Below are 62,211 nucleotides of genomic sequence, written 5' to 3'. Positions count from 1 at the left end.
ACAAACCCGGTAAGCTTTACAGCTCGTATGAGTAAAATGAAAATAAAACTCGCATATTAATGCATATACGAAAATCCACAAATCAAACAAATATAAATGCACTCATGTGTCAATGGACGGCCCATCTGGTTGTCCCAAAGAAATATGAAAGGAAGCTCTCATGAGAAATTAAGTAACCCTTCTGGTTACCCAAATGCATTTATAATACGGGTACCAAGAACGCTAGTACACATCTGTTACCTCTCTCGTAATACACCGCCGATATTGGGTAACCACCCGCTACCCAACATCCAAAACAATCTGAGTACCCATGAGCAGATAACCACCCGTTACCTCACATGCAGTACTAAGGCAGACAGACTAGAGCTCTAACTGTATTGTAACTTTCGCCCGGCCAAAGGCTAGGTTCCGACTTGTCAAACACGTACAATAATCTCACATCATATTGTACCAATCACGTCCGAAGACAATTCACATTTTAACAATCTCAATGTTAAAATCACGTACAATAATCTCACATCATATTGTACAAATCAAAATCACCCTAAAATCATAACAGTATATTATATAACAAACTATATATATATATATATATATACCTATTTATTTACCATTTATACGATATATATATATATAATTCATTATATCTTATACATGTCATAATTTATAAACACGTCTGAAGACAAATCGTTTAACAATTTCAATATTAAACTCATATACTTGTCATCAAATTGACCTAATCCAGATGAATTCATAACAGTATACAATATAGCAAATTATATATATATGTACTTATTACCATTTATCACAATATATATAGAATCCATTATATTGTATACATGTTGTATTTCAATAATAAAAACTCTTGCAAATATCTTAGAATCACCGCAAGAGTAGATTCGTAAATGTGTGAGATTTTACTCACCTTATCGAGTCGAGCGTAATCACACAATTTCCGAAAAAAATTCATTTCCTCACTTTATATATCACCTTGAAAAGATAAGAAAAGAATTTAGAATCGTTTCGTAAACCTTTAAATGCCGAAACAGTAATAATCGGTTACTGTTCAGCATTTTTTGGTTTTACGAAGTTATTGTTCACTGTTACTGTACAAATACACAATAATACGTATTTCTGTACGTGTACATACTGTTTATGTATTTCTGTACGTATACGTACTGTTTTATGTATTTCTGTACGTATACGTACTATTTACGTATTTTTGTACGTATACATACTATTCAAAAGTAAATACAATCTCAGTAAATAAAATTTACCAAGTTACCTTTTACAATTTACCTTTTTACAATTACTGAAAGTAAATTATATTTACATTTACCGTAGATAAAATTTAATTTACATTTACCGTACGTAAATAAAATTTAATTTACATTTACCGTACGTAAATAAAATTTACATTTACATTTACCGTATTTAAGTAAATTACGAAAATACCCTTCTCGGAATCACTGTTCACGCTACCGCATGTGGCGGCGCGTGGGGTACACGCGCCACCCGCCGGCAGGCTGAGCGTGGGGCTCACGCGCCAACGCCACCAACGGCGCGTGTCACGCCACCGCCGCCACAAAATCCTCCCTTTTCCTTCCTCTTTCCTTCCCACGGCCTCACGCCGTCTCCCACCTCCTCCACGCACCCATACGCGCCACCCATAGCGGCGGCATCTTCCCCAAAACCCTCTCTCTCCGATCTCCTCTACAACTCAATCAATCCAACCAACAAGCATCACAATATCTAATTAGATGGAAACCTCACCTATTCCGAGCCTTGGGAACGCCGGAGCTCGTCGGAGAGTCCGAACCGATTGGGTTCGGCCCTTGCGAATCGCGTCGAAGCTTCGTGGTGGCGCGGGAGACCGTGGCTTGCTCGGAGGGGGACTGGGTCGAGCTTGCGAGGGTGCTGGTGTCGGCGGTGAAGGTCACGTCGGCCTGGAGGCGGCGGATCGATGGCGGCGTTTATGAGGAGGGAGAGAGTTTCGGGGACGAAGAGAGAGAAGGGGGAGAAAGAAAAGAGGGAGGCGGAGAGAAACTGAGGGGTTTCCTGTTATGGAAACCCTAGTTGAAAAAAAAATTCCTTTTTATACTAGTTTCCAAATCGGAAACTAACTTCCGACGTGAATAACTTTTATGTACGATGTCCGTTTCGAACGCGTCACATACTCACGTAACGTTTTTCTTATTAAACGTTCCGAGAACGTTTCTGTTTCCGTTCTGTAAAGTTGCAAACAATTATATTCATTGAAACTGAAATTCATAACTTTATAGAATTCAAATTAAATCAAATAATGTATTGAAATTTAGGGTTATTACAATTTCATAATGCGATAGTTTTATTCTAAACCTAATATAAAGGTTATGATACATTAGTGGACACTTAGGCAATCGCCAACTCCAGTTCGAAATATGGCCAATCGACACCAGCAGATGTGATCGTTATATATATTTAGGGACCCTGTAAAAATTTCGTCCATTTTGGACATGGTTTGACCATTTGTACCTACGGTTAACCAAAAAAGAGACGTTTTGACATATTGAAACCTCATTGACCGGGGCTTTGCTAAATGGATTTTCTCAGTGCGACTATGCACGATAGGTAACAAAAATTAGGTGATTTTAAGATATGCAAATGGCTTTCGGCGTTTGCATCTTTGTAATGGGTCCTCCCTTAAGAGCATATTAGTGGTGTTTTCGGTTTACCGAAAATTATGACGGTCAAACGAGATCCGAATTGGATGAAATTTTTACAGTGTCACTAAATATATATACCGATCACATCAGCTAGTGTCGATTGATCCCGAAAAGTTTCTTTCATATAGTCGCTTCATAATGCGATAGTTTTATTATAAACCTAATATAAAAGTTATGATACATTAGTGGACACTTCGGTCATTGATAACTCCACTTCGAAATATGGTCGATCAACACCAACATATGTGATTAGTATATATATTTAGGGAACCATAAAAATTTCGACAGTAAGACGAGGTCCGAATTAGATGAAATTTTTACAGGGTCACTAAATATATATACCGATCATATCGGCTGGTGTTGATCGATTCCGAGAAGTTTCATTCATATACTTGCTTCATAATACAATAGTTTCCTTTATCTTTCCTATCGTGACAACTCTGAATCTAATAAAATATGTATGTATAATATTTTATTATTTAACGGGTTTTTACGGGCTTGACCTTGCTAGCTTTTGGTGGGCCGGGCCGGGTTTCACCCCTCTAATCTAAGCTCGACCCTCTACCCACGGAAGCGGGCTTTGGCGGGCTTTCTCACGGGCCGAGCCGGGTAAAAGCCCATCGGGCTTGCGGACCTCCGCGGGCTTTTCGGATCCGCGGGCTAAATGATGAGGCGAACCACTCATGTGCTGTCACACATTCTTTTAAATTTAAAAGATTTTCAATGTTGTTTGAAAGAGATAATGAAGAAAGAGTCTTTAACCCAAACATGAGTGGGCCGGGCCGGGTTTCACACCTCTAATCTAAGCTCGACCCTCTACCCACGGAAGCGGGTTTTGGCGGGTTTTCTCGCGGGCCGAGCCGGGTAAAAGCCAATTGGGCTTGCGGGCCTCCGCGGGCTTTTCGAATCCGCGGGCTAAATGATGAGGCGAACCACTCATGTGATGTCACACATCCTTTTAAATTTAAAAGATTTTCAATGTTGTTTGAAAGAGATAATGGAGAAAGTGTCTTTAACCCAAACACTTCAATAGTTCAACCAACTCTCCCCTTCATTCTCCGTTATTATTTCCAGAAGTCCATCTTTCATTAGTTCAATATAACTTCAAAATTTCTATGTTGCTTGTGAAAGGCACAAATTACTACTGTCTTGAGTCAATCTCCAACGTCTCATGTACAGTCTTCATCAACCAATTAAAGGACTGTTTGATCCAAAAAAATATACAAATTTTCAATCAGGGTTGAATTGAGATATGTACTGTACAAGCAATTTCAACTTGAACCCAATAAAACCCAGTTCCGGTTATCTATGTAATTGAATTTTGTTTTCTAAAATTGAGTTGAGATAGAAGTTGGTACTTGAATGAACCAAAAAGCTCCAGTGTCGACAACGACACCATGGTGGTGGCCCTGAGTAGATGGATGGTGGCTTGAAAAGTTAAAGAGATGGCTGGATGCAGATACATTCTTCGATTTACTGAGAAGAATGCAGCTTGGATGCTAGAATTGGATAAAGTGTTTGGGTTAACTTAACCCAACCTCTTCATTATCATGTTTAACAGCAATAAAAGATCCCGAACTTAAAAATAGAAAACGTGTCATTACATGAATGGTTGTGGTTGTTGAGAATATAAATCCCACATTGAGAATTGGAACCTAGCCTGTGGGTTTATAAGGGTTTAGGTCACTTCATCCATTGCCAATTGGTTTTGGATGTGAACCTCAGATAACTTTATCATGGTATCAGAGCGGGTTACCCACGTCCACGTGTGAAGCCTAAATGGCAACACGGACTTCACGTCACCCAAAATGTTGTCCACGTGTATGGCTTGAAAATTCGCCACACGTGCGGGGCGTGTTGAGAATATAAATCCCACATTGGGAATTAGAACCTAGCATGTGGGTTTATAAGGGTTTGAGCCACTCCATCCATTGTCAATTAGTTTTGGATATGAACCCCAGATCACTTTATCAGTGGTCCGGTTTTTTCCATATATATACTCAATAACTCGGATAACTCGATCCATCAGGTGGCACGTAAAAACCATCCTACCTAATTACCTATAAATCTATCTAACCAGGACCCAGCAATATTGAATAATCAGTAAATTAATTGTCTACTTCACGTACGTAATTAGGTGGACAACTAATTTAAGTTAATTAAAGAAAAATAGTATTTCTATTTTGATGTTGTAATTGTTTGCACTTTAGCAAGAAGTCAATTAACGTATACGTAGCATTCAAGATTTCATACCACCCAATAGTTGATGTACGCTCATATATGTAGGCCTATAGCTACGTCCTCAACGTAACTCATTGATCATCTTATGATCTTATCTGCTGCTGATTTCAGATCACAAGAAAGATTACTTACATGACAACCTTAGATCTTAAATGTATCATTAATCAATCGGTTCCTATAATGCAATTCATCTCATTATATATGTTATTATGTTTTGCCGAGAAATGAGATGCCAATGCAAGATGATATTGTCTAACATATATACCTCATCTTTGTTCTTTAGATATACTCTAAAAATTTCATAGCGATTTGAGAACTCCATCTATTAACATTAAGTTAACCCATGGCACTTACAAACGAAAATAAATATTCATAACCAAGTATAAGTTCAGTATAATATATCACAAACTTTGTCCTGCTTAATTAGTGTTTTTACTCTCCCATTAGCCCATCCTAGTTGCAGGACTAAAGTCTAAAGCCAACTTAATTAAATCCCAGAAATCATGTACATAAACCAAACAGATACATATTAACCCAAGCTTGAGCGGAGATACATATATGATCATAGATTCATAGATATAAATTAGCTAGCTAGAATTGATTAAAGACAACCAAACGAGACGGGCTGAGAAGATGATAAGATCCATGGCGCTTAGCAAATCCACAGCCTCGAGGAGCCTTCTCATCAGCACCACCGCAATCCTCCATTTCCAGTAACACCTTGTAGAAAACTTGAACGCCACATGGAAGCACGAGAGGACCTTTACTATGGTACCCGAATTCTGACTCGGCTTCTTCAAGCAGCAACTTGAAGAGGGGATGGTTGGCGTACTCGGTTTTCACCACAAACCTTTGCTTTTCAGGTCCAACGTAAACGGAGAAGCAGCCTTCTGGTGCAACCTGGCGACGGTGACGAAGACGAGCATCATCATCCGTCGTGGAAAGGACGATGTTCGGGCAGGACATGCTCTTCTTTGTAAGAGCAGGCACGGCCGCAGAGGAAGTACTCTTGCGGCCGATGGATTTGCATCGCTCCCATGTTTTCGTGATCAAGCCTTGCTTACCTTTCCCCTTCATTACTTACAGAGAATAATGACTACGACAAAGAAGAAAAGAAGAAGAAAAAGAAGTGTGTATAGGAATTTTATTATCAGAAACCACACACAACACCACCCTCCATACTTGTATTATGAACAGAGTGAAGGCTTAATTCAAGGATCAGACCTATCAGGTGGTGTTAACCCCTGTCATAGACCAAATACACCATGACTTTCACCCTCGGCATCATTGTATTACTCATACTTTCTCAATGAAGAAACAAATACATCGTGCAGAAAAAGACCGGATCTGGAGTAATTAAGAACGGGGAATTTATGAATAAGAGGTGGACTGGTGGAGTAGGTGTTTTAGGAAAAGTGTAATGAAGAATGGTGGTAGGAGAAGGATAAAAAGGAAGAGGAAATTGGGTTAAAGCCTCACGAGATCGAAGAGCTGTAGCTCTGTGAAGCCGTAGCTTGCTTTTGCGTCTTTGCTGGGCAAACTCTCCAGCATGGGGAAGAGGTATATATAAAGCCCACATGTATCATAATTTATTCTTTAATTGATCGAACCCTCCACTTGTCTTCAGTTATATGCCAACTTGTCAACGCCAGAGAGCTACCCATTTAACTATGATTCCCGGCCTCTACGGAATTTAAACAAGTTTTGGGTTAACCCTAGTTTTCTGTCCAATGTCGATTTTAGAGATCCGCAATCATAAATTTAATGGGGTTTTACTCTAAATAAATTAATTTCATATTTTACTACATCAAATCGATTTTTACGCACACTCATTTACAATTTATTTAAACAAGTCTTACTTTATATTTTTAGATTTAAACTATTGAGTTTAGATCAATTAATCTTAGCCGTCTAATTTAAGCCAAACTCTCTCTCTCTCTCTCTCTCTCTCTCTCTCTCTCTCTCTCTCTCTCTCTCTCTCTCTCTCTCTCTCTCTCTCTCTCTCTCTCTCTCTCTCTCTCTCTCTCTCTCTCTCTCTCTCTCGTCTTGGGTCTCTGCAATCGTAGAGTTGTTATGGAGTTTCTGTTTTGATTGCATGTTGTTTAGAGAGATTTGGAATTTGGTTTTGGCCGGATTTGTGATCAGAGGTGAGGGGTGCAAACAAAAAAGCAGGGGACGTCACCCATGTGCCGTGGGCTCCGCCAAGCAGATGAGCAAAAGTCCGGGAAAATTTTGCTCCACCGATCGGGCAAGCAAAACTTTCCGGTTGACTGGGCGAACACCAGCTTGCCGGTGCGAGCTCCAAACCGGGTTTGCTCGAGCAAACCCGAGCTACCACCTCCTGCTCGAGCACCACCTCCCCATCTGATTGCCGGTGCATATGCTCTTAGTTATAGAAGGAAGAGGTTCAGCACCTTTGGTGAAGTATTGTGTGGGAGGTTGTTGCCTCATTGTTCCAAAATTCAACTGTTTTGGTCGAAAATTGTTAACCGAGAAGAGAGAAAAGATACGAGAGACAAATTTATGCTAGAGTTGATGAACCAACTCGCGATCATTAGAAAACTGAAGACATTTGATGACATGCATAAAACATTTTAAAAATAAACTAAAATTCCGAAATTTCTAAAATTTTGCTCTAAAAGTCTTTGCGTGTTTCAATTCTTATCAACAATATATTCTAAAATTTTGATCAATAGAACGGTGAAGAACAAACAGAGGCAGGAACAAATTGGTTATTACCTCTCAGAGTGAACATGTTCTATAACTTTTGATAGATAATACCTTAATATGTAACAGAAAGTAATTATCGCTTAAAAATCATTTGAACAACATGGATGATAGGGAGCCATAAAAACTGCTACATACGGTATCTTACAAGTATAATACGCTGTAAGATAAGTATATATTTCTAGCTAGTAAGATGAAACATATGTTATAGATATAGATATAGATATTTAGAGTGACATGAGCAAAGCCTCAAGCTATAGCTAGTTAGTAGCTATGTCACACTGTTGAAATTCTGGCAGCCATCATAAATACAACCAGATCGATCATTTTCCAACTAGTAGAAGTTAATTACCCTATCAATTTATGTGCCAAGTAGCCAATTGGCATACACTAATACAGTATCCTGCTCCAGCTAGCAATTAAAGCTTAATTAAGCAACTAATTAAATCATCAATTCAGCATTTGCCGCGAGTTAATTAAAATCGATCTGTTTATAATTAATACCTCTCATTATTGATTTGTTGAACACCAGCTGACAGACGATCACATTTGGGTTTAGCCTGCATCACGTAGTTCATGCATGTGATGACCTATGATGCACTAGTACCGGTACATAACACGGATATGGATACGTGATAGAGCGTTCTAAGACGTCTATATAATAAATCTTGTAAAATGTTATCGTTAATATAGAATAAGCAGGGATCGTTCAGTCCGTGGAATTGAAGGAAACTCTAAACTTTTAGTGTTAACAAATAATGAGGGGTTTGAGATTGATTATTAACTACTAAAATAAAACCTAAATTATTATTTACATGATCGACTTCTCGTTACCAAACTAAACCAAATTCACCAATGCACCATATATTTACAAGTTTGGTTTTATCATGCATTCTAATTCATCTAATTACATACTTTTAGACACCAATACAATTAGAGCCTTAGGGGAATATCTAATCATGCAAGATTTCTATTGACTTTTAGGTTGACTTAGGGCCTCACCTAAATTGCATGCAATCAAGTTTAACAACACTTAGGGTAGAAATCAAACAAGATTACATTTAAGCACCAAATCTTTGTTGGAGACATGCTTCACGGTGACGTCACTCACCATGTGGTACATGTAAATTTCCAGAATTTCTCACTTTAATTAACACAAACCGAACTTACTTAGTGCATGATTCAATTTGTGTCAATATAGATGATGAAGTTAGCACTCAAATACAATCTTAGGAACTGCATTCAAGCACTAAATTTGTATGCACATATTTGAAAATTGTCTACGAGTAAGTAAACGAAGAGTAGAACACAATAATAGAAATACAAACTTCAATAATTATAAGAACATAGATTCAGCATAATCTCACAAACATATCAAATACAATCTGAAATTTTTGAAACAAATACAAAACCAATATTTCCACATAAACAACAAACTACGATCTTCATAGACAAACAATTGTAGATTAACACAAATAAACGAAACTATAGAGATGAGTTGCGAGAATCACACGTTGTAGGAACCTTAGAGGTACAACTGCAATAGGTGAAACTCGGTGGAGATGATGATGGTTTTGAGGTGGACGGCTTGGCTGATTTGTGAGGGAAGTTTATGTTGGTGTTTTAGTAGAGTTTCAACTCTTGAATGCTAAGGAGAAGTGATGATTTTTCTTTGTGAATGATGTGCTATATATATAAGAGTTTTGGCTCCTTGAATATTATAGGTTGGACTTTTTCTCCTCAATTTCTTTCATTTATTTTTGTCATTGGTGGGTGCAATCTCCTTTGATCAATTCATTCTTTTTCTCCTTTAATTTGGTGGTCTCATTCTTTCTCTCTTGCATTATCTCTTTTTATTTACTTAATCTCTCTTTTATCTCTTCCTTTTTCTTTCTCTCTTTTTCTTTCACTTATTTTTGTCATTGGTGGGTGCAATCTCCTTTGATCAATTCATTTTTTTCTCCTTTAATTTGGGTGTCACCTTCTTTCTCTTTTGCATTATGATAGAGCGTTAATTAAGACGTCTATAATAAACCCTGTAAAACATCATCGTTAATATAGAATAAGTATGGATCGTTCTTTCAGGGGAATTGAAGGGAACTCTAAACTTTTAGTGTTAACAAATAATGGGGTTTTGAGATTGATTATTAACTAAAAAAAATAAAACATAAATTACTATTTACATGATCGACTTCTCTTTAACAAACTTAAACCAAATTTACCATTACACCACATAATTACAAGTTCGAACCTATCAGGCATTCTAATTCGACCAATTACATACTTTTTAGACACTAATACAATTAGAGCCTTAGGGGATCATCTAATCATGCAAGATTTCAATTAACATTTAGATTGACTTATGGCCTAATCTAAATTTGCATGCAATCGAATTCAATAACACTTAGAGTATAAATCAAACAAGATTACATTTAAGCACCAAATCTTTGTTGGAGACATGTTTCATGTATGGCGTCACCCGCCATGGTTTCACATGCAAATTTCCAGAATTTTTACCACTTTTAATCAACACAAACCGAACCTACTTAGGACATGATTCGATTTGTGTCAATATAGTTGATGAATCTAGCACTCAAACACAATATTAGGGACTGCATCCAAGCACTAAATTCATATACACATATATGAAAATTATCTAAAAGTATGAGAAAGATGATAAGAACACAACAATAGAGATACAAACTCATTAATTATAGGAAACCATCAATTCGGCAAAGATCTAAAAATCCAACAAAACAATCAGAAAATTTTGATTCTTAATACAAAACAATAATCTCACACAAACATCATACTACAATCTTCATAAACAAAGTATTGTAAAAAAATCAAAAACGAACAAACCCGTGGAGATGAGTTGCGAGAATCACACGTTATAGGAACCTTGGATGTGATTTCGGTGGAGATGAAATTTGTATATGGGGGAGAATGACTTGCAGTTTTGGTGAAGGATGTTTGAGGTAGTATTTTGGTAGAGTTTTGGCTCTTGAATGCAAATGAGAAGTGATGTTATTTAAGAGGTGAAACCATGTATATATATAGGAAAGATGGAGGGTTTGAACTTGCCTCTTTCTTCCTATAATAATGTCATGCTTTATCTCCTTAAATCATGCCATGTTTTATTCTCTAAATCATGTCATGTTTTATTTCCTAAATCATGCCATGTTTTATTCCCTAAATCATGCCATGTTTTATGCCCTAAATCATGAAATGTTTTATGCATGTAATGATCATCTTCTATTTAATTGTTGCATGATTTGCCTCTATCTATTTTTCTTTAATTATCTCTTCAATCCAATCTGAATTAAGAAAATAAAATCATAAATAAGAGATAATTAGTTTCGAAACCTAATAAGGATTCCTAGTCAAACTAGGAAATTAAACCAATTATACGTTTTTAACTCATGTAAGCACAAAAATGCATTCAATACCGCCCAAGACTCTTACTACGACTCAATGACTCAATAGTACAACAATAAGAGCTAAACAAAGTACAAATTGTGGTAAAAATATTTTAAGAAAATAAAGTCATAAGTAAGAGATAATTAGTTTTGAAACCTAACAAGGATTCCTAGTCAAACTAGGACATTAGACCAATTATACGTTTTTAACTCATGTAAGCACAAAAATGCATCCAATACCACCCAAGACTCTTACTACGACTCAATGACTCAATAGTATAACAATAAGGGCTATGCAAAGTACAAATTGAGGTAAAAACATGTTAAGAACGTCGCAAAAAGTGCTCCTATCACATTATCTCTTTTTATTTACTTAATTCCTCATTTATCTCTTCATTTTTTTTCTCTCTTTTTTTTTCACTTATTTTTGTTATTGGTGGGTGCAATCTCCTTTAATAAATTCATTCATTTTTTAGGTGTCTAATTCTTTTTCTCTTGCATTATCTCTTCATTTTTCTTTATCTCTTTTTCTTTCACTAATTTTTGTCATTGGTGGGTGCAATCTCCTTTGATAAATTCTTTTATTTTCTCCTTTTTAGGTGTCTCCTTCTTTATGTATTTTTCTCCTTTGCTTCTTTTCCTCTATTTTTTTCTTCATTCTAGCTACACAATCTCATCTTTAAAATCTGAAAATAATAAAAGACAAGAATAAAGACAAGTAAGTTACGGATTAGGAAAGTACGATTATGAGAGTTACAGAATAAGAGTTTCAGTTCAAGTATGATTTCCCAAATGATACGTTTCCTAGTCTAAAAAGGATTCCTAATGCAAGTAAGATTCTAAATATATTGCCAATGCAACAAAAACGTCGAAAGATGAAGACTTATAATCCAACTAGGTTTCCTACTCCAACAAGGATTCTAGACCATTTATGCGTTTTCAACTCATTTAAGCACAAAAATGCCATCAATGTCACCGAAGACTACTACGACTAAATGACTATAATAATAAGAGTTAAGTAAAGTACAAATGGAGGTAAAAACATGTTAAGAACGTCGCACAAAGTGCTTCTATCAGTATGACATGACACATAAATACGTTTTTTTAAAACACGCTACACGAATACTTTTTGGATATGTTTTGTAAAATAATATATAATATATATGATAAATTCTAGAATTTAATTAAAATAATAGCAATTAGATCACATAAAATCCCATCAATTTTACAATAAACTAAGTTCATGAATTAAAAGAAAATGACTATTTTACCCAAAAACGTATCCAAAACCGTACCCAAGGCATATCTGCTAGGTCAACTATGCACTACATGTCAATATATGTTTTTTTTTCTGTAATAGATATATACATCGTATTTGAGCCGTACCCATATCCAACATGAGTATGATACAAACATACTTTTTTTTCGTATCCATGCTATATAGGTGATGGCTCGACCTCGGAAATTAGTTGTCATCGTTATTGTAATCCATGGACGACCTCAAGTTATTAGTTTAATGTCTACATCACTTGGAAGCTAGCCAAGTATACAAACCTAGCTGTAATTAGTAGATTAGTAGTGTATGAGTATGTATGGCATTATGAACTGACCAACAGGCTGTACGTTGGTTCCATCAATATTACAGGTTAGGAAAAATGGTGTGATATTGCATATATAAATAATACACTAAATTTTGAAATAAATATACATCATATGGAAATTAATTATATATGGAAGAACATAATTTCATAATTAAGAAAGTTGGAGAGATTGATAATTCAACCAATATCGGACAAACAAAAAGAGAAGTCAAGTGGTGTGTGTTACTCACATACTGTTTTTAAAACAATTATGCCACCTCTACCGGTACAAAGATTAAATGACGCCAGTCTTTCAGAATACAACGACTCACGAATCCTAGTAGATGCACTGCTATAAGAACTCCAACGAACTAGAATAAGTCTCTTTCCATCACTAGAGAGTAGAGAACAAATTTGAGAGAGAGAGAGAGAGAGAAATGTAGGAAAAAGTCACTATTAATATAGGAGAAGTCAGATCAGTAAATAAATTTTCATAAATTCATAAATGTTCTAATTTTTTATCATAAGTGATAAAGGTTACATGATACATTTACATAAATTATGACCATTACATCAATGAATTTCATTTTATATGTTACGACTGTTACACAATTAATTCAGTGGTTACATAAGTCAATCTCATTAAATTGTCGTTACAAAATTTAATCTCATTGAATATGAAGTTACAAATTCAAAATTACTCAATCGTTACACATTTCGGAATTCAAATAATCATCATCTTTTTTGTGATAATTTTTTATTTATACCAAAACCAATTACGCATATAAATACATAATTTTGTAGTTCTCATACTGGAGAACGCAAGTTCATATTTATCATTTACAAATCTTAAGTGTGTACAATTAAATTTCTTTCATTAAATAGGTGACCATAAATAGTGAAGATCACTATTTTCCAACATTACACACGCCCTTCCTATTTCCTAAACTCTAAATTGAGCGGTCACTAATCTTATTTCCTATACAACACACATAATTGAAACCTATGTTGCACGGACACACGAAAATGGTCGCGTATTGCGTGTCAGACACGGACATGCGGACACGCGCAAATACGCTCGGACACGCGGTGGACACGTGAGTGTCCGAGTTGGACACGTGTGTGTCTGGACTGGACACGAAAATAACAAGGACACGCAGGGGTATAATTGAGATTTAACAGAAAAACAAAAAAAACATAAACATTAGGTCATCCAGCCTTCACAGCCGCATTCGTTTTCATCCATTAGAAGTTTCCGAGAATTGGGTGCCTGGTGATATTGTTGAGGTTCTCGACAATTTCACATGGAAAATGGCAACCATTTCTGAGGTTTTAGGGAATAAGTACTTTTTGGTCAGGATAGTTGGATCATGCCTGAAATACAAGGTCGGGAAACTGGAAGTCCGAGTCAGACAGTTCTGGCAAGATGACAAATGGGTTGTGGTTGGGAAGGTAATATTATATGAATCTGTTTTGCTTTTCAGTTTCTTCATCTTACATATTGGAGTTTTATGAGCAAAATTCTTGAAGTTTGAGGATTTAATTGCGATATCATGCCTCATACGATATGTATTCTTTAGTCGAATTTCATCTTTAGGAGTTTCAATTTTGAATTTTTGAATTTCATAATTGAATTTAGTATGTAATAATCTCTGAAATACAGTTCACAGGTTGTTGTCTATGTTGTTTTTATGTGCTAATTCCTTCTTCACTTTCTGGCACTCAGGGTTCAAGTCAATATGAGAATGAAAAGCATGGTGAAATTTCAACTCTAAAAGCTCAGAAAGTCACTTTCAAGAGATTCTACACTGCAACCTCTCAGAATCTGAAAAGATGATCATCAAACTTGTATTCCCAAGATGAAGCTTATGGTGGAGCAACTGAGAAGTTTCGAGCAGTTGAGAGAGATGGAAGGTGTCAAAGAGTCATTGCTAGCAACTTATCTAGATTAGCTGAACAGGAAGATGTTGCTTTGCCAAGTCAGATGTTGGGTGGAAAAGAACTACGTGCTACTCTTAACAACAGAACAACCGTATTGTCTGAGGTTGATCTAGAAAAGAAGAAATCAAATGGTAATGTTGGGTGTTTGTTTGTTGTTAAATTGAAGTCAGATGATGTTGATACTATTACGTGCTCAGTAGGTAGTTGTAGCATCGGTACCAATGATCCCTATAAGTCACCTCATCATGTTTCTTCGGGTTCTACTGGAGATTTTAAAGACCAGTTTTGTGATGCTGAATTTGTTTGTCACTTGGGATATGAGAAAGAAAACTGTGTCCTTCCCACAAAGAAAGAATTGTCTGCTGAGATCCATAGGTTAGAGCTGCAAGCCTACCGGTGCACGATAGAGGCATTGCATGCATCAGGACCTTTAAGCTAGGAACAAGAAGAATTGGTGACAAATCTTCGTCTTTCACTTCATATATCAAATGATGAACATTTATTGGAACTTAGAAACTTAATATCTGCATATAACAACATTCAAATTAGATGACAGGAAAACTAGAATTATGTCTCGTTTGAATGTGGATTGACTAAGTTTTAATTTTAGAAACTATATTTTTAATATAAAATTTAATTAACGTGTCCACTACGTGTCCAAGTCGGACACTTGAGATTTTGACGTGTCCGCGTATCGTATCGTGTCGAATACGGACACACCTGTCCGTATCCGTGCAACATAGATTGAAACCGTACCTCTAGGAATCCCAGAAATCTATCGCATCGAGTAGTTTGATTTTCAACAAGCTAATAAGAGAAGAAATGGAACAGTATAGAAATTGAGAGGTTCTCTTCTCTCTTGATTATGTCAGGCTTTTCAATGTTCATTGGTACACAAAAGTTTACAAATCTCAGAGATAGCAAAGCAATAAGAGAAAGTTAAAGTAAGAGATCAGTGGAACAAGAGGTGTCGGAGAACGAAGGTTGTGGGAGAGAAGGAACAAGAGTTTATCAATTAGAATCAAGAGCAATATATAGGCATTATATACCAACCTATCCTCAATTACTATTGTCCCCCATTTCTATGAGTAAAATTTAAACACTAATATATAGGGTTGTAAGTATATAGGCTCGAGCTGCTCATGTTCGACTCGTATTCAGCTCGTTTTTAGCTCGTTCAGCTTGAGCTCGTAAAGTTAAATGAGCAAAGTTTAAGCTCAATATTTAGCCCGACCTTGAAAATGAGCTGAACTTGAACAATAAGTATTTGCGAGCTAATTCAGGCTTGTTAAAAGCTTAGCTCATTTATTAATTAAGTTTGATTTATTAACTTTTATAGTATATATAAAGTATAATTTTATATGAGAAATAATATTAAAAATATAATATTAATTAAAAAGAGCCGAAAGGTTTTTTTCTAAAATAAATTAGTTAAAGACTTTAAGTTATATAATGTTGACTCAAAGGTCACCATTAAGTATAATGGTCAAGTTATAGTGTATTATGATTGTGAGTAGGGGATGTCGTACCTAAGAGATTGGAAAAACTCTCTCTAGCTAGGAGAACCTAAGGGATGCTAGAAGAATATGCAAATGTACAAGTCACAAATCAAGGCTCACAAGTGAACCCAAATTCATGGTAGATATATGCAAGATGGTGTAATGATTTAAATTTGTTTCGGATGCGGAGTTACTTCTGAAAACTAAATGATCACTTAAAATATAAACTAAGTTATGCTTAACTAGATGTGATAAAATGGATGAGAGTTAGGACTTAAGGTTTCCACCTCTAGCTTCTCTTGTGAACAATGATGCTACTAAATTGAATGATATCACTCTAACTAGCCAATTTCTCTCCTTGTATCACTCTCGGGTATGACAAGAGACAATCTCCTTTGTTGGTATCAAGCAACCCCTCTCGGGTGTAGTATTTAACTACTCAAGTTATGCATATGAATCCGATTAAGTATCAAATGCATTACCCTAAGTGCATAAAATTTAGAGATGAAGAAATCATGCAAATCAACCATGCTTATCTCTAAGTGATTGTAGTTCACAACTCTAACATGCACATATGATATGCTATCATGCTTCAAACAACTAAGGTTAATCAAGTCTTAATCATTCATCATGTCATCGCAAACAATCATACACAAATGGATTAAGTTTAAGCATGAATGTTCAACTTTTGAACTAGCATATTAGAGTGCTAATGAAAAGTGCATCAAACAAAATATTATATCAATGTCATACAAGAAAGCCCTAGCCCCAACAAATTAACTACTCACTCATAACCAAATACACAAGCTTCAACATGTTTATGAACATAAAAGTAAAGAGAGTAAAGGGGTGACTAGTGAATCTCAAGTTGAGGATGATGTGGATGAACTCATGGAGATCTTGACATGGTGGTGATGGAAATCCTCAAATGATGCTAGACTCCTCTTCTTCATTCTTACTTGATGATAGTGTATGAAAAATAGTGGATGATGAAGTGATGAAACTTGGTGTTTATAGAATGAGATGAGTAGATGGAAATGTTCTCTTCCTCTTTTTCTCTTGGTTGGTGGTGGAGATTGTCCTTCATAGAAATGGTGGTGATGTAGGTTTTCGTAGAGGAGAATTGTGGTGGAAAAAGTAGAGAAAAATGAGAGATAATAGTGTAGTGAGTGAGCTGGTTGGTTATGGAAGAAGTGAGTGATAAATGAGAAAGTGGGTGATTGTCAAGCCCCCAAATCCGAGATCACTAGTAAATGGAAATATAGTTCTCAAATTAGAGATGTGACCTTAAAACCAATAAAATTTCTTCAATAAAACTGATAGAAATATATGTCTGAATAATACTTTTATTAGGAAACAAAATCAGAGTTATTTTACAATACAACGGATTTAGAAATACTGAAATTTAGCGAAGATACATGAGTATCACATTTATTGTATTGAAATAATAATTGAAGAAAAATCATCATTTTATTTAGTAGATTCATCACATTCCCCAAGTATCTACTCATTACCATAAGATTGTGTAGCATCATGAGTAACACAAACCCAGTAAGTACATAATACATTCTTATAATAATTTGGCTAATGAGAAATTAAAAATGAACAACTAAGTAAAATGTACCAAAAATCAGGTGTATTTGGTCACACAAATTTTTACTTATGCATATAGATATACATATCAGCATCAATATATTCAATCAATTTTGTGAATTAAAAAAAAAACTTGTAATTAATCACAAAGTCACATATTATGGTTCACTTTTACCAAAAACACGGATAAGCCTCAGCATATCGAGACCAACACCAAAGTATGTATACTCAAGGTCAATTCTCCTATAACTATAATAATGCATTATCTATAGGGACTATGGCCCAATGCTAACTCACAAAGCACAAAATAATTTTACCAGCAATTCACTTAAGCACGGGGTAGTACTAATCACCTGGCTTCACACCTCCAACTCAATAACGTTAATAGAATATCACAAAGTTTAGTAATTAAGATAATATTTAAATACTAAATATATATATATATATATATATAATCTTACACCAAGATATAAATACTTATCAATAACTCAATGTATGTATGAAATAAACAAGTTAATAAACTTGAAAGTCAATGTGTAAATAAAGTAAATGTACTTTAAACTAAAAGTAATTAGATAATATTAGTTAGTAGTCAAAGGATTAGTAGTCATTTCTCCCATAATAAGGAAAGTCTTTGTCCAAAGTAGCAATTGTCATTCAAATAATAGTGTCAAAGTCCGTCAACTTTCCATATCGATAACTCAATCAATAAACATCCAAATTAGGCAAGTGATGAGTCTATGTTCAATGATTTTTTTTGTAAGGAATCCAATAGGATAAGTCATACAGTCTAGTTCAAAGTCATTGAGTCCAAAACGTTCAAACACAGTAGCAGTGCAGAAACTGATTATCAAGTTATTATCTTAGATGTCTACATATTCTACTTGTAACAAAATTTTATCATTTATTCTAAAACTTTCAAGATTAAAAGTAGAGGTCTTATACTGTAATTTTATATAAAGTTTGTGGAAAATGGTTAAGAAACGAGTAAGATATGAGTTTTTAAAGTTGTGAGTGCTATAAAAGATTTTCAGTGAGTTTATTAACTCTAACTTTGATTAGCCATAACTTCTCAATTTCTAAACATTTTTGAGTGATTCAAAAGCCTAAATTGAAACATTTTTCATAAGAAATTTAATGATATTGTTACCTTGGACAAACTAAGATGTTATAAAATACAAAAATATAACTCTTATCAAAACATGGTCTTTTCTATTTTATCCTTAGCTGTGCACTTTGATAGATCTTAAAAAACAAAAGATTATAAGGATGTAAGATGTACTTACCTTGAAGTTTCAAGGGTGAAAGGAAAGTTTTGATATAGATCCAAAGTTGGATTACTTCAGTAGAGAAAGAACTTGTTTAAGAGAGAAAAAGTGAAGGTTAGAATTTTAACTTGAGAAACATTGAATGGTTGAGTTTGCATGATTTCTGATTTTTAAGTGTGAAGAAAACTTGAGGCAGCTCACAATTATAAATAGGCCAAGAAGGAAGATAAAAAATTCAATTCTCCCATACCTTTCTCAATAATTAATATTGAGTGATGGCCTAGCTAGTTAGTGAGGTTGTTGACAAAAAAAAAACAAATAGTGTGATGAAACACAAAAATTCAATTCTCACATACCCTTCTCAATAATTAATATTGAGTGATAGCCTAGCTAGTTAGTGTGGTTGTTGACAAAGAAAAAATAAAAAAAAACAAATAGTGTGATGGAACACAAAAATTCAATTCTCACCCACCATTCTCAATAATTAATATTGAGTGATAATCTAACTAGTTAGTGTGGTTGTTGAAAAAGAAAAAGAAATAGTGTGATGGGGTACAATTCAGCTAGGTTCAAAACGTATTGGCATAAGGCTTATATATATATGTAGATATAGGAAACACATTTATATGTGTTATTCTAAAAATTGTAAAGGAATTTAGTATCTTCTTTTCATAAGGTTTTCAATATATTTGCACTATCTAACACTAATATAATGCATAAAAGATAATACTATAAGTATTAGTCTTAAATTCGATTACAAAGTATCGAGTATACGTAAGAATATGAGCTAACGTACTCAAATCGTGGTCTAATACTTATAAAAAAAATTTCTATCTTTAAAAGCATGAACCGTAACATAGTCAATACTAAATTTCAGGGTATTACAGTGATCATGGTGGGCGTGGGTGATCATGAAAAAAGTGAGTGATCATAGAAGGAAGTGGGTGATCATGAAAATAAGTGTGTGATCATAGAAGAAGTGAGTGATCATAGAGGAAGTAGGTAATAAATGAGGAAGTGAGTGATAATGGAAGAAGTAGGTGATAAAGAAATAAGTGGGTGATCATGCAAGGAAGTGGGTGATAAAGGAGGAAGTGGGTGATCATGGACGAAGTGGATGATCATGGAAGAAGTGGGTGACAAAGAAGGAAGTGGGTGATCATGGAAGAAATTGGTGATCATGGAAGAAGCGGGTGATCATGGAGGAAGTAGGTGGATGACTAGGTAATGATGGACCTAGGGATTATGATTACACCCAAAATCAAATCAGATTTTTCTATAATATATGTGAGATCTAGTTGTGATAGAACAATGTGTTACTTCTCCCTTGCTCCTCCTTAAAATAAGCTGGAAAATGCATCGCACCACTAAAAGTGGTGGTGCTCGGAAAATTGCCAGAATTTCACATTTTTCTCTTCTTGTCAAGATATTTTACAAAACATGGAAATGAATTAGTCTAAATTAAATTAACCACATAGAATAAGTAAATTTCATGTTTTACAGCATTAGAATATATGAGAATTATGATCTAACATATAACGAGTTTGATTTCTTATTTTTAGTTTATTACAAATAAAAGAGATTTTGTGTGATGCAATGACATTAGATTTTGATTTTTTTTAATTTTAAAATTTTAATTTCGTGGGATCCAATCCGGCTCGATTCAAGTTCGATCTCATCTAATAAAATGAGTCAGCATGAGCCCAGCTCGAGTTCTTTCAATAAGTGGGTGATAAAGAAAGAAGGAAGTTGGTGATCATAGAAGGAAGTGAGTGATAAAGGAGGAAGTAAGTGATTATGGAATAAATGAATGATCATAGAAGAAGTGGGTGATCATGGAGGAAGTGGGTGGATGACTAGGTAATGATGGACCTAGAGGTTATTATTACACCCAAAATCAAATAAGATATTTGCATAATATATGTGTATATTTTTGGACAATGGGAAGCCATGATTTTGTGAGAAAGAGAGAAAAATAGTGGAGTTAAATCTCAACTAAAAAAGATGAGATCTAGTTGTGATAGAACAATGTGTTGCTCCTCCCTTACTTTTCCATAAAATTAGTTGGAGAATGCATGGCACCACTACAAGTGGTGTTGCTCAGCCATAATAGTACAACTAAAAGTGGTGGTGCTTAGAAAATTGCCGGAATTTCAAAATTTTTTCTTCTTGTCAAGATTTTCTACAAAACATGGAAATGAATTAGTATATAAATTAAATTAAGCATATAGAATAAGTGAATTCCATGTTTTAAGGCATTAGAATATATGAAAATTATGATCCAACATATAACGAGTTTGATTTCTTATTTTTAGTTTATTCCAAATAAAAGAGATTTTGTGTGATGTAATGACATTAGATTTTGATTTTTTTTTTAATTTTAAAATTTTAATTTTGTGTAATCCAAACCGGCTCGATTCAAGTTCGATCTCATCTAATAAAATGAGCCAACCCGAACCCAACTCGAGTTTTTTTAAGACGAGCCGAACTTGAATATAAACAAAAATAATCAAATTTTGGCCCGATTAAAGCTCAATCAAATGAAAATGAGCTAAACATGTACAACCTAGTATTTGGTTCGGCTCGGCTCAATTACACCCCTACTAATATATGTACGAAGCAAAGTGCTTTTTCTCGGACGGCATACCTCGAAGAATGCTAATAGAATTTTTTTTAATATGTAACGTGGAAAATTGGTCGGGTTGCCTCTATTTATTTCTTTCCAAAACAGACAGCTTGTCGCACCACTTCTCCTTTTTCTCTCCGTATATATGGTCAGCGTCTGAGTCGGTATAGAACTCTCCATCTTCGCCTCTTCCTCCAATTTGAAACCCCCCATAATTTTCACCCCTAAAATTATTCAATTTTCATCCACCATTTTCAATAATTAATATTTAGTGATGACCTACCTTGTTAGTGTGGTTGTTGACAAATAAAAAAAGAAAAAAAAACAAATAGTGTGATGGAACACAAAAATTCAATTCTCACCCACCCTTCTCAATAACTAATATTGAGTGATGATCTAGCTAGTTAGTGTGGTTGTTGACAAAGAAAAAATAAATAAAAAACAAATAGTGTGATGGAACACAAAAATTCATTCTCACCTACCCTTCTCAATAATTAATATTGAGTGATGACCTAGCTAATTAGTGTGATTGTTGAAAAAGAAAAAAAAACAAATAGTATGATGGGGTAAAATTCAACTAGGTTCAATGCTTATATATATATATATATAGGTAGATATAACAAACACATTTATACGTGTTATTCTAAAAAAAGTAAAGGAATTTAGTATATTATTTTCATAAGATTTTCAATATATTTGCACTATCTAACACTAATATAATGCATAAAAATATAATACTATTAGTATTAGTCTTAAACTCGATTACAAAGTATTGAGTATACGTAAGAATATGAGCTAACGTACTCAAATCGTGGTCTAATACTTACAAAAAGAAATTTTATATCTTTGAAAGCATGAACCTTAACATCATTGGGTTTTAAAGAGAAATATTAGAAGAAAAATTGAATTAATTCTAAGTTAATATAACCTCAGAGTACTAAATAGTAAATACTAAAATTTGGGGTATTACAGTGATCATCTAGGAAGTGAGTGATTATGGAAGAAGTGGGTGATCATGAAAGAAGTGGGTGATAAAGGAGGAAGTGGGTGCTTATGGAGGAAGTGAGTGATAAAGGAGGAAATATGTGATCATGGAAGAAGTGGGTGATATGGAGGAAGGAAATGATCATGGAAGAAATTGGTGATAAAGAAGGAAGAGGCTGATCATGCAAGGAAGTAGGTGATCATAGAGGAAGTGGGTGACCATGGAATGAAGTGGGTGATCATGGAAGAAAATGAGGAAGTGGGTGATCATGAAGGAAGTTGGTGATAAAGGAGGAAGTGAGTGATCATGGAAGAAGGGTGATATAGAGAAAGTAAATGATCATGAAAAAGTGGGTGATAAAGAAGAAATTGGGTGATCATGCAAGGAAGTGGGTGATAAACGAGTAAATGGGTGATCATAAAAGGAAGTGGGTGATCATGGAGGAAGTGGGTGAAAAAGAGGAAGTGGGTGATCATGGAGGAAGTGAATGATCATGTAAGAAGTGAGTGATAAAAAAGGAAATGGGTAATTATGGAAGGAAGTGGGTGGATGATTAGGTAATGATGGACTTAGAGGTGATGATTACATCCAAAATCAAATCATATTTTATCATAATATAGGTGTCGATTTTTGGACAATTTGGAGCCATGATTTTGTGAGAATGAGAGAAAAGTTGTGTAGTTAAATCTCAACTAAAAAGATTGGATCTAATTGCGATAGAACAACATGTTGCGCCTCCATAAAATTACCCGGAAAATGCATGACACCACTAAAAGTGGTGATGCTCCGCCATAATAGTACCACTAAAAGTGGTGGTGCTCCACCATAATAGTATCGCTAAAAGTGGTGGTGCTCAGAAAATTGCTGGAATTGCAAATTTTTCTCTTTTTGTCAACATAGTCTACAAAACGTGGAAATAAATTAGTCTAAATTAAATTAAACACATAGAATAAGTAAATTCCATGTTTTAGGGCATTAAAATATATGAGAATTAGATCCAACATATAACGAGTTTGATTTCTTATTTTTAGTTTATTACAAATAAAAGATATTTTGTGTGATGTAATGACATTATATATATTTTTTAATTTTTAAAATTTTAATTTCGTGTGATCTAAGCCGATTCGATTGAAGTTCGATCTTATCTAATAAAATGAGTGAGTCTGAGCCCAGCTCAAGTTTTTTCAAGAAGTGAGTGATAAAGAATGAAATGGGCGATCATGAAAGAAAATGAGAGATAAAGAAGGAAGTGAGTGATCATAGAAGGAAGTGAGTGTTAAAGGTGGAAGTGAGTGATCATGGAAGGAAGTGGGTGATAAAGAAGTAAGTGGGTAATCATAGAAGGAAGTTGGTGATAAAGGAGAAAGTTGGTGATAAAAGAGGAAGTTGGTGATAAAGGAGGAAATTGGTGATAAAAGAGGAAGTGAGTGATCATGGAAGGAAGTGGGTGATCATGGAAAGAAGTGGGTGATCATAGAAGGAAGTTGGTGATAAAGGATGAAGTGAATGATCATGGAAGAAGTGAGTGGATGGTTAGTTAATTATGGAATTAGAGGTGATGATTATACCTAAAACAAATCAGATTTTTATATAATATAAGTGTGGATTTTTTGGACAATGGAGAGCCATAATTTTGTGAGAAATAGAGAAAAGTAGTGTCAGTCCCGTGCACACAGTCACTACATGACCATGAAATTCATGCTCAACCACCATTAGATATAAATTCAAGAGTTGAAAATAAAATAACTTAATTTTAAAAAGATTCTCCTCACCCTTAGATTTATATCTAATGGTGGTTGAGCATGAATTCTACGGCCAGTAGTGAACGAGATTGAAAGTAGTGTAGTTAAATCTCAACTAAAAAGATGAGATCTAGTTGTGATAGAATAATGTGTTGCTTCTCGCTTGCTCCTTCATAAAATTAGCTGGAAAATGCATGGCACCACTAAAAGTGGTGGTGCTCCGCCATAATAGTACCGCTAAAAGTGGTGGTTCTCGGAAAATTGACGGAATTTCACATTCTTTTTTTTTGTCAAGATATTATACAAAATATGGAAATGAATTAGTCTAAATTAAATTAAACACATAGAATAAATAAATTCTCTGTTTTTATAATATATGAGAATTAGATCCAATATATAACGAGTTTGATTTCTTATTTTTAATTTATTACAAATAAAAGAAATTTTGTGTGATGTAATGATATTTTATTTTATTTTTTTTTAATTTAAAATTTAAAAAATTTAATTTCATGTTAACTAAACCAGCTCGATTAAAGTTCAATCTCATTTAATAAAATAAACCAGAACTCAGCTTAAGTTTTTTTAAAACATAACAGAGTTTGAATATAAAACATAAAAATCAAATTTTGACCTAATTCAAATTTAATTAAATAAAAACGAACTAAACATAAACTACATACCTCGAAGAAAGCTAATAAAAATATATTAAAATATGTAAAGTGGAAAATTGGTCGGGTTGCCTGTATGGAAAGAAAAAATAGACAGCCTGTCGCGCCACTTCTCCTCTCTGTCCGTATATATGGTCGGCGTCCGAGTCGGTATATAACTCTCCATCTTCTCCTCTTCCTCCAATTTCAAACCCCCCACAATTTTCACCCCCCAAAAATCCCCCACTCTCAATTCTCCCTTCCCAACACTGTCGCCTACAACCACCATGGCCTCCGCCGTCAAGCAAGAAATCCCCGAACTCGCCAAAACCGCCGCGATTCCCACCGCGCCGATCGACATCAGCAGCGACAGTGAGAGCAGCAGCAACTCCGTCGAGTCCTCCGACATCGAAGACGACCTCGCCACCACCGCCTTCATCGAGTCCATCACATGCAAGTCCAGAAACGAACGTAACTCCGACGATTCATCTCCTCCCCCGGCGAAGAAACCGAAACGCGGCGGCGCGACCGCGCTAGGGTTTCAACAAGACTTGCCTGTCACGGCGGATGTGCCGCTGACGATGGCGCGGGTTCTGCCGGACTCAACTTGCGTGAAGCAGAAGATTGGCCAAAATAGTAATAAAACGATGACTGTTAATAGTAATAATAATCAAGAAGGTAATTCGGTTTTACGGGGATGCAAGCAGTTCTGGAAAGCCGGGGATTATGAAGGCGACAAGGACAAGAACGATTCTAATTCTGGGTTTTCTACTGGTAAATTTTCGCAGGCTTGCTATGTATTCGATCATTTTTCTGTAAGAAATTAGAATTTATGTCGTGTTTTTTTAGTGATTTGATTATATTTCGTGATGGCGCAATTTGCAGTTGGGATGGATCATGCTAGAATTCACCCCAAGTTTCTGCATTCGAATGCCACTAGTCACAAATGGGCGCTGGGAGGTAGGTTGTGTTGTCTCTCAAGTGCTGAATGAGGTTTATCATACAATGTCAAGGACGGTTTGTGATCTTTTTTCTCTTTGCAGCTTTCGCGGAGTTGCTAGACAATTCTTTAGATGAGGTAATTAAACTTATCTTTTATATGTTTCGATGCATTCCGCGTATGGACTTATCCTAGTAGGGAATTTGGTTTATTCTACTGCATGTTCAACGAGTATTTGTGTTTGGCCAGGTCTGCAATGGAGCCACTTATGCTAATATCGACATGTTGAAAAACAAAAAGGATGGGAGTTTGATGCTTGTCGTGGAAGGTATTTGACTACATCTAATATTACTTTGTTGTCATGAAACTGTGGCGTGATGTTTGTGCTATTACTTTTCCAATCGAATTTTAGAATTCCCAAATTTATTTGCTATTTGTGAGAAACATCACTCTTTGCACTTCAAACAAATCATTAATGATTGGTTTCTGTATAACTTGCTGACTGCAGATAATGGTGGTGGAATGACTCCTGATAAAATGAGACAGTGCATGTCTCTTGGCTATTCAGCTAAAAGCAAAATGGCAAATACAATTGGTCAATGTGAGATGCTTTTTTTTTTTAACAAGTAGTATAACAAGGAAGATTGTTAGACTAATAATTTTTCTGTTGTTCTCATAATTTGTGTTAGATGGAAATGGATTTAAGACTAGTACTATGCGATTAGGAGCAGATGTTATAGTGTTCTCTCGGTGTCAGGGGATCAATGGAACAAGGTTTGTCTTACACTCTTACTCCTAGGTTGTCTTTGTCTAAATATCACTTGAAAAATCTGTCAGGGGATCAATGAAATGGATCAATTCATGAATAGCTGGCCTTGTGTATGATTCTAACGCCACTTGCTGAAGTAGTAGAGACTTCCTCTCTGTTTTTATACCTACATTCAGCTCGTTCATACTTGTATAATTGCAAACATGAAAAGTAATCAACTCATCCTTTTCTCTCAGCCCAACACAGACTATTGGATTGCTATCTTACACTTTTCTGAGGGCTACTGGGAAAGAAGATATAGTGGTTCCCACGGTAAGAATTTTTTGGGTACATAGTGATACGATTTTTACTGGTTCGGATTTTTGACTGCTCTCATATTGAAGTAATTATAGTTAGTTTAAGCGTTCTGGATAAAAGTTAAGAAACATGACTTTTTTTTCCTTATCAAATCTGTGATCGATCACTGTAGTTAATCAGCCAAGGATTTTCCATCTGTCATCTGCTGCATTTCTGGACAAAAGTTAAGAAACAGGAATTTTTTCCTTATCGAATCTATGATTACTGTAGTTAATCAGGCAGCGATATACTTAAGATTGGAACAGCAATACTTATCGACAGCAACATTAGAGACTGATATAAATTGGTTTCACACAGAAACTTCTGTGGCTTTTCTCATATTGTGTATGACTTTATTTCTTTCTTTCCTTTTATTGTAAGATTGACTATGAGAAAAGTGGTAAAGGTTGGAACAAGATGATGCGGGCTTCTACAGATGATTGGACAAGAAATTTAGAAACCATTGTGCAGTGGTCTCCTTATGCAAGTGAAGAAGATCTTCTGCAGCAAGTAATTAGCTCTCTTCATTTTCTTTAAGATATATTTTCCGACATTTTATTTTCGTACAGCTAGTTTCATTTGACTTGTTCTTATTGTTGGCATGCATGATCTGACTGTGTATGACAGAGAAATCCAATTTAGTGTATATGTGTATTCTTTTTCAATATTTTGCTAATAAGGGTGTCCTCTTCTATATTTCCATGACTTGTTAGTGCTTGGCTTGATCCCTTATTGCTAACAGCTGCATCTACCAGTATATAAGGGTTAAACCCCTAATCTCTTAATGTACAAGTATTGTAGAAGTTAAAAATTGCTGGCATTCTAGGCATATGTGCAGGAATATGTATCAGAATCTAGTCACTGAAGTTGTGCTAGTATCACTTTATCCTTTGCGTGCAATATTTTTGGCCGAACATCGGATGTGTTTTATGTTTTATATTTACTGTTTCTTGGTTTATTACAAGTTACTGCTTTTGTTAGCTATATCTTTTGTACGAAAACTAGTTAATTTTGTCTATATAATGACATGTTGTTCTTGTGCTTTGCCAAATTGCAGTTCAAGTTATTTAGAGGGCATGGCACGCTGATTGTAATATACAACCTTTGGGAGGATGATGAAGGTCATCTGGAACTTGATTTTGATACTGATCCCCATGTGCGTTTGACTCTGTTTTACTGATTACCTTATTTTCTGCATTATGTGAAGTCAAAAAGGGCACTGCAGCTTAGATATGAAGTCTTACTTTTCATGTTTGGAATCACAGGACATTCAAATTAGAGGAGTCAACAGGGACGAGAAGAGCATTCAGATGTCTAAACAATATCCAAACTCTAGACACTTCTTAACTTATCGACATTCATTGAGGGTAGGTGTATAGTTAGTATACATTCAACTGACATTGAATTTATCATTCCATGCTATGTAAACTGTTTTTGAAAAAGATAGCTTCTCATAGGAACTCACTAACAATCATGGTTTTTAATTCATTTTGCCAGAGTTATGCATCAATTCTCTATCTTAGGCTTCCAGCTCACTTTAGAATCATTCTGCGGGGGCAAGATATCAAACATCACAATATAGTGAATGACATGATGATGACAAAGGTGGTGACGTACAAACCTCTAATTCTTCCCGAGGGAATGGCAAAAGATTCAAATGTAATTTTTGAAGACAGAATCCGCATTAGGTTTACTTTGTTTTGAATGTATCAAAGTCCTGATGTTTCTCTTCTTTCTACAGATGGTTGCCAAAGTGACTCTTGGCTTTGTGAAGGATGCACATTCTCATATTGATATCCAAGGGTTTAATGTTTATCATAAAAACAGACTGATAAAGGTAATTGCCACCTTTTTTCTTTAAACAAACAATTTTATCATGTTTAAATTCAGAGCGTCGTTGAGAGAATACAATCTTGATGTTACTTGTTGTGACTCCGAATTATTCTAGGTTATACTGGATTATTCATGACAATGAACTGTTAGAATGTCCAATGAGTTCCTTGTTTTTTTTCCCTGAAGACGTGTGATGTCCTTGTTTGGTTTTTGTAAACTGACTTGGAAATGACACGTATTTTTGTAATTTTCAGTTACTAATGGACCCAAAATTCTCCATTCTTGCTTCTCTTGAAAGTTTCTAATTTTATTTTTCATTGTGGTAGCCTTTTTGGCGTGTTTGGAATGCTGCAGGCAGTGATGGTCGTGGAGTTATAGGTATATTATCATAGTTTCCAAACTTTATATTTTGAATACATTGTAGTGGTGTATTTGGCATGCAGTGTTAATCGATGTTACTCCATTCCAATCACTCTTTTGGTAATAGGTGTGTTGGAAGCTAATTTTGTTGAACCAGCTCATGACAAACAAGGCTTTGAGAGGACAAATGTCCTTCAAAGACTTGAGCAACGATTGATTGGCATGCAGAAAGAGTTCTGGTTAGTTACATTCTTTCTTCATGTCATTTCAGTACCTTGAGGTTGTGACTTCGATTTACAGGATCCTCTTTTACCAGGTCTAAAAATTGCCATGCTATTGGCTATGCTCCAAGAAGACGTACCAGTGACTTTCCAGAGAGAGATTCTTCAGTGTCTGATAAAGAGAAATCACCCACAAATCAGAATGGTCATGCTTCTAGTAGTAGAGGGTATAAGAGAAAAACAAGTAAAAAATTTGAAAAAGGATCATCGCCTGTGAATACTTCAAGTGAAGATGGCAACTGTAATGAGGCTTTGCATTCTTCCATTAAACCTCAGCAAGATCATGCCTCTGACTCAAGGGGGGTTCACATACCTTTGAAAGTATGTCTCCGTATTACTTCACAATTATGGTTTATTTGCTGCTGTAGATTTTTCGGTCATTTATAGCTGCACATATAAGTGGTATGATGAATTTCCTTGCATTAGACGCTTCTGGTTTTAAGTGTAGGAATTCTATATCAACTTTTCAAGTTTCAAGATATTCAAATTACCAAAGAACTGATATGCTTGAACATAGAAATGGTTTGCGTGGTGTTTGTTTATTCCTCGTGCTTATGTTTCCTCCCCGTTAGCAGGTGGTTGATACAAATGGAGAAGAACTAGTTATAATGGACCAAGTAACTGAGCGTTCGATTATGTTGAGAACAGATTCATCAGTTGTGGAAAGGTGGTGTCAGCAGTTCTGTGAAATTCAACTCTCTTATTCCTGTTTGCTGTTTGTTTGTGCCAATTGGTTATTTGAAATGTCTATATTGTCTTTCAGATTGGAGGAGGCTATAAATGATCTCAGTCATGAAAGAGATAGCTGTAAATCTCTTAAAATTGAAGTAAGTGCACAGTTTGTTTTTTTGTTGGTTTGGTTGGGTTATTGCTTTTTAAATAGTTAGCATCAAAACTTTTCTGCACTCTATAAAACATGCTGGACCAAGGTCATCTCTTTGTTGAGCAGCCTGAATGTCCTCGCACATATTCTACATACTACTTTAATACTATTGCTGGACTTATTTTAATTTGCTTCTTAGTGATATTTTATAGCCGGGTGTGGTCCGTGGTAGCTCCAGTCTTATTACTATTACTGCAAACCATTCGCATCAACTGAATTTAATGACTTACTAGATATGTAACTAGTACTTATCAATAAATAGAATGGAGGATGGGACAATAGTTTTCAACTTTTCATTGACATCTGGTATGCAGTCTTCTAAACTTTAATAATCATGATTTTAATACAAACCAGCTTGAGAAGGCAAATGAAAGAATATCAGAGTTGGAAAAAGAGCAAGAAGCACTGATTCAGGTACTAGTGGAAGAAAAGACGGAAAGAGAACAGGAGGAAGAGCGACTCAGGAAAAGCCTAACGGTAAGGGATTGATGAAGTCCTACCAATAATTTAGCATTAAGGATTGTGCATTGTATAAGTGATTTTCTTTCTTTTCTGGTTGCAGAAGGCTTCTAATACCATTGATGAGCTGCTCCAGAAGGTGAGACAGTTAGAAGGAAGGACGACAGTGGCCTGCAAAGTTGAAAAAGAATGAAAAGCTAACAGTATGAGCCTCTAGATTTCAACCATATCAGAATGGTATTTGTACAGACAGTAGAAAGGTTTTGATGACTAGAAACCTTTGCTTCCCTTGGAAACCATTGCAGAATATGTGCAGTTAGAAATTAGAAATGGAAGTGGCAACACCTTGTATGCATCATTGTTTTGCAGCATGATATGGTTTTTGAAGTTATCCATGGTGTGCAGAGAACTAATTGTATAGCTAGATCAACTCTGTCCTGTGGTTTAACTTTTCTGGTTGAATCATGCTTTTGCAATATCCAATATTTTTTTAGCATAATCCTGCTCAGAAATATGTTGGTTGCTAACAATTTTACTTTCAGCTTCACAAATATATCATGATTCTCTAGTTTATACAAGTAAAATATGTAGCAATTGCTATATATGGTGAGACTTGAAACTATGGTTATTGACCTGTATATGTTGTACATCTCATACATAAACAAATCATGTATTTAACATGGTTATTGACTACAGATAGTGAGACTTGAAACTATGGGTTTTCAGGGCTATGAGGAGGGGATGGAGGAAGATATGGTATCCAGGTTCTGGGGTCTCTGAGATTGAAGCCTGGTGGGGGAGGAGGTGGAGGAAAGACAGAAGGGATGTATGGTATCCAAGTTTTTGGGTCTCCTAAATTAAATGGAGGTGGAGTGTTTGGGGCCAAAGGATTTGGGGATGGAAAAGGAGGTAGACTTGGGAATGGGAATGGCAAAGATGGAGGGAATGGAAACGATGGAAATGGGGACAAAGAAGGTAGAGGTGGAAGAGGAGGGAATGGGAATTGAGGCAGAGGAGGCCATGGGAATCCATAGAATGGTGGGAAGTAAGGGAGAAAAAACTTGGAGGAGTTAAAAGAACTTGCTAATTCTTCCTCCTTCCTATTGCCACAGAGGGTAAGATTCTTCTTTGGTGGCCTGTAACTCAAGGCATTCATGCTGTAAATGCAGATGTTATCTTGTTTTGACTTGACTGAAATCTCATCTGCTGTGGTTCTTAAACCAGGAACATTGCAAGCTTTGGATGAGCTCCCTATCAAACTTGCTTGGCACATTGACTTGATTGACACACCACTTAAGCAGTTAATCTCATCAACAGAAGGTATCTCCAGTTTGTACACTCCATACTTGTTTGTGGTTTTGTTCACTGAAAAATTCATATCCTCTGTGGCTTTGGCTGACCTCCCTCTGAACTTGCATTGTATCACAACATCCACACCTAGTAACAGAAATCACTTTCTTTAATCTTACAAAGGATAAAATGTTAGCTAATCACTTATTGCTACTAGTGACTGAATGAGTTGAGTACCTGGGAGAAAGTAGCTGCTTCTGGAAAATGTGTTTCTTGAACAAGTATCACAATAAACAGCTCCCACAACGGTGATCCGAGCGGTTGGTGTTTTTGGTTGATGAGCTAACGGAGCAATGGGGTGACTGAGAAAACATATGAGAAGAAGAAGATGTAAAATGACTGTATCCATGGGAGAGGTACCAAATAAGCTTCTAACAAAGCATATAATGGTTACTTCATTCTGTGCATCTATAGCTATATCATATAAGTAGAGGTTCATTAACCATTCATGGAGACTATCATTATAATGATCCCGTGAGCTTCTGGTGTTAGGACCCCAACTGTGACCAGAGAGGTGAAAATGCTTATCTATTCACAAGAAAACAAAGGCATGTGAAGAACCTTTTGCCAGATTGTCAGGGAAGAGGGACATGGTGGGACTTTCATTACATCTGTAGCAAACTAACTGGTAGTGGAAATTTAACAAGAGGGCTGTGTGCTTTTCTAGTTTTCTGGATTGAAAAAATAAAAATAAAAAAAGCTCCATGAGTTTAAGGACTTAGTTGCTTGGAGACATGAGGGGGACTCTTGGTTTTGGGACACCGAGGGGTTGGAGCTCCCCTCATTTGGTCATTTAGAACCCACTAGAACTAGATAACTGACAATGCTCTGCTCTCCATAGTTAGTATACAGAGTGTTTTGGACATACTTCTCTTATGTGATCTTGACTACATTAGTTTATAATCTTTGAAACCCTAACAAGTTTTGTAGTGTTCTTAACAAGTTAAATGATTGGTCATAGTCTTGTCTTGTATTAAGAAGTGTGGCTACAACATGCATTAGATGTACTTCTTGGATTAACTGTCCTATTACCAGTGTATTGAACTGTTTTCAAATAAGGTGCTTAATAGTTAATCCATCTTATTAGGCAATGAAAACGATATGCCTTTACTAGTTTGGTAATATTCGACTAATTTGAGTTTTCCTCTCTGGAATGTATATGGTTCTGTACCGTATGGATCCCCTTATTCTTACATGTTTCTGGTTACACAATAGCTTCCATGTCTTGATCAAATAGGGAAATATAAATTTGAAGAGAGCAAACGCCCAGATTAATACAAACATGCCCGCTACTAAACACCATCTTCCACTTGCCTTGTTCTTCAAACTTATGAGTAATTCACTACGAATAAATCAGACGTAATGTCACTAGTTGGGCCTTTGGTGTTTTTATTGGGTATCTATTTCTTTGGGCTTTTGCCGTGTTTATTCGGTATTTCATTTCCGTCCTCCGAGCTCTAGAAGTAAGTTTCCACCCATCATGCCTTTAGTAATGATGGATGTATAAATCAAATTTGGGATTCATATTGACGTAGATAAAATTTTCCTTGTTACTGTTAAAGGAATACGTAAATGACATCCCGCATACAAATAAGAGATAACAATAAAAAAAAACCCAACTCTACAAGGCGTAAAGCGTGACCGGACTTCAACAAAACACGGTAAGTGACAGCTTGTGAGTCATTATGGTGTGTACCGTGCGTGTGCTTATTTTTAAAAACTTGAAACAAAGAATACGAAAATTGGTTTAAAATTCCTCTTTGAGTATAAAAAACTTACATCTGGCAGCTCAAAGCTTTAGACTCATCACCGTTAGAAAAGGCACAATAACGCTCGTTGACATCATCAGCAACCCATTTTGGAAGCTACACTTAGGAATATTAGCCTTTTCTCACATTATTAATTTCTCAACTGCATATTGGATCGATGTGTTCAACAGAATAAGCATTAGCCGCAAAACTATTTGGCATCATAGGACTTATAGAACATTTAAACATTTTCTGTTGTCTACGCAGGCCATAAGTCTCAGGAGCCAACTACTATGATAAATGTCTTCCCACTCTCTATGACGTGGCGATCAGTTATTAGCTCTCAAGGTATATACACATTCGGGCATAACCCCACATCACTGGCATCATACTGTTCCTAAATTCCCATCATCATCACCATCATCATCATATCTATGTGCTTCTGGAAAGCACAGTGCAGCTGCAGAACCAACAACCCCACTAGTTCCGGACATGACTCTTCCTTAACACTGGAATTACCTCTCTACCCTCACACTCGACAGCATGCCATTTCGTGGTGATTATATATGGTTGGCAAAATTTTAGGAATTTATGTACACGATCTTTTAAAATATAAACTTACGTACGTGACATTTCAAGTTTGACTTAATATGCATACACCACGTTGTTAGTCTACATGCCATTACGTATAGAACTAAGGGCATAATAGATTTTGCAATGACAGTGTTTCTTTATTTGACTATATCTCTTACTAACTGTCCAAAGCAATTCTGGGGGGAAGACTGAAGAAGGCAATTCTTTCTCTGGCGACCTTCCTCATACTTCTAACTCCGCTACCAAGTAACTTCTGGGCCATTTGAAATCCACCACAATTAGGAATTATGTATGGGTTTGAATTCAGTTGGGTGCTTGAGAAGTTTATGAACAAAGGGTGGTGGTGGTGATTGCACGCTCCACTGTGCAAGTAGGAGAGAGAGATAGAGAGACTAGTTTGGTGGATTAATTTCTAGCAGAGGGACTCGAGCTTGGTGCGCGGAGGTGATTTGAACTCCTTTCTCAAGAACTCATTTGATTTATGGAGTTCTAGGCGTCATCGTGACTTTGGAATTCAAGTATGACCCCTTTCGTATTTTCTGAGTTTAATTAGTGGATTAATTGAAGGAGTTCAACGTCGATTGGGTTAGATAGTTTTTGGGTTAATTTGCTGAATCTTTTGATAAAGATGGATTTGAACTTAGTTGGTAAAGTTAGACTTGATCAGTTGATTCAAGCATCCCCACCTTTGTGAAAGGATCCGCCCCTGCTTGATTGATATCTACCTACAAATTTCTAAGGATACTGGGTAATTTTCAAACCTCAAAGAAAGGGTCTGTATGTGGTGTACAGTGCCGGCCCTGGGTAAGCCCAAGAGGCATGGGCCTACAGTCCCAAATTTTTGAGGGCCCAATTTTTTTTATAGTATATATAACGAAAAGAAAAACAAAAAGGATCTGGTTTGGTTTTCGGCTTTTTGCGTTTCATCTCCTCTCACCTTTTCGGCTTTTCATAGTTGTGTGCCCACTGCCCAGGCTCCATCAGTTGTCTTCATTGATGAGTTGGATACTGTTGGAAGGGAGCATGGTTTGATCAAGGGTTCTAGTGGACAAGATTCCAAGATCATGATGTTACTCTTAACTAGGTTGGTTATAAATGAATGATTGAACTTTTTACTCATTTTTTATTTTATTTATATTTTGTAGCTAATAGCTTAAAATTGTTGAATGGTATCTTGATGCTCCAGCTCCTTGTTTGCTCAGATGGATTTGAAGGAATAGGGAAAGTCATCACTATTGCTTCCACAAATAGACCAGACATTTTAGATCCAGCCCTAGTCAGACCTGGACGTTTTGATCAGAAGATATTTATTTTCTTACAAGGTAAATACTTTCTCAATTATTTCTTGTTTTCAATACTTTAATTTCATAAGATTGGACATTGCTTTAATTGAAATTGTGAATACAGTAAATCCTAACATAGTACTGTGTTTTCTAAAAGTTTGGAAATGTAAGAATGGATTGAATGCTTATTATGGTTTGTAATTTTACATAATTATTAGATATCTATTCTCTCTAATGATTTGCTATTGATTTACTATTTTTCGTTTAACAATGATGAATATCGTCTTATTAACTATTGATCATAACTCATAAGTTATAATTGGATGAGTAATATTAATCAATTGGAAAGTTATAATGTTAGATCAGTTAGTTTGTTTGGTTTGCATAAGTGTCATATATATTGAGTTATTTGAGTAGTCTTATTAAGTTATTATCTTTTTGTATTTTTGAATCAGATTGCTATATAATGGCTCCAAATAGAATTAAAAGTCAACTATCATGGTCTCAAAAAAAAAAGAGGAGGCAACAAAGAGCTGCATTAGATCAACGTGAAGCCGGATCTTTCGAGAGGTTTCTTGAGAGAAAAACTAAACAAGTGCACATTGATACTAATGTGAATATATATGACAATGAGAATGAGCAGGAGAACAATGAGATTGAGCATGAGAACAATCAGAATGAGAATGTTGATGGTAGTGGTAACATGGACAAGCCAAATCTTTTAGAGAATGAGGAACAAATAGTTATAGCTGAAGATGATCAACAAGATGCATGTGATGATATTAATATGCAAGAGGAAGAAAGAAATTATACTGAACATGTTCAACAAGATGCAAGAGGTAATAGTGATATGGAAGATGCAGGTGAAAATATTGATATGCAAGAGGAAGATGATCAACATGGTTCAAGTGCAACATTTGATTTCTCATTCGATATTGATGATCTAGGAAATTGGGAGAAGATGGAACAGAATTCCAGAGATTTTATAGTTGAAAGAGGTCCTAAAAGAGAAAGTAATTTCACCTATCCAGATGATCACAAGGGAAGACGTTTTAGTTCTAATCATTATTATCGTGTCTTACCTAATGGTGAAAAGAAGAACAGGAGGTGGTTGGTGTACTCGATTACTTTGGACAAGGTATTTTGTTTTTGTTGCAAATTGTTCAGGAAAGATCATAACAAGACTTTGTTGGGCCAACTTGGTAATGAAGGATTGAATGATTGGAAAAATGTTAGGGCAAGACTTGCAAGCCATGAAAGAAATAAGCATCACCTCAGTTGCTTTACTAGCTGGATTGAATTGGAAATAAGATTGAAAAAGAATGCAACAATTGATCAGGGGTTGGAAGAACAAATCAAGAAGGAGAGAGAGCATTGGAGACAAGTACTACTGAGGATCCTAGCAGTTGTGAAAAGTCTTGCCAAAAATAATTTGCCATTTCGTGGGAATAATGAGAAACTGTGTGAAGAGAACAATGAAGTTTTTTTACAAGTGATTGAGATGATCTCTGAGTTTGATCCAGTGATGCATGAACATGTTAGACGTGTTTTGAAGAAAGAAACTCATTACCATTACTTGAGTCACAAGATCCAAAACGAAATGATTCAGCTCCTAGCAAATGAGGTGAAAGCTTCTATTGTTGCAACTATTAAAGAAGCAAAGTATTTTTCTGTTATACTTGATTGCACTCCAGATGCTAGTCATGGGGAGCAAATGTCTCTTATTGGCCGATGTGTAAATGTTACAGCAAGTCCTATTGTGGTGAGAGAATTCTTTTTGGGATTTTTGAAGGTGAATGATACAACAGGACTTGGACTATTTAATGAGCTTACAAATGCACTTGACAGTCATACACTTAATATTGGTGATATACGAGGACAAGGATATGACAACGGATCTAACATGAGAGGAAAGCACAAGGGTGTTCAGAGTAGACTTCTAGAGGTAAATTCTAGAGCATTTTTTACACCTTGTGGTTGTCATAGCTTGAACCTTGCAATATGTGATATGGTTAACTGTAATCCTAAAGCTGATTATTTTTTCGGAGTGCTACAACGGATATATTCATTCTTCTCATCTTCGACAAAGCGATGGCATGTTTTTAGGGATTATGTGGATGGGCTCAGTCTTAAACCATTGTCTGAAACACGATGGGAGAGTCGTGTTGATAGTGTAAAAGCATTTAGATATCAAGCTCCTAAAATAAGAGATGCTTTAAAGTGCTTGGAAAAAGATGGTGATGATTCTAAAACAAGGTCTACTGCTCAATGCATGGCAACATATGAAATGGATTTTGAATTCTTGTTGGGGATGGTTATTTGGTATGATTTGAAATATGCTATCAATATTGTGAGTAAATTTCTCCAAACTGAAGACATGCATATTGATGTTGCTATTGAAGAATTGGAGAAACTTATGTCATTTATCCAAAAGTACAGAGAAACTGGATTTGATGAGGCCTTAGTTATAGCTAAAGAAATTGCAAGTGAGATGGAAATTGAAGTTGCATTTCGTGAAAAAAGAAATACTCGAAAAAAAAGGCATTTTGATGAAAGTGATAGTGAAGATGAGGTGACACCATCAGCGTTAGAATCATTCAAGGTCAGTTACTTTCTTTGTACAATTGATCAAGCATTTTCTTCACTTCAAAGTAGGTTTGAGCAATTTAAGAAATATGAAGAAGATTTTGGATTTTTATTCAAGTTGGAGAAATTGAAATATGTAGATAATAATAGTTTGAGGGACTATTGTATGAATCTTGAAAAATTGTTAAAAGATGGTGATGTCTCTGATGTTAATGGAAATGACTTATTCGATGAATTGAACTACTTAAGAAGAGCTATACCAAAAGAAGCAAAGAGGGCAGTTGATGTATTGAACTATTTGAAGCAAAGGGATGAGTGTTACCCAAATGCTTGGGTTGCTTACAGAATTCTACTAACCATACATGTTACTGTTGCCTCTGCTGAGAGAAGTTTTTCAAAATTAAAGTTGATCAAATCCTATCTTCGGTCAACTATGTCACAGGAAAGATTGCTAGAATATTAGAATATATATGAGGAGCTTTGCTTGTCATAATTTTTGATGTAGGGAGGCCTATTAAGCTAATTGAAGGTCAGGGTGTTTTCCTCTGTGTGAATCTGCAAATGGTAGAAGTGTAGAACTGCTGGAAGAGAGAGGCGCCCGGACTATGGAGAGAGAGGGCTGAGTGCTTTCATTTGCAGTGATCAAATTACCCTCCTAATTATGGTTGAACTAACGGCGTTATATGTCGTATATGTAAATTGAGTCGAATTTAAAATATCATGTACCGAAGTTCGTGTTTTGAAACTTGGTGTACTGAAATTCATAGTGGTTAGTGGTTCTTACTTCATATACTGTTTGTAAATTTTTGCCTATATGGTTGGATATATACGTTGCACACAAACGAAATCAAGAGTTCAAGACTATCATAAAATTAAGATAATTTTCATTCATGTATTTCAACTACATCATGAAGGTACAGTAGCTTCATAACCTGCTTCTACTTCTTTTTAGACATGTAAATAAAGTGATGATCAGAGCCAGAGTGCCCCAGCCTCCTTGAGAAGTGGCACCAGGGAGCCATTGATATGGGAAGCCATTACTCGGTCCATGGCACCTATCAACTTTCCGCCGACGAACACCACCGGAACTGCCGACGAGCTTCCGAGCAGCCTCATGAGAGCCCTCTCGATCTCCTTCCCTCTCGGGTCTTGGTCAAGCTCGTACACCGTCGGATTCACCCCCATTCCGCAGAAGAGCCTCTTTAAGGCGTGGCACATACAACAGCTGCTCACACTGAATATCACCACCGCGCTCTTCGATACCAGCCTCCCCACTCGCTCTAGAGGGTCCGCCATGTGCATGCTTCTCATTGGCATGTAGTAACCCCATGACTCTGCTTGGTAGTGCTCCGTTTGGTATTGCATTTTCGCTTGTAAATCACAAGTTAACTAAACCCAAAGAAATCAAAAGAAGAAAGAAGGCAAAAAGCTGTAGCTGAAGAAGAACTGAAGAAGTGCAAGAAGAAGGTGCTTTGCTGGGGATACGAGTTGTAGAAGAAGCAAAGTGCAGGAAGGGTTTATATAGGGAACGGGGGAAGGATAATACGGTAATAATGCAATGAGTCTAGGGTTTTGTGACTTTGTCTGTTGCTGTCGCAGCGCATGCTAGGATTCTCACTGGAAAATGAGATTCTTGTCTGTACTACAACGTACATGGACGTACACGTAGACGGAATACACAGGCACAGTGAATACTAAAGCTTCAAGAACTGGTGGAAGTGGCGCGTGTCAGCTGTGTAAGGCGGCGAGTGGTGTATTTGTCGACGGTAGAACACTTTGCTTTTCAGGTTTGAGACATTAGTTACAGGCTTTGACAGGAGGCAGAGGGATTAGACGGCTGGGTTGGTCCTCGTTGTCGGGTCCGTGTGGGTCCGAAAATACGGAAGTCTTTTGCTTCTGACGTGACCATTACGCGCATGGCTTTGTGGTCAGTCCTTTTATTCATATCGATTGGAGAAGATGACGTTGACCAACAAAATAAATGAAATAAATATTGGGGAGAGGACAAACGTGACGATGATCAACGGTTAATATTTTTTGGGTTTGACAGTTTGACCTTTGTAAAAAGCGGAAGCAACATCATGGGCATGCATGCAACGTTCAATTTCCTTTTGGAGAGCTTGTAACTCGTTAATTACTGATAGTTTTTAAACTAATCCTTGTCGATCTTACGAAGAAGATGTGACTTTTCTTATAGAACTGATTTCTCTTTTGAAAGATATACATAGGATTTGGTTAATAACCAATAATGGATCGAGAACGGTTACTAGGATATGGGATTAACAAAACGCAGTCTAGCTCAGACATCTCACTCGAAGTTTTGAATTGATTTAAGAAAGTGGTTAGAATAGGACAATAGGTGCTTGATATTCAATTCTTGAGGCTCATTCATATTCAATTATGTACGAAACATAAGTTTATATATAATGGTTTTTGTAAAAGAAAATATATGTTACCTTCGACTGTGGGAATACCTTGCAGTTCCGGTTGTGGACTGCACTCCGCTCGTGCACGTGAGTACCCATGAGCATTAGGGCCCTGAAAGGGACAAGTATTTGCTGTGAATAAAAAAAAATATGTGTAAAACTAAGACCCACGACCTTCATCAAATGTACATTGTGCTAACTTGATTCATTCATTTATAATCCTCACCATGAACCTCAAATATTGCTCTATTACCAAGGACGTAGCTACACACGGGCTACGTTGGGCTGTAACTCATCTCAAATTACTAAAAACTTGTCTTTCTAGCTAAATTTTAGTGTTAAAATTTAAATTTGAAATATTAGCCCACCCTAAATTTCTATATATAATTCATAAATAGTCGTAATTTTTTTTCTAACCAAACCCATTATAAAATCCTGGCCCCGCCATTGTCTATTACTGAAATGCGTACTGGGTCTCTAATTTGGTATTTGATGAACCGTCCGTAGTTGCTTTTTCTGTATTTCAATTGAAACTTGACCAAAAGAACTCGATCGTCTAAATGCTCGGCTGTTGAACTCTAAGTATACACAAGGTGCAATAGCGTGATTAAGTTACTTTTCCGAAAACCGGGTGATTTGTCGTGCATTTGATATGGAGAGGTCGAGAGGAATATGGACGTACACACTGAAGCGGAGAAAAGCTGAATTGATATGGTAGGAAAATTAAAGACCAAGGAAGGGGCATATGATTTACACTATTTTTAGTAGCATGTACAACTAAAGCTAAGACAAATTAAGCAGTTACAGAGAGAGAGAGAGAGAGAGAGAGAGAGAGAGAGGTTTAGGCGTGGCCAGCAATCGGGCGGCGGGAACAGTTTGCTCCGAGTACCAGAGATCGACAAACTTGTGGGGATTCGTGGTTAATTCAACGGGTTTGGGTTTGGGTTTCGGTCGATCTAGGCAAAGAATAGGAGTACTGTACGTATCTAAGCTAGGGCCGACCATTAACGTACGTACCCTTGTCTTTTTAGTGTTTATAGGTCTTCTCCCACGGTGCATGTTTGTCAATTCGGGGGTAACGGTGCAACCGCAGTGGCCGGTCACCGTTAAGAGCCAGCTTGGGAACAAGAAGCAGCAACTTGCACTCCATTACTCGGTCACCTTACCAAAACTCCGAAACTAGTTGTTACAAAGTGCTGAACTAGAGTAAACAATTGAAATGAAACCTGAATTATCGTGAAAAAATATTTTTTTTGTACATATGAATTTTTATTAGTGCATTATTACTCAATATAATACTTTCGTTAGTTTATTTGTTAAATTGATAACGTGACATATATTTTGACTTTTTTTACCAAATAAGTAATTGGCAAAACAATAATTTTAAAATTAATTTTGTTATTATTGCTAAATAAATATATATACTAAAACTTGTGTTATGTTTTGTGATACAAGAGTTGATTTTCATCTTAAAATTACAAATTTCATTAAAACAATACTGTAAATAAATTTACAAATAATATATGTACAATTTATCAAGTCCACCAAATTTTTAATCAATTTGGTGAATTTTGGAGGAAACAAAAAATTAGGGAGACAAGATATAAAGAATTTTGTGTATAGACCATCTTGTGTTTCTAAATACATGTCACGTCATCAATTTAACGGAAAAATTAACATATGTACCAAATTTGGTAACAGTACAATAATTCAAATATCATTTCAGGTAATAAAAATTTGTATGTATCAAAAAGTATTTTTCACAATAATTCAGATATCATTTTGGATTTTTACTATACAAAGTAATCTACAGAGTTGTATGTGACTAGGTGGATTTTTACTATACAAAGTAATCTACAATTGTCCTCTCTCATAGCAATCCCGGGCCAATTGGGAATAACACTATTACTAGAAGTATAAGAAGTGCAAAAAATTATATCTGAGAGACTGAGGTCGATATTGCTAGTGTACAAAAGGATTCCTAGAAGCCCGTTCATCCGTGCCGCTTAATTATTAGTGAGCTTACGTACATACGATCGATTTCAATTGCCTTGTGTAATAAAAATATGGTTTGATCCGTTTTCTGTTAACAAACTGTTGAAATGAAAAAAAATATTCACAAAGCCAATTGTCTTATTTTCAACCGAATAATAAGCAAGGGACATGCTTCTCGTTCAAAATGGAGTGAAAATGGCCAACTGAATATTTACCTCCCATATCCAAAGTTCAAAAGTGATCCAAATATATGGATGGTAAATTGTAAAAGAGAAACCGTCGAGATTAATTGGTTGGATTTTTTCCATCATAATATTTGATCAAGGTCAAGCTGATATAGTCAATTCAAAAAGTCTCAGTCAGTTGCAACGAAGGCCTATTTACATGGCCTACATGATCAAATCGATTTAATTGATTTGAAATTCAAATTGGAGTAATCCTTTCATCCAATGATTCCCGTCTCATCCTCACTCTGTCATATACGAGTGGTTGACACAAAACAAAAGGAAGGACGTAGAGGGGAGAGAGACAGAAAGATAAAAAAACGAACAGAAAAATAAACACAGAGCCAAAGAGAAAACGCAGCGGAGGAGAAAGAAGAATGACTACATGTATATAGATCTGCCATCCATGTGATACAAGCCTCTTCATTTAATCTTTATCACCATGCATGTACCGGCCTTTAATAGGTCCCCTGGTGATTTGTTATGCTTGTTGACGGCCAGAGTCATCACGCACTTACGCCCTCAAATGCTCTAATACTTGACGCACCGGATCCATCGATCAAAGCTTGTTGCAAAACAAAAGAGACTATTCATGAACAACCTCATGTAGGATCCTCAGTCCGAAGCAATAGATAATACGGCCGTTCATGAACGACCAAAGTCTTAATGCAATTTCGGTTGTTATAATACCATTGGAACGAAAGGCCGTTCAAGAACGACCTAGTTTCAATGCTAAAATATGTGCAGAAGCGCTGTTATGCTGTCGAAATTTCTGAAAATGATTTAGTCAACTACCTCCTCATGACATTGCTCCACAAGTTTCATAACAATGCAAACGGACCTGGACTCAAACCTTGTAAATCAATAAACAAAACATGAGTAATGAAAGTTAATTAAATGGCAAGGTCCCAGCCGTCCAAAAGCAAAGGAAGCAAAATTAATTAAACTTTGCTTTCTCTCTTTCGAAACGGTGGAGGAGGTGTCTTCAATGCTTATGAGCTCGGACATGTGGGTGGCTTGGCCTTGATCAAAATCAAGGCATGTCTCATATTTCTGTCTATGGCAAAATGACAATGACATCAATGGCGGCAACATACGTAATTGATATTATCAACTTTGCTGAAGCGGTGGAATTGCAGAGGTATCAATATTGATCATCTGGCATATTACATTTGAGGAAGACGTCAAGCTAATGGTGTACTCCATGCACAAAAGACAGAAAAACTAATTGATTAAGCAATGGTCATTTGAGATGGCAAACTCATATTCTGAAAGCATGTAATGTAACGACCCTAAAATTTCGAGTATAAAAACTCAAAATTCCAAAGTCGTGAAACACCAAATAATCTCAATGAATCGAAATCATTTAAAATGTCACAGCGGATCATCTCTGAGTTTAAAATACAACTCAGTCAAACCGATTATTACAAACCAAATTATAATTCGACATTATAACAAATGGAAATGTATAATCCTCACAAGAAAGTCGCACAAAATCCTCACACAAGCTGGAACAAAAAATCTTCAAGTCCTCTGAGCAGTCCGTCAATTCCCGTTAATCCACACATGCGGAGTATCCACTACACCATCGAATTGGTGCACCGGGATTGTAAACACAAACCCGGTAAGCTTTACAGCTCGTATGAGTAAAATGAAAATATAACTCGCATATCAATATATACGAAAATCCACAAATCAACAAATATAAATGCACTCATGAGTCAATGGACAGCCCATCTGGTTGTCCCAAAAATATATGAAATGAAAGCACTCATGAGAAATCGGGAAACCCATCTGGTTACCCAAATACATTTATAATACGGGTACTAATGAATGCTGATACACATCTGTTACCCCTCACGTAGTACACCGCCGATATTGTGCAACCACCTGCTACCCAACATCCAAAAATATGAGTACTCATGAGCCGATAACCACCTGTTACCCCACATGCAGTACTCCGGCAAACAGACTAGAGCTCTAACTGTATCGTAACTTTCACCCGGTCAAAGACTAGGTTCCGACTTGTCAACACGTACAATAATCTCACATCATATTGTACAAAAATCAAGTCCGAAGACAAATTAACATTTTAACAATCTCCATGTTAAAATCACGTACAATAATCACACCTCATATTGTACAAATCAAAACCACATGTTTGATATATAATCTCGTCATCAAAATGACATCATCACGATAAAATCATAACGGTATATTATATAGCGAACTATATATATTTGTACCTATTTACCATTTATACAATATATATATAATCCGCTATATCCTATACATGTCATATTTCATAAACACGTCCGAAGACAAAACGTTTTAACCAACACCATGTTAATATTATGTACAATAATCACACCGCATATTGTACAAATTAAATTACATGCTCAATATATAATTCTCGTCATCGAAATGACCAATTCCAATGAATTCATAATAGTATATAATATAGCGAACTATATATATATATATATGTACTTATTACCATTTATACAATATATATATATAATCCATTATATCGTATACGTGTCATAATTCAATATTAAATCTCTTGCAAAAATCTTGAATCTCCGCAAGGGTAGATTCGTAAATATGTGAGATTTTACTCACCTCATCAACTCGAGCGTAATTCCACAATTTCCGAAGGTAATTCCTTTCTTTGATTTATCGATCACCTTGAAAAGATAAGAAAAGAATTTAGAAACGTTTCGTAAACCATTAAATGCCGAAACAGTAATAATCAGTTACTGTTCAGCAATTTCTGGTTTTACGAATTTACTGTTCACTGAGTATTATTCACATATTCACCATTTTTATGTATTATTGTACAAATACACATCCGTTACGTATTCTTGTACGAGTACATACTATTTACGTATTTTTGTACGTATAAATACTATTCAAATGTAAATACTGTCTCTGTAAATATTAATTACTGATTTACCCTTCTGAAATTACTTTTTACATTTACCTTACGTAAATAAAATTTACTTTTACTGTACGTAATTTACTTTTTACATTTATCGTACGTAAAAATAAAATTTTACAATTTACTGTGCCGAAGTTACTGTTCACGCGCCGCCGCACGTGGCGGCGCGTGGCGCTCACGCGCCACTCACTGTGGCAGCGCGTGGGGCCCACACGCCAACACACCAACCAAGGCGCGTATGACGCCACCGCCGCCCTAAATCTCTTCTCCTTCCTTCCCACGGCGTCACACCGTGCCTAGCCACCTCCACGCGTTCACACGCGCCGCCTAAGGCGGTGGTATCCCCAAATATCCTCCTCCTCCTCCGATTCTCTCCCAAACTTCATCAAATCGATCCCAAAATCATCCACACACATCACAACATCAAATTAAATGCATTCCTTACCCGTACGTTGCCCTAAAATGGTCGGAGAACTCAAGATGTTTGGCGGAGTCGAGATCGTGCGATCTGCGATTTGGGCAATGCGAATCGAGCTCCGGTCGCACCGTTGGTGGCTCTGGAAGTCAGGAGCGACGGAGAGGATGAGCGCCGAGGTCTGCGTTGTCGGGTGCGGAGCATGCGGAGGCGAGAATCGTAGGAGGCTCGGTTGTGGCTCGCTGCTTCACGACGACGAGGTGGGGCATTATGGGCTCGGGGTTCGACACGGAGGTCCTTGTGACGTCGTGTGGCGTGGCGGTGAGGACCACATCGTTCCGTCTGAGGAGATCGTCAGAGGCGATCTGAGGGAGAGGTGAGTTTGGGGGGGAAAAAGAAAGTCGCGATGGGTGAGAGAGAGAGAGAGAGAGAGAGAGAGAGAGAGGGGGGGGAGGCGGATGAAGGGTTTCCAGAAATGGAAACCCTAATCCCTAAAATGTTCTATTTATACCCATCTCCAAAATCGGAAACGACATTCCGTCGTTAATAACTTTTGCGTCCAACGTCCGATTCGTACGCATGACATGTCCACGAACTCGTATCGACGAGCTCTACGACTTTCGTGATGGAAGATTTCACAAACGATCGACGGAGTAAAAGTTGATATTCCCGTCACGGAAACGTAATGTTTTTCTAAATAAACTTTACGATAACGTTTCCGTTCACGATATGCCACTTCGCGAAGCATACAAAATTCGTTTAAATAAATTTCACAAATTTATGAACTTAAAACAAACCAATATTCACTCCGAAAAATCGAGTTATTACAAAGCATATGCAGATTGATATATGCGCATTTTGCAAAATGATTGTGGAAACAAAATACCTAAAGCAAATATCATGATCAGTTGGTTTTTATCTTCAAGTTAGGCATGACATAAAACCGGCGGTCATTGGATATCTAGAGCAATTAAAAGCAGGCTCATCATACGATTCTGGTTCATTGGGACTCCTATAAAATAAATGGAAGCAAGCCCACTTGACAAGTGTCACTAAATTCCGAGGCCCGTCGCAAAGTCCGGCAAGTACTCTACCAAATTGGGTGTCTAAATGTCAGTATAAAACCAAAACCTTTTTTCGAATTATGACCGGTTTGGTCCCTCTCGAGGGTACGTAGGCAATCTAGCGACCCACTAGATGCAACTACATGTCTAAACAAAATTTCTGACCTCACCAGTTAAATTCGGCTAGTCCCAAATGCATCATTGATTGTAGTCACATTCGCCCAACACCAAAAAAGCAGAAACACTCCCAAATCACAAACAAAATCCAAATCAAATCCATGGGCTCTAAACCCGCATCCTAAACACAAAATTAAATCACTGGTTCGCTTACACCAAATTGGTCCCAAAACACTACTCTCATTTCAAAATCATAGGCTTTTCAATATGTCATTCACGCATTAGAACTCTTGAACTACAAATGGCTTGATCTCTCTCCCAGAGTACGTATGCAACCCATTCAAATTTTCAAGTGCAACTGCAAAAACAAACAAACACATATCTCATATATTTGGTTTCTTAATAAATGGAATCAAATGGTATTTTCCTACAAACAAAAGATTGTAATTAAGAGACACATTCTGTCTTGAATGAGTCAAACTTGAAATAATTAAAACTATATTCACGATATGAATATGAGTGAAATTATTTGGGTGATGTCACACTCCAGGATCATTTCCGGTCACAAAATGCAGCAGTAATCGCCATAGTCCTAAGTTAGTACCAATCGATACGGGAACCTACGCATCCACAACGCCAACTTACGACTACAAGGCTATGAGGATAAGTAAATAATAGTAAATTCAGGATAAACGTAAATGAAGCTCAATTTACTGAATGAATACGAATAAGCAGAATGTAGCAAATAAAATAAAAGTTCAAGTATGACAAGAAAAAATGACATCATCACAATAAATACGGACCAAATGGAACAACTGCACGACTAAAATGCAAAGTAATAGAGTACGCGTCATGCGATTGTTGAAGTAGAAACGAAGATTGGGTAAATAAGAAGTCACACCGGAAGCTGGTTCCTTGGTATCGAAAGTGAACCACGAGCGATGCAACGCCAATAGCACCTAATCCAAATCCTCGCGAATCGGCTGCCAGGTACCTGAAAAGTAGGGGTGAACACTCGTCCTTCGCTAACCCAATGCGGGTGAGACGACCTAATCGTAGTTAAGTTTGAAAACCATTTATATATACATATATATATATATATATATATAATATATAACAATATATATAGACTGTTAGCGTAAAAACACGTAACGAAAGTCGAACCGAGACTATAACAACTCTCGTAAAGTTTAGAGCAAGTCAAGTAAAAACATGCAGATGTAAAATATGGGACAAGACTCGAAATATCAAATACGCCGATGGGGTATATATCCAACCCGACAGGCTCTAAGGTTCGCCTTCAGGCGAACCGAGAGCCAATAGTGTACAAAGGTGCAAGACATCAAGACACAATTATCACCATAGTATTAAGCCACACGGTGCCAGACATCAGGACAACGAAATCACCGTGGGTAAATCATGAAGCCCGGACATCAGGACGCGGGATGCACCTACAATAATAAAGCATGTGGTGCCTGACATCAGTACACATAATCACCAACTTATAATTATGCATAAAATAAAAGGGTTAGTCTCGACACATAACGACTAAAGTAAAATGCAAATGAATACAAGCATGCGATAAAAGACATATAACATATACATTTATCCACTTCAAAACTCAAACTTGCCGAAAATGGGTTGCATGTCGGTTCTACGGGCACCATCGAAGAGAGGAGAGGGAGAGGATCGCCGTAAGGGTGGTCTCGAGACGAGGCAAGGAGTCGCCGAACGGCAGTGGTGCAGCCGGGAGAAGGCTGCAGCTACTGCCTCTGTTTTGTAACATATGAGAGAGAGAAAAGAAGGCACGGGGTGAGGAAGAGAAAGGGAGGGAGAAAGAAAGAAAGAAGAAAAAGAAAAATGAAAAGTAAAAGAGAGAGAGAGAGAGTAGGGCTTTTAGGTCTTTATAAATTGATCTAATAGCTAAGATAAGACGAAGATAATTGATTGATGAGATTTAAAAATAGAAATAAAAATTTATGAAAATTATTTTAAATTAATATATCCAAAATACACAAAAAAAAACTCTAAAGTTCGTAGAAAATAAATAGAGCGTCGACAAAATATTCTGCGAATACTCTCGCGCTCGTGACGGCGTGTAGTTCAATACAAAGTTGATAGACTAAAAATTTGACATCTCGTAAAAATGTCGGTTAGCGTGACAACTATAACAGAAATATAAAACAAATTTCAAGGGCTCACATGTGACATTTGTACTCATTACGTGCACAATTTTACTCAACACAGTTTAAATTGTCTATTTGAGAATCTGTCACTCGGGTAGGTAATTACGTATGTTAGTGCTTTGAAGGCAGAATATGGAAAAATCTGCTCTACGCGGCTGTATGCCATACATACATCAAATCTTTCCCAAAACTTCACACACTTCTTCTCGTGCATTTCACGTTCCCCTCTCTTTTGCTTTTAAAACATTGCTGTATGTTATACAGCAATGTACTGCAGATGAACCCGCAGAATATAATTGTAACCTAAAGCATCAATCACATTTGCCTTTCCCTTATCACGATCATCATCATCATTAGCGGCCCGTGCTAAACACGGTAAACAAGGGAAACAAAAGGCCATCATTAGCGCGCGCCATGAGAAGTGCTCTATGTGTTTCCTCTCCACAATCAAATCCTCCTGCACCCAATCCCTCAAGACTCCAGGAGAAGCTAGGGAGAGTTTTCAGTTTCCAATTAATTCTCATTTCTCAACGTACAGGAAAAGGGATTATGAGCTCGATCATTAAGAGTCAAAGTCCCTATTCGTTTTGCAAATTAACCAAGAATAAAACGAAATTTACTTCTTCAGGTTGATAATAAGATATCAAACTTAAGGTTAGACTTGGAAAAAAATATTACTCTAAAAAATTATCGTAATCGATTAATGTGTCCAGATACGTACATGCGCTTTCTCAAAATTGTAATATGACAGTTATGACTAATGAGACACACCAAGGACCACAGACAAAACTTTACACCCACACATATGTATCATCTTCCTGTAAGATAAGTCCAACACATAATCTTTAATTTGTGTTCCAAACAGAAAATAAGGATACAGGAAAATTACTTATCTTAAATTTCCAACAGTACCAACGTAACTGCCATGACAAATGCTTTACTCAGTTCACCTCCTTCTGACCATAGAAATAGGGTTCCCGTCAAACAAGTCATCAATCATATCCTCAATATCTTCCGGCTGGTACCTTATGTACTTTTCTGTTTGCCTCCCGGAATCCAAGTATTGCTTAAACCTCCCCCAGAAAGACCTGTAGGCCGGAATCATCACCGCTGACACCGAAACCCTAAGCTCCGACTGGAGCTGCTCGTCGCTCACTACCCAGGTGCTCTGCGTCTTGTGTATCTCATCAAACAGTGAATTGAAGCTTTTGAACCTCTCCTTCAGCACTGGCTTCGACACCTTTCCGTTCACTTGCAAACCCTCATGGTTGAGGCACTGCAAGACCTTGCTCCATGTGTCTCTCTGGTAATTCTTATGGTACCCTCTCAAGTCCGTAGATCGCTTTCTACACCACGTGTCGCCCATCAATTTGTGAATCTCGCTAGAACCCTTCACTTTTTGCATGATGTACCTCCCATTATTCATCAAGAAAATGTACCGTAACGACGAGTCCCTGTACAGCTTGGACTTCATGTCCAAATTGGAGTCCAACATGTCCATAACGGTAATTAACTGCAACTGAAACGGCGACCAGGACGACGTTGTTCCGGGTGTGTTACTGCCGCCTTGTTGGTCTTGGTTTTGCTGAAACACCTCTTCCAGTGAGTCCTTGTACTCGCAGGCGTATTTTAGATAATTCATGACGTAACGTGTCAAGGGATGAACCGCGCCACTAGGCACCGGTGTTTTTCCGTTATCGGACTTGATAGAATTCTCTAGATCACAGAATATGCTCACCGCTGCTTCACCGAGACGGTTCTTCGCCGCCTCGGCCTCCGAGACCAGGTCATTTGTAAATTCCGCTGAATGGAAGGCATTAATAGCTGGAACGAGATCTCTGAGGCACTCATACATGTCCAATATCTTGAACAGCTTCTCGGCCGACCGCTTCGTCAATACAACGGCGTCGGCGAAATTAAAGAGCTGGACGACGACAGCGCCAGCCAGATTGCAGAACAAATTGTCAGCTATGGAGGGGTGGTCGGCGAAGACGTTCTCACAGAGCTTCCGCTCACCGGCGAAGAGAATGGTGGAGCATGTCTTGACGACGTTGATCCACGTGGAAATCTCTCCTTCGAGAGCCTCCCATTGCATTCGCTGGACTTCGTCAATGCTAATGTTCTCGTAGCCAAGATCGTTGAGCGCCGATTTGAACGCGTTTCGCCGCGACAGGCTATAGATCATTAAGCACTCGTTCTCGTACCCGGAGACGATCATTGTGGTGGCGATTATTCTCATGGTAGCTATGCTCTCCGGTGAAAATGAAGGGAACTCTTCTAATGAATCCGGTTCAGTTGCTTCGGCTGGCTTCCGATCCGAATCGTTATGGTTATTGTTGAAGGAGGCCAGCTTGGCAACAAACTTGTTAGACGATCTCTTCTCAGAGCTAGGGTTAGAGTCTGGTCTATTGTTATTATTATTCTCATCTTGATTCAGAAGGTTGCGAAATTCTTCGTCCAATAAGGCCATGGCTCGTTGCAGAACAGCACTGCTCCGGTTCAACGTCTCTGCCGTTGCCTCGTTGGAAGGAATATCCCCCAACGTGATCGAGATCTTTGATATCCGAATCACTGCCTCCACGAACTTGGAGTCTTCGGACTCGTTTTTGCCAAAACTCGCCAAGCCTTTGCCGTATTGCTTTATCATGGAGTCGATGGTTTTGGAGAGCGTCTCTACCGAGCCGGGAACCTCTGGAAGGTCCCCATTTTCTTTGACTGATTCGGTCAAGAGCAACAAGAAGCTATCGACTTCTTCAAGGACTTCATCGTGGCTCATCTCGGGGACATCAGGGTCCTGATTATCGGCGCCACCTTCTTTCTCGTCGATTTCCTCTTCGTCGATGGTTTCATAGCGTTTTCTTGGTGTGGTGGGGCCTGAAAATATGTGCTTCTTGCTGGAATGTTGTCTCGGAAAACTTGCGGACTTTTCTGGCGCCGGTGTATTTTTCTCCATCAGGGTCCGATCTATCCCCTTTGGCTGACTGCAGATAATTGATGGATTCTGTATTCGTGATTATTCCTCTCTTTTTTTTGCTGAAAAAATTGTCAGCAAATTGGTTGCTGGAACAAAATGGAAATGCAATTGGGAGAGAAGAATCTGGATCGGCAACAAAGAATGGAAATGGATGAAGGAGGCTTTTTCGGAGGGAAGGACTGGAAATTAGAGGGAGGTGTAGTACGAATGGATAGGGTGGAGTTTAATTTTTAGGAGATCAGAGATGTTTTGAGTTTGTGTTTTAATGGTGATTTTGGCCGTTAGTTTTTGGGGAGGTGGGAGTTGGTCTGTTGACTTTTGACCTATTTCTAGCTAGGGTTCATTTTGTGCTCCCCACGACTGTTCCAATCTTTGTGCATGAAACTCTAAATTATGATCATTAGCTTAGGGAATCGTATCATGCATCCTCATGTTGAGTTATGTGCTTAAACAATAATGTGTTATATATATGTTCTGCACAAATAATAATATCTTAGAATTCTAGCTACGACGTGGTCACGTTGTGTAGTTAACTTATTAAGTTGTTTTTTGTTAAGGCCACTTCATGTTTGGTTGTTAGGTGTTGCTTGAGTGGTCAGATAACTACCACTAAATACTTCGTCATCGACTGACCTACAGTTTCTAGTTAGTTATCTTAGAATTGGATTGAAAATAATTTCACGGTTTTCACCCCTCATGTTACCTTCCTAGCCAGGGTTTCTAGGTAAGCTGTTGAATTTTAGAAGTAGCTCGTTGCGATTATAAACAACAGACATGATTGAGGTGTTGGGATGCTTAGACTCTTTTTCCTGGACATCTACACAGTTACCCCATGCATGGTCATCGCGTGATAGTATCCGGTTGGGACTGCAAGTTTGACGGATCCCTGTAGTGATGGTGTTCGTTTGGAATCTTACTCGGATTAGTCGTATAACGATGGTCGCTCGCTTGTTCAACTCCTTTCTTGTACGCTGAACTAGATGGCGTCCTCCCATCCTCGCAGCGGTGGCTATGATGTTGCTTGTTAGTATTTTGGCTATTTCCTTTCGACACATGATCTCCTGGTTGGGCTAGGAGTTCTACAAAGTCAACTAAACTTTGTGTTCTTTACATTTTGTTTAAATTTTTAACCTTGTGGGTAATCACTTTGATCGTTCATACGATTATTCTCTCTATCTGGTGTTTTCATATGAGATTGCTTTCGTTTGTGTTGCCTGTCGTTAGGGAAGTAAGACGAGTTTCAGGAGAGGTGGAGAGCAAAATGGACATATCTATTGGTCATTATGACGCATTGGGCCTCATTATGAGGTTCATTAATCCTTGTATTGGGCATTTGTGATCAAGAAGGGGTCAAACGCATAATTTTAGGAGTGGGCACCGGACCAGATGAGACTAATCTCGCGTCTCGTCCCACTTATTAAATTCGGGATGAGATTTGTGTTTTTAAAGTTCGTCTCACTCGGGACAATCCCGTCGTGATGAGACTGTGTATGTCCCACATTCCTGGATTTTAAATAATAAATACTTAATTTACTATAAATAAAATTTTAGTATAAATTATTGTAATAGAATAAACATATAGATTGTTCCAAAATTCCTTCATCATCTAATTCGATACCATGAGTTTAATTATTATGAAATTAAATTAATCATTCGAATTATAGCGTTATAGATATTGTACATAAAAATTCTAGTGTTATCATATAAGAGAAACATATATAATTATATATTGTATATAAAATTAGATATGTTTCGATTCCTAATTTCATAAAAATTTGCAATATACGAATCGTCTTTATTTATATCATATAACTCGAACCATATATTAATGAGAAAATTAACCGGGACTTGTTTATCTTTAGGAAATGAACCAAGGTCCAAGATTCATTCTTTAAAGTTAGTCATTTCTTTATCAAATGCATCTAAGGTGTTCTTATAAATTATAAATGTATGATGATGATGATGAAATATTTGATGGTTGAAAATCAAATGAAATTTAAAGTGAGACTAGACAAAGCGGGATATAAATTATTCGTCTCACGTCCCGTCCCACTATTATGAAACAGGACGGAATCAGGACGGGACGAACGTTTTTAAACCTCTATCTCATCTCATCTCATCCCTATAAATTTCGAGACGAGATCCGGACGGGATCAGGATTTTGGCTTTTTATGCTACTCAAAATAATAGTAAGTACTAACACCGGACTGATTAGTATGTATCACTGTATCAGGTTACTAGCTATTGGTTCGTTTTCAATAAGAGACCTTAAAGTCTCATCTACAAGTTGTGCATCTGAACCTGAATTATGGTTCACTAATCGGACCTCGGGGTCGCATCATAATGTTACTTGTAATCTTGTTTGAGTAAAAGTTATAGATTATAGATGTCCGAATGATAGGCGTTGCAACCCCATGAGGCCATGAACTCAAGTCTAAACAAAAGTAACAATCACGTGCATGGGCAGGTGACAAGCTCCTTCCCGCCAGATCGCATTAAGGGAACAAAATTTAGAACATTATTTATCCACCCTAATAATGTGTATAGATAATTTCATTATAATGTAGGTGTAGGATCTTTTTAAGGTTTGCTCGTTTGGTTTCATTAATCGCTATATATTTTGTTGAATATGATTGACACCGGTGCTGGCCAACTTGTTGCAATGTTTGAAGTTTTTTTTATGTTACTTGAACTCACTTTTAATGTTTTGTCGAGAATAAAATTATAAAAGTGTTAGATTTGATATTTCATAATTTAGTGATTATTTTAGTAGTATAGATTTCACTATCAAGTATTTTTCACTACTTGAGAGAGCTGTAATAGTTATTATATATATAGATCATTTCAGCAATTCCTACTTTCATCTCATGTTGCTGTAAAAATATAGAGATGCTGCAGCTAGCTCATAAAAGAGACTACGACCATTCCACCTTGTTACCACTTACCATAATACCATATTAACAACATTTATCATTGTACAGTATATGAAATAAACGAAATATTAGTACCATTCAATAATACACATTTCACCAAAAAAAAAACAATAAACATGAATAAATATAACAGAAAAGAATGACGCGTGGGCCTTAAATTAGCTCAATATGTGTTTACTGCAGCTGGTAATGGAATACCAACCGCAGCTTTCACCAGCCATTGTCATAAACTAAATACCAGAAGCTCTTGAATTAAACCTATTTAAAGAACAAGACACGCTTCGATCTGTCACCGTCTGAATCTCAAAGCTAAAACTTTCCCGGACTTATAATAAACCTTCTTTCTACAGACCTTGACGAACTTATTTTCATGTCAAAACCATGATTCCCCATTTTCCGTGGTTTCGCTTTTGGAATATATATTGTCGGTGCCGCACTATTTCTGGGTTTCAATTTCAACCATTGGCATCACTATTTGAATCTCCATGAACAAGTCCAAAAACTTAAGGGCCAGACGTGTGGCATCTTCATTTTGGACCATTGTCTTCTTCAAGGACTGGGGAGCAAAGACTAATAAACTTGCAGTCATTTTCTTCAAGGAGTTTATAACTTGTACTAAGGAAGGAGACTGAAGAAATCTTCATTTCTCAATATAGAATGGGAGGATTGTTAGCTTCTGTATCACTTGCTATATTGGTTCGGGACATAAAGTTCATCCATTATGTTGAATAAATGTGGCAGGTGACTTGGATTTCCATACATTAGTTGGTAGCCCATAATTATATGTTCAACTAGTACTAATACTTAGCTACATGCTTGTGGTCATTTAATTTAATATCCTATAAGAACGATTATGAGCTCAAGTTTATCACGATATCGATCACTGGTTTGTTGAAATTGAAATTTGTTAAGTTCCGCATGAAATTTGGGACAGAGCCACTAGGGATGACAATGGGCAGGTATGGTCATGAGATCGAAATACCATATTCATACTAAATTTCAATTACGTCCTCATACCCGTCCTATTCCCGTTAGAAAGCAATGAATATTCATCGTCCCGATACCCGCTGGAGATCTGTTTCTCATACCCGCCCAATACCCGTTAATGATATTTTGTTATATTATATAAAAATTCATATGAAGTATAGAAAAAACGTAAAAATCTAAAATGAAAACTAAATATCATAATGAAATTAGTTTTTTTTTACACTAATCAAACTTAAACCAATGCAAGTCTAGTTCAAAAAATAATAATAACTAAAAAAGTTTTTATTTACATAAATATTAAATTAATTAATATTAAATAAATATATATAATATATATTTTATTCGTATTGGGTGGGAATGAGGATGATGATGAGGATCAAATACAATTCCCGCCCGTTATCCAATTCTATATTTCGAATATAGGAGATTCACATACCCGTTTCCCAATTCTACCCATTACACATCCCCATTAGGGTAGAATATCCGTGAATACCCTACTCGATGTGTAATATTGGCATCTCTAAGAGCCACGATAGCAAAAGAAACTTGAGAGAAAATTAATATATATCTATCACGCTTAAAAAAAAATTTATACATAACTCATACAAAATACTTCAACGATAATAATTTTATGTTCTTAAATTGTTGTAGAATTATAGATTTGGTACATTATTTTTAATCAATTAAACGTAAAAGTATTTATTGGATCAACAATAGCTCGGGGGATCTTAATCATCTATACAACTTAGGCTATGCAGAGATAAAAATAAATTAGATTTCTACATGAACAATTTGAACATCAACACAAGGCTCAATAATTTCAACATAAACAATTCACAAGTTGGTCACCGGAGAAACACGTACAATACACACATCCGTCACAGTTCTTGCTACAGTGACATTGTGCAATCCGCCAATCGTGGAGTTCGACGCGTTTATATGCACAATCTAATAATCACATCACAAGGGTTAATTTTATCACATCACATCACACGATTCACAACCACTCGTTGTGTTCAATGCAGTCAAATTTTTCCCACTAAACGCCTTGTGTTTTTGCACAGAACAACATGGTAGGATTTACCTTCTCGGTTAAAAAGAGTTTTTTTTAGAATATCTAGGAGCGAGATACACAGTTGCCATTTTTATTTAAGTTTTCTTTTCTTATTTTTCACTTTGGTCAAAGATAGAGGAAGGAAGGAGAGAGAGAGAGAGAGAGAGAGAGAGAGAGAGAGAGAGAGAGAGAGAGAGAAGAGTGTTTATAGCGTTGTGCGGGTTCAGTGGGTTGTGAACGAAGTGGAAGACACAGCCGGCTTTGGTTTTGTGGTTTTCAGATTATCTGAGGACGACCCTCAAAGGCATTTGGTTTTCACTTTCTCTTTGTTATCGTTTAGGGGTGTTATTGAGAGAAGTTGGATTCGTTGTCTTGTCGTTTCTTGCATCTGCCTGATCGCATAAACAAACACAAAGGCCCAGAATTTTGGATAGGCCTGCCATGTTCTTGTGTGAATACTTGTAATCTCGGATTGCATAACCAAAGTTTTGATCTTTTTTCTTTTTGGGGATTGGAAGACTTCAAAGTTTTGATCTTTTTTGGATTGGAAAGAGAGAAAGAGAGAGGAGGTGAATTTGATTTTGGGTTCTTAGATGGGGTGCTTTCCGTGTTTTGATTCCAAAGAGGAGGAGAAGCTGAATCCGGAGAAAGAAAGCGATGATCGGAAGCAGGGTCAACCGACGGTGTCTTCTAACATTTCCAGATTGCCTTCCGGTTTGTTCTTTAACTTTAGTTTTATCAATTGGTTATAATTTGGTAGTTTCAGTGTGTGCTTATTGCTCGATCTGATCTGGGTGTGTCTGATCATATGTAATATGTTGGATGATGATGATGATAGTGAATAGTGATGCCTTGTTTGTTATTTGAGGATGCAAAGTGGACTAGATTGGTTGTTTGCTCATGTTTGCTCTGAATTTGTGAGGGGTTAAGGTAGACCCCACTGGATTTTGAAGTAGTTTGTAAAGGATGATGCTTTCTTTTGGGAAAATTGGATCTCATGATGTTTTGATTGCCAAGATTGATCTTATTCTTATTCGGCATATCCGAATATATGGGTAATTTCCATTTATGAAGAGATGAGATAAATATCTGATAGTATGGCTAATTATAGACATGTTAAATTAAGTTGATTCATGTATGTACATTCCACTTTTGATAGGAATTGCGGTTTTTTGCTTCCAATTCTTGCAAATGTGCTTGATTAGGGTGGAGTTTTTGAGTTGGAAGGCAGTTATATTTATGGTTCTGCACTGAATTCTTTGTGATTGTTATGCAGGAGTAGACAGACTGAGATCAAGAAGCAATGGGGGGTCAAGAAGGGTGGATGTAGGGTCAAAAATGCCTGATCCCAAGGATGTAGTACCTGGGGGCCAGATCGCCGCCCAAACATTCACTTTTCGTGAGCTTGCCACTGCAACAAAAAATTTTAGGCCCGAATCTTTTATAGGAGAAGGAGGTTTTGGACGTGTGTACAAGGGGCGACTGGAGAGCACTGGTCAAGTAAATTTCTTTCTGAGCCATTATTTTTCAGTTATTTATCACGAACAGATGAACTGAGAAAACACAATATCAGATAATGTGTCAAGAAATGTGTGTTAGATATCAAACATAAGCGCCTTGGATTAGTTTCTGAAGTCTTGTAGGAAGTACATTCTAGTTCAACATTACAACCAGACTATACACTAGTCAATTTAGCTTATTCTTTCCTGATGCCACAAATTAGTACTTAACACATGGTTGACCTATCAATGGGAGGTGAAACAGAAGGTAGAATTGCTAAAGAATAGAAAACCAATTTTAGAGTTAAATTATCTTCTATTCTTTCACTAATTAACTTAAACTGTTGAGGTGATTCTGCAATATTAACTATTCTTTTGTGGCTTTTATAGATTGTTGCTGTTAAGCAATTGGATAGGAATGGACTTCAGGGTAACAGAGAGTTTCTAGTTGAGGTTCTCATGCTAAGTCTTCTACATCATACTAACCTTGTGAACCTGATTGGATACTGTGCGGATGGAGAGCAAAGGCTTCTGGTGTATGAGTTTATGCCCTTAGGATCGTTGGAAGATCACCTTCATGGTAACTTATTTCTTGAATTCTCCTTTGTGTTCTGCCTTTTGGCTTATCATCTGTTTTCTGACTAAAAAAAATATCCATGTCTAAATTTTCTTTAATTAATAATTAGTGAAGCATCACAATATAGTGTTGAATCATCAATTACGTGACATGTTGTTTGTCTTCACTTGCAAACTCGAATTGCTTTTGAGAATCAGTCTTAGCAATTGTTGTCACTTGGTAAAATTGAGAAACAAAAAAGCTTACTTATGTTTTTGGTGGCATCTATTTTTCTTGTACACAAATGAAAACTTTTTATTGAGTTGCTAAAAACAGAAGCAAACAACAGGAGGAAATACAACTGAAATTAATCAAATTATCACCTCATGACTCGTTTCAACAATGACAAGACAGGGCCCTCATATTAACGTTAAGTTTGGTGACTTAGTGATTTACTCAAATTTTCTGCTATCCATGATAACGCTCCATTTCTCCTCTAAAAAAATTGTGATTGCTCCATTTCTTACCCATCGTTGTGATTAAGAGTGTTCGGTGACTTTTAGACAATGCACAAATTCTGTTTTCCATGTCATTGCACCATTCGTTTCGCCTCATGGCGATATAGTGTTAGTGAATCATATATTGAGCTTTTTGCACATAAAATTGTACAATTTATGTAGAGGATTTATATACAAGTGATTTTGTTGAATAATCCATGATAGTAGTTTTTATGAGTTTATCCTTCTCCAGATGTTCCCTTAGATAAAGAAGTATTGGATTGGAACACAAGAATGAAAATAGCTGCTGGTGCAGCCAAAGGATTAGAATACCTACATGACAAGGCAAACCCTCCTGTTATATACAGGGACTTCAAATCATCAAATATATTACTGGAAGAAGGATTTCACCCTAAGCTTTCAGATTTTGGGCTTGCAAAGCTTGGTCCTACCGGAGACAAGTCACATGTTTCTACCCGGGTTATGGGCACTTATGGTTATTGTGCTCCAGAGTATGCAATGACTGGACAATTGACAGTGAAGTCAGATGTATACAGTTTTGGGGTGGTGTTTTTGGAGCTGATTACTGGCCGTAAAGCTATTGATAGCACTAGACCCCATGGAGAACAGAACCTTGTCACTTGGGTAATTTTCACTTTGTTTTTTTTTTGTAGCACATCTGCCTATAATCGGTCCTTTTGTTCTGCAAGGTTTGTGGTTCTGATAAATTTGCTTTTGCAAAATAATGAGTCTTTGTATGTGTGTCTACAGGCACGTCCCTTGTTCAATGATCGCAGGAAGTTCTCGAAATTGGCAGATCCGAGACTGCAGGGGAGGTATCCAATGAGGGGTCTCTACCAAGCTCTCGCTGTGGCATCCATGTGCATTCAGGAACAAGCGGCCACCCGTCCTCTGATTGGGGATGTGGTTACTGCTCTATCTTATCTAGCTAACCAGGCATATGACCCTACTGCCATATCAGGTCATGGTCATAGAAGTTCTGGAGAAAAGGACGACAGACGGAGAGATGAGAGAGGTGGAAGGATCTTGAAGAATGAGGAAGGGGGAGGATCTGGACGCAAATGGCCGGATTTGGATGGTGGGTCTGAGAAGGATGATTCTCCGAAAGAAACTGCACGGATGTTAAACCGGGACTTGGATAGAGAACGAGCTGTTGCTGAGGCCAAGATGTGGGGTGAGAATTGGCGGGAGAAGAGACGACAGAGTGCACAAGGAAGTTTTGACGGTACTAATTTGTAGTGCCACCGGGGTACAATACACCATGCCTTGTCGACCTTGATACCTTTCCTCCTAAGATGTAAGAAGCTGTGTTGTTGTTTTCTGGCAGCTCAGTGTAAGGGAACTGGTGCATGCCAACACATGTTCTCTAATTTAACCCTTTTCTTTCATTTTGCCTTTGATCCAAACATGGAGAAGAAGAAGAAACCATAAAAAGAAAGTGTAATTATCTTCAACGAGGATGAGAACAGAAGTACAGGACGTCTTGAAAAAAAATTTGAGTAAAAACGTCTGGATAATGCCATATTATTCTTCTGTCCGTATGTACCTGCAGTCGCTCCATCTTTGGTGTTTTTTGTTGTCATAGTGTTCTTTTCTGTTGCCAACCGCACTTCCCGTCTTCAGGAATTGGGACCAACTATATCAACTATACTTCAAATCCTAACACTATCTAATTAATCTTTTGGTATCGACAACTAGTTGCTAAGCAATAGATATAGGGTAGCCATGTTGGTAAAAAAAAAAAACGAAGGCAATAGAGTAGTCGTTCTTAAAGCTTTTTTTTTTTAAATAAAAAAAAAATTCGGCTGAATATAGGAGGGAACTTCCTCCCTCCTTATCGCCTCAAAAATTATAGATAGAAAACTAAAAAGATACAAATAGATGGGACTAGGCCAATACCTCTCGAATGCTTTTTTTTTTTTTGCTC

At 36.8% G+C, this 62,211-nt stretch overlaps 6 protein-coding genes, 1 long non-coding RNA gene and 1 pseudogene across 7 annotated transcripts; 4 read left to right on the top strand and 4 right to left on the bottom strand.

Moving 5' to 3' along the window:
* Positions 1-5,321: 5,321 nt before the first annotated feature.
* LOC126789870 (auxin-responsive protein SAUR32-like) lies at positions 5,322-6,469 on the bottom strand. Its single transcript, XM_050515938.1, has one exon. It carries the CDS (start codon positions 6,021-6,023, stop codon positions 5,538-5,540), a length of 486 nt encoding a protein of 161 aa, XP_050371895.1. The 5' UTR covers positions 6,024-6,469; the 3' UTR covers positions 5,322-5,537.
* Positions 6,470-25,198: 18,729 nt separating this feature from the next.
* Positions 25,199-31,085, top strand: LOC126789847 (protein MICRORCHIDIA 7-like). Its single transcript, XM_050515909.1, has 19 exons — positions 25,199-25,747; positions 25,859-25,933; positions 26,017-26,051; positions 26,163-26,241; positions 26,422-26,514; positions 26,603-26,687; positions 26,919-26,994; positions 27,400-27,528; positions 28,076-28,174; positions 28,284-28,385; positions 28,516-28,677; positions 28,760-28,855; positions 29,178-29,229; positions 29,339-29,450; positions 29,528-29,813; positions 30,068-30,159; positions 30,256-30,319; positions 30,730-30,852; positions 30,938-31,085. Exons 1-19 carry the CDS (start codon positions 25,261-25,263, stop codon positions 31,025-31,027), a joined length of 2,337 nt encoding a protein of 778 aa, XP_050371866.1. The 5' UTR covers positions 25,199-25,260; the 3' UTR covers positions 31,028-31,085.
* A 457-nt stretch (positions 31,086-31,542) lies between these two features.
* LOC126789857 (uncharacterized) lies at positions 31,543-32,683 on the bottom strand. Its single transcript, XM_050515925.1, has 2 exons — positions 32,362-32,683; positions 31,543-32,271 (listed from the first exon to the last, which is right to left on the bottom strand). The coding sequence occupies exons 1-2, from the start codon at positions 32,621-32,623 to the stop codon at positions 31,547-31,549; spliced, it is 987 nt and encodes a 328-aa protein (XP_050371882.1). The 5' UTR covers positions 32,624-32,683; the 3' UTR covers positions 31,543-31,546.
* LOC126789876 (uncharacterized) lies at positions 31,804-32,816 on the top strand. The gene is made up of 4 exons (XR_007671632.1): positions 31,804-31,949; positions 32,059-32,154; positions 32,342-32,540; positions 32,677-32,816. It is a non-coding gene; the product is annotated as an uncharacterized LOC126789876 (long non-coding RNA).
* A 5,406-nt stretch (positions 32,817-38,222) lies between these two features.
* LOC126792349 (uncharacterized) lies at positions 38,223-38,869 on the top strand (annotated as a pseudogene).
* A 487-nt stretch (positions 38,870-39,356) lies between these two features.
* LOC126789872 (glutaredoxin-C1-like) lies at positions 39,357-39,821 on the bottom strand. Its single transcript, XM_050515940.1, has one exon. It carries the CDS (start codon positions 39,758-39,760, stop codon positions 39,368-39,370), a length of 393 nt encoding a protein of 130 aa, XP_050371897.1. The 5' UTR covers positions 39,761-39,821; the 3' UTR covers positions 39,357-39,367.
* A 10,888-nt stretch (positions 39,822-50,709) lies between these two features.
* Positions 50,710-52,716, bottom strand: LOC126789849 (exocyst complex component EXO70B1). The gene has a single exon (XM_050515912.1). The coding sequence runs from the start codon at positions 52,714-52,716 to the stop codon at positions 50,710-50,712; it is 2,007 nt and encodes a 668-aa protein (XP_050371869.1).
* Positions 52,717-57,869: 5,153 nt separating this feature from the next.
* LOC126789851 (serine/threonine-protein kinase PBS1) lies at positions 57,870-61,860 on the top strand. Its single transcript, XM_050515914.1, has 5 exons — positions 57,870-58,425; positions 58,988-59,211; positions 59,601-59,790; positions 60,517-60,908; positions 61,035-61,860. Exons 1-5 carry the CDS (start codon positions 58,305-58,307, stop codon positions 61,521-61,523), a joined length of 1,416 nt encoding a protein of 471 aa, XP_050371871.1. The 5' UTR covers positions 57,870-58,304; the 3' UTR covers positions 61,524-61,860.
* Positions 61,861-62,211: the final 351 nt, after the last annotated feature.

Source organism: Argentina anserina, chromosome 4, assembly GCF_933775445.1.
Source record: "Argentina anserina chromosome 4, drPotAnse1.1, whole genome shotgun sequence".
Classification (NCBI taxonomy): Eukaryota; Viridiplantae; Streptophyta; class Magnoliopsida; order Rosales; family Rosaceae; genus Argentina; species Argentina anserina.
Note: the sequence above shows the minus strand (reverse complement) of the source record. Positions and strands in the feature narration are given on the sequence as shown.

Excerpts from the sequence above, each read along its gene's own strand:
- LOC126789847 (XM_050515909.1), top strand. The coding sequence starts at position 25,261 with ATGGCCTCCGCCGTCAAGCAAGAAATCCCCGAACTCGCCAAAACCGCC. Across the intron at positions 25,748-25,858 it reads TAATTCTGGGTTTTCTACTG|TTGGGATGGATCATGCTAGA; the intron begins GTAAATTTTCGC and ends CGCAATTTGCAG. Across the intron at positions 28,175-28,283 it reads ATTTTGATACTGATCCCCAT|GACATTCAAATTAGAGGAGT; the intron begins GTGCGTTTGACT and ends TTGGAATCACAG.
- LOC126789857 (XM_050515925.1), bottom strand. The coding sequence starts at position 32,623 with ATGAACCTCTACTTATATGATATAGCTATAGATGCACAGAATGAAGTA. Across the intron at positions 32,272-32,361 it reads AAGCAGCTACTTTCTCCCAG|GTGTGGATGTTGTGATACAA; the intron begins GTACTCAACTCA and ends TTCTGTTACTAG.
- LOC126789870 (XM_050515938.1), bottom strand. The coding sequence starts at position 6,023 with ATGAAGGGGAAAGGTAAGCAAGGCTTGATCACGAAAACATGGGAGCGA.
- LOC126789849 (XM_050515912.1), bottom strand. The coding sequence starts at position 52,716 with ATGGAGAAAAATACACCGGCGCCAGAAAAGTCCGCAAGTTTTCCGAGA.
- LOC126789872 (XM_050515940.1), bottom strand. The coding sequence starts at position 39,760 with ATGCAATACCAAACGGAGCACTACCAAGCAGAGTCATGGGGTTACTAC.
- LOC126789851 (XM_050515914.1), top strand. The coding sequence starts at position 58,305 with ATGGGGTGCTTTCCGTGTTTTGATTCCAAAGAGGAGGAGAAGCTGAAT. Across the intron at positions 58,426-58,987 it reads CATTTCCAGATTGCCTTCCG|GAGTAGACAGACTGAGATCA; the intron begins GTTTGTTCTTTA and ends ATTGTTATGCAG. Across the intron at positions 59,791-60,516 it reads GTTGGAAGATCACCTTCATG|ATGTTCCCTTAGATAAAGAA; the intron begins GTAACTTATTTC and ends ATCCTTCTCCAG.